Source organism: Microcebus murinus, chromosome 29, assembly GCF_040939455.1.
Source record: "Microcebus murinus isolate Inina chromosome 29, M.murinus_Inina_mat1.0, whole genome shotgun sequence".
In the NCBI taxonomy this organism is placed as follows: domain Eukaryota; kingdom Metazoa; phylum Chordata; class Mammalia; order Primates; family Cheirogaleidae; genus Microcebus; species Microcebus murinus.
This window is the reverse complement of record NC_134132.1, coordinates 11,180,326-11,252,414: the sequence shown is the minus strand read 5'-3', so window position 1 is coordinate 11,252,414 and position 72,089 is coordinate 11,180,326. Positions and strand designations below refer to the sequence as shown.

The following is a 72,089-nucleotide window of genomic DNA, read 5'->3' as shown; positions in this document are numbered from 1 at the left end:
ATACAGTATTAATTTGGGGGATAAGATTAACACTTACATGCATGGACTTTGAGTAAAAAATGCACGTTGCCCTCCAATCAGTTGAAAGCCTCAATAGAACAAAACCCTGGCTTTATAAGTAAACTACCAGTCTTTGGTGAAAACAGAAGTTTAATGTAATGGCTCCCATTCTTACTCGCCTACTGAGTATATATATATATATATAGTTGTTGTTTTGTTTTGTTTTGTTTTTGTTTTTTGAGACAGAGTCTCACTCTGTTGCCCAGGCTAGAGTGACGTTGGCATCGGCCTCGCTCACAGCAACCTCCAACTCCTGGGCTCAAGCGATCCTCCTGCCTCAGCCTCCAAATTAGCTGGGACTATAGGCATGCGCCACCATGCCCGGCTAATTTTTTCTATATATGTTTTTAGTTGGCCAATTCATTTCTTTCTATTTTTAGTAGAGATGGGGTCTTGCTCTTGCTCAGGCTGGTTTTGAACTCCTGACCTTGAGCGATCCTCCTGCCTCGGCCTCCCAGAGTGCTGGGATTACAGGCGTGAGCCACCGCACCCGGCCTGTTTTTCTGTTTTCTATTTAATTACTTTCAGTTCTGACCTTTATTATTTCCTTTCTTCCACTCACTTTGAATTTAACTTTTCCATCTTTTTGTAGTTTTGAGATAGGGAACCGGCCGGCATTGCTAGACTGAGTCAGGAAGTCTTGAAACAAAGTCTCGAACTATCCTGATCAAAACAGATTGTGGCTCAGGAGGTTTTGAACTACCCGGATCAGAACACGATGGGGGCGGGTCAAGTTCCAACTGGCTAGAACCAAGATGGCAGAGGAGTCGACCCCTTCTGGACCTCAAAGCATCATGCTACCCTTGTTACCATGGAAGTTTCCAAGGAAACCTCCTCTCTCATCTTGCACAGACGCCATGACACTTCCGGTCTGAGCCTGTTTAGTCCAAAGAAGGGTGTCACGCTCATTCCAGACAAACACTGCTCCTTCCCAAGAAATAACATGGATGGCCTTGCCCTCCTGAAGCCTGTAATTAAGATGTTGCTTAAATAGAGGGGCTAAAGGAACCATGGGGCTGGTTCTCCCCAACAGGGACAAACTAGCCTCTACTCTGTTTGTGGAATAGCTTTTCTATACTTTTTGAATAAAACTCTCTTTCACTTTACACTGTCACCTTGCTCCTGAATGGTCTCTTGTGTGAAGCCAAGGACTCACTTAGACTCAAGGGATGCCCAGACTCACTTAGATTCACTTAGACTTCACTTAGACTTCACTTAGACTCACTTAGACTCACTTAGACTCACTTAGACTCACTTAGACTCACTTAGACTTCACTTAGACTCACTTAGACTCACTTAGACTCACTTAGACTTCACTTAGACTCACTTAGACTCACTTAGACTTCACTTAGACTCACTTAGACTCACTTAGACTCACTTAGACTCACTTAGACTTCACTTAGACTCACTGGGACTTCAACTGCTGCCCAGTGTAGGGAATTACTTTCCTTTGTCAGTTCCTTAAGGTGGAAGCTGAGGTCACTGTTTCGAAACCTTTCTATTTTCATATATTATCATTTAGTGCTACACATTTCTTCCCAAGTACTGCTTTAGGGACGTCTAGCAAATTCTGATACGCTGTGTTTTCATTTTCACCCAATTCCATATATTTTGAATTTCCCTTTTGGTTCCTTTTTTTCACCCATTGACCATTTAGGAGTATGCCATTTAATTTCCAAATAGTTGGGGTTTTCCAGAGTTCTTTTTGTTATTGACTTCTGATTGAATTCCATTGTGGTTGGTAAACGTAGTTTGTATGACTTGAATCCTTTTAAATTGGCTGAGATTTATTTTTGGCTCAGAATATGGTCTATCTTGGTAAGTGGTCCACATATACTTGAAAAGAATGCTTATTCTACATGGATGAAATGTTTTGTTAATGTCAACTAGATCAGGTTGGTTGAAACTTCTGTTTAAATCATGTATATCCACACTGATTTTGTATCTAGCAATCATTAAGAGAGGGCTACTGAGGTCTCTGACTGTAGCTAATGTTAATCCAAATTAAGGCAAAGAAAAGCACATTCGGTTCACCAACTTCCACTGGTGAATGTGTGTGTAGTGGAAGGTTTTGCTCCTGGGGAGAGATCTGGGCCTTCTTAAAATGTGTAAGGCACTTTTGAGCTGCCCAAATAAATGTGCTGTATAATTAAAATCAAAGTGCTTGCTATGAAAACATAGCATCAACACACATCTCCCTTCCATTCCCTTCACTCCTTTTCAACCTTCCTGTTTTCTCTACATATAAGCTTTATACTGTATATACATACTATCTATCTATCTTCCTGTATATAAATTCTGGAGATATAAATTCTGTTGCATAATAACATAGTGTTAGTGGTCTTGTGTGTTTCACACTCTTCAATATTATAACGTAAAAAATAAATTGGTATATTCCTGAAAATTCTAACCAAGTGCATGGAGAGACAGAGACTGTCAAGTTTTTTATCTGATAAATTGGAGAAATGGTTTAGAAATTCCCTGCATGATAGGACACTCAGGGTTCAAGAGACTCATGAGTTCAGGTAGCCAATTTTCTGCTAGAAGTATAGGATCTGGTTTTCTATTTTGCATTTCATAGCTGATACAGATACCTGAGAGATGATTGAGAACTAAATCCATTGTCTTTCTACACCTTTGAACATCTAGCTGCTTTACATATTTTTATATTTTGAACATCTATTTTTAAAATTTAGCTTGAATGCTAAATTGATAGATCTTTCAGCTTCGTTTCCCTGTTTATTTAGGTTAGATCCAGAGATATTTCCTGGGAGTTACTGTTTATAGATTGTTAGAGATGCCTCAGGCAATGTCGAAGCTATTGCATATGGCCAGTTTCTTGAATTATAGCATAGAAACTTTAATACCTACCTCAGGAATGACAGGGGTCTTAAATAGGCAGTCGTATTTACCAAAGAAACCTAGAGTTTTCTTAGATTGCCAGCCTTAGCAAGACAAAAAATGTCAGGGTGACAGAGTTTAAGTGGCTCTTTTCAGATCTGTTACACTGATTCTCTGTATTTAAGACGCAAAACAGCCTCCTAGGAGCTATTTAATTAAGTGAAAGTAAGTCTAGTCCCTGTGGAACTGGAAGGTTCAGTGAGCAAACACATATCAGTGCGTGGAAGTGGGAAGCTATTATGTGCTTCATAGACATGGTGACACTTCCTAACCCCACATCAGGGATCCTAAACAGTGATTGGTTGAGAAAATTATCAAACTGAGTTTAAATCTCAGCAGGTGCAAAATTGTCATGCAAAAGTCCAGGACAGGGAGCCACTTTCAGTCTTCAAAGAGACAGTTAAGAAATTCTGGAATTTCAAAGTCCCTTTGAAGGCTTGTAAGGTAAGATGGAATATTCTTTTTACCCAGAACCGACTGATTTCTCTAGAAAGAACTTTGAATTTCAGAGAAGCCAAGTCGATTTTAAGAAGTGAACAGCCCTTTGCAATTGGACCTATTTCTTCCCTTTTGACTTGTTATACGGAGAGCATGTTTTGAAGGCTAACGGAAAATTATGTGGTAAGGGATAGATTTGGAAAAAGAAAGCCATGTTACTGAAAAATTGGCCAACTGAGGTGGAAATTTGGTAATTATCTGATCACTTGGATTAGTTTTGATAAAAAAAAAATGAGATAACTAACTCATTTTTAAAATCCACCTTGGGCTTTCACACAAGGCTTCTTATGAGGCTTTGCTTTTCGCTATTTTAGTATTTACGTGTCCAAATTAACTTGGTAACTGCTGAATCTCATTGAACGTGTGACATAAGTGAGATTTATGAAAAATGAAATGATCTGAAAGAGGCTCACATAATTCCGAAGCCTCTGCTTCAGGCTGCCAACACACAGGCCTTTGCTATGTTCTTGCAAGCCATTTTCCTGCCATTTACCTGCCCTGGCAAAGAGTGACAGGCATCACCATGCCATTGTTCTGCAGTGGAGCCAGGAGAGAGCCAATGTGGTCAGATTGCTGGAAACACTCAGCTTGGAAACAGGATGGCCATAACTTTGGCTTTCGATACGGGTACATTTCCAGGGCCCCATGGCTCCTCCAAACCCCAGTGTAGCCTCCTGCATAGTCTATGTAATAATGAGGATTAGGAGTACAAAGTACAGTATCTAACTTCTGCTTAGTAAACGGCTGGCCTTCAACGTCTATGCCCTAGAACTTGGCATTAGACTTGTCATGGGGTCACCTCAGCCTCATTTTAATTAGTAGCATTTTCTTTTCTTTCTTTCTTTCTTTTTTTTTTTTTTTTTGAGACAGAGTCTCACTCTGTTGCCTGGGCTAGAGTGAGTTCCATGGCATCAGCCTCGCTCACAGCAACCTCCAACTCCTGGGCTCAAGCGATCCTCCTGCCTCAGCCTCCCGAGTAGCTGGGACTACAGGCATGCACCACCATGCCCGACTAATTTTTTCTATATGTTTTTAGTTGGCCTATTAATTTTTTTCTATTTTTAGTAGAGACAGGGTCTCGCTCTTGCTCAGGCTGGTCTCGAACTCCTGACCTCGAGGGATCCTCCCACCTTGGCCTCCCAGAGTGCTAAGATTACAGGCGTGAGCCACCTCGCTTGGCCAATCAATAGCATTTTTGAAGGGGTCTAGTGATTCTTGCCTTTCTACTGAACAGCTACAGGAGTAAGCACTTTTTTTTCCCTCAGGAGTTCTGGAACTGTGTCCTTTCTTCTGTAAGAAAAAGGCCAATAATTCTCATGGCAGTTGATAGTCACTGACTTTTCAAAATTATATTTCCACTATCACCATTATATTCGATCAAGGCCATTTTGCAGGCTGGGCGCGGTGGCTCACGCCTGTGATCCTAGCACTCTGGGAAGCTGAGGCGGGCAGATTACTCGAGGTCAGGAGTTCGAAACCAGCCTGAGCAAGAGCGAGACCCAGTCTCTACTAAAAATAGAAAGAAATTAGCCAAACAACTAAAAATAGAAAAAATGAGCCGGGCATGGTGGCGCATGCCTGTAGTCCCAGCTACTCTGGAGGCTGAGGCAGGAGGATCGCTTGAGCCCAGGAGTTGGAGGTTGCTGTGAGAGAGGCTGACGCCATGGCACTCACTCTAGCCCGGCCAACAGAGTGAGACTCTGTCTCAAAAAAAAAAAAAAAAAAAAAAAGGCCATTTTGCAATGCCTCACTATAATCTATAAATCCAGCGGGTGTTCATGAAACAGGATTAAAACTCTTCTTTCCTCTCTATAGTCACAGAATCATTACATTAAGAAATCCAACTGGCACTATATAGAAACTTAAAATTTTAATTCACATAGATTATACAATGTCTATTCCAATTTATCAAAAATATGTATTAGACCATTGCTGAATTTGAATTCTAACAGGGACAAAGGATGATGTTTTTAGAAGTCCCACATGATAATTCCTAGCATTTATTAGGAGATTGCGAAATGCCCGAAACGGTGCTAGGTATTGCATATCTTAATAGATATTCATTTATCAACAACATTCATAAAATGTCTTTGTCGGTACTTTGCATGGGAATATAGCCCTCACCAAGACCATCATCAAAGTCCTGGGCTCAAGCAATCCTCCTGCCTCAGCCTTCCGAGTAGCTGGGACTACAGGCATGCGCCACCATGCCCAGCTAATTTTTTCTATATATTTTTAGTTGGCCAATTAATTTCTTTCTATTTTTTTAGTAGAGACGGGGTCTTGCTCTTGCTCAGGCTGGTTTTTTTTTTTTTTTTTTGAGACAGAGTCTCGCTTTGTTGCCCAGGCTAGAGTGAGTGCCGTGGCATCAGCCTAGCTCACAGCAACCTCAAACTCCTGGGCTCGAGTGATCCTCCTGCCTCAGCCTCCCGAGTAGCTGGGACTACAGGCATGCGCCACCATGCCCGGCTAATTTTTTTATATATATATCAGTTGGCCAATTAATTTCTTTCTATTTATAGTAGAGACGGGGTCTCGCTCTTGCTCAGGCTGGTTTTGAACTCCTGACCTTGAGCGATCCTCCCGCCTCGGCCTCCCTCCTGGAGTGGAAGGATTACAGGTGTGAGCCACCGCGCCTGGCCCAACAGGCGTTTTTTAAAACAGAGTCATGTGTTACCAGTGAGGTGTGTAGAAGGTTCTGGGTGGTGACAGAAGAGAGACACCAAACACTCCTTTGAAGTGGAGTCAGAGAAGTCTCAGCGATCATTCTTCTGCTGAACCTTGGGATAATCCTGAGCTGCAGGCATTGTTATTATCCCGGATGAAGGGAACAAAGGCTTCACAAAGCTACTGAAGTTTCTCAAATGTACACAAGTTTGTAAGCAAGTAGCAGAGGTAAAATTTGAACCCAGGTCTCAGACTCCAAACCCCATGTTCTTTCCACTAGCCCCCCTCATGGCAGTAACTTCTTTCTCTTAAGGTCTAGGACAGCCAAATTCTATATATTTGGGGGGAGCATTACAAGTGCTTTAACTTTCAAGCACACCCTTAGCAGAATGAGTTAATTCGTGATTAAAACTATACAGAAGAGAGAGATGTTATTAGCATCAAGAAGGACAAAGTTATGTTTACATCCTTTGTATCTACATGGCTGTTCCCCTTCATTGGTGCAAGCAGAAAAAAATCTAGGAAGCTACATTTGTGCTGAGCCCGATAATACCCCCATATGTCTCCAAACCACTCCAGGAATGTTCTGGAACATCATAAGTCTTCTTCTTGCATTGGATACATACTCCCTGCCCAGGAAAAGGGGAAATGCTTAGAGTTCAAAATAACATATGTCTGTGGTTATCATCTTTTGCTTTATAAGTAATTTTGTGCTGTTCTTTTTTTTTTCTTTATTTCTAAATAGCCATTGATTATTATTCCTAAAGAAAATGAAGATAATTATATATTTTTGCATCTGGGCAGTTGCATGGGCCATTCCGGTAAGTATGCAAACAAGAAAACTTCCTCTTTTTGATATCTCTTTTAACCTAACACATATTCACACATACATGTAGACATACACACATATGTACGTATTTCCTTAAGACTTCGCAGATAAGGTGAGTCCAAACACTTAGATTGTCATTAAAGGCTTTTCGAGCTATGGTTGGGGTTGAAACGAAACTAAATATGCACTCCAATGCATGCTCCCAATCATCTAATTGAAACTCATGTCCTGTCAGAAGGATTATTATTTTAAAAATGTATTCAGATGAATTTATTAATTCAGATAATTTATTAATTTATTAATTCAGATAATTTATTAATTTATTAATTCAGATAATTTATTAATGCCCAGAAGTCATGGAGACTTTGTCCATCTTTACTTCATGCTCTGTGAATTTCCTTCTAATATCACCAAAGTCTAGGGTGTTCAAGAAAGTTTTCAGGAAAGAATAATAGAAAAAGGTAGGATTTTCCAACATGTGGGATAACTAATGTTTCACTCAGAGAGTTATGATTCATGTGCTCCCTGTGGAAAATTTAGAATCTACAGAGAAAACACACACACACACACACACACAAATTAGGATGATTAAACCATTTGTAATTTTATTAGCCAGCTTTCATGTTTAATATTTGCACATACTTTCAAAATACCAAACATTTGGTGTTTCTGTAGCTGAGAATTTTCTCTAGTACTTCCATTGCGCTCTTACGAAGCACAGAAGTAGTATATTACTTGATTTCGCTTCTGTAAGAAGCTTGTCGTGCAAAACCACCAAATATCTATCTGTTTGTCTTTATAAAAAGACAGTTGAGGCCGAGCGTGGTGGCTCACCCCTGTAATCCTAGCACTCTGGGAGACCGAGGCCGGAGGATTGCTCGAGGTCAGGAGTTCGAAACCAGCCTGAGCAAGAGTGTGACCCCGTCTCTACTAAAAATAGAAAGAAATTAATTGGCCAACTAAAAATATATAGAAAAAATTAGCCGGGCATGGTGGTGCATGCCTGTAGTCCCAGCTACTCGGGAGGCTGAGGCAGGAGGATCGCTTGAGCCCAGGAGTTTGAGGTTGCTGTGAGCGAGGCTGACGACAGGGCACTCACTCTAGCCCGGGCAACAGAGTGAGACTCTGTCTTAAAAAAAAAAAAAAAAAAAGACAGTTGAGATAAGTGGTTTGGCTAAGACTTCAATAAAATTGGTAATGCCATAGTGAAAAATATCCATATGCCCAATTTATTTATTTTTAAGAACTTCTGGCTTTATTTTTTTTTTTGTATAAATTATTTATTTATTTATTTATTTTGGTTACATCAACTGCTTTTGGTTACATCAACTGCTTTTGTACCATTTGAGTCCAAGTTATGTGTGCCCATCCCCCAGATAGTGTGCATTGTACCCATTAGGTGTGAATTTACCCATCCCCTCCCGTCCACCTACCTATTTGATTTCCAATGAATGTTATTTCCATCTGTGCACATAAGCATTTTTTTTATTTCAATATATTATGGGGGTACAAATGTTTAGGTTACACATATTGCCTTTGTCCCATCCAAGTGAGAGCTTCAAGCATGTCCATTCCCTCAATTTAAATTCTATATAATACTGTAAGAAGCCACTTCTCTTTTCTACTTGATGAGATAATACTTTGGCTTTTGTGTTATATATTTTTTTTCTTTATTGAAGGAAAAAAATGTGTGTTTGTCTGTGTGCACATACATACACACAAAATAAGGATGTTTTCAATATCCAGTGTCTTCCCTTTGGCAGGTTCCTCACATCAAACCACTGGAGAGACATGCTGCTGAAAAGTCTGTGAATTTAAGTCTTCTAGCAAAATCAAAAGTGCCAGTACAGGTAGTGGATATAAAACGTGTTTCCTTTTATTTTCTATTCCTGAACTGGCTTTGGTTTCCATTAACTTCCCCCAAATTGCAGTCTGCATTACTTCAAGACGATCGATACTTGTCGTTAATTTTGGTTGTTTTTTTTTTATTATTTTTATTGTTTAAAAAATTTTAAAAATCTTAAATTTCTAAAAAATTTCTTACTTTTTTTTTTTCTTTTTCTTTGACAAAGCTACTATGGTATTTGCACAAGGATGATGCTTATCGTTAATTTTGAATTGTTTCTCTTTTACAGGATGCATTGAATGCCAACGGTACCAGCAAAGAAAGCGGTTTCCCCACGCATGAAAGTGAAAGAGGAAGGCAGTGGTATGCCCAAGATGGTTACAAAGGAGAAGGGAATGGCTCCCAGTGGGCAGAAGTAGGAGGGAAGAGTTCCTCTACATATCACACGTTAGCAAACGGAGAGGGGGAGACTGAGGACTGGAATGGGGGCGCAGGAAAACCAGGCACATATGGTCACGATGGGATACACGAGAAAGAAGATGACACCACAGCAAGTGGCATTCTCAACAACGCCAGAGCAACAAATGGAAGCAATACTCATGGAAATGCTGATACAGATACAAATGGGGGTGTTGGAACTACAAGTCCGGGTGAGGATGCCACTGTTGTCCAAGAGGATGGAACTCAAGCAGCTGGGAGCAATCATCGTAGAGACCAGGAAGAGGAAATAAACAATCATCCCTGTGGAAATGGGAATGACATGGGAGGAATAACACCTCCGAATGAAGGCGAGAGAAATGGGGACAAGGAGGCTGGGGTAGTAACTCCAGGCAATGGAGAAGATGTTGGTCTGGATAATTCTCATGGGAGTCCTAGCGGGAATGGAACAGATGAAGATGAAGATGAGGGCTCCGGTGATGATGAAGGTGAAGATGGAGGGACTGGAAAAGAGGGCAGTGACAACAGCAAGGGCCAGGAGGGTCAGGACCATGACGAAGAAGATGACAGTGACAATAGCATAGGTCAAAATTCCATTAGTAGTGAAGATGGTGACCTGGAAGACAGAGAAGACCCCCATAATGACAATGACAGAGAAAACACCTCCAAGAGTGAGGAGGATTCTCACGGTGTTCCAGAAGACAGTGGCAGCCAAAGAAAAGAGGACACCCAGAAACTCAGTCACCAAGAAAGCAAAGGTGCTGAGAACGGAATCACCAAAGAACCAGAGCCAAATGCTGTTGGGAAGAGCCAAGATAAGGTTGGTTTGTGACGGAAATTTTCTTTCAATGGCAACTTAAAACCCTTCCTCTCCAACCTCTGAGGATCTCATAAAAATAAATCATTACAAGCATCTGTGTATTTTTGCGTCCATATTATTTGGATATTTGATGGGAAAGCTATAGAGTCCTTAGTAGACTTTGACACAGAACAATTTTAAAAATCAGGCGTTGCCGAAAAATTTGGTTACGGTTCTAGAAAAGTCTTATGCTAAATAATGGATCCGCCATGCAATTTTGTGAAAAAGTCCCTACTGGGTAGGAATGGGGATTCGTTGTTAAAGAATCTAAACATCAGAGTAGTTTAAAATACTGAATTAAGCCTGTTTTCATCAATAACTGTTTGTGAAGTGCTGGAAGCTGAACTCCTATTCCTATGGCCAGTCAGTCTTCCTTAGATCAATGCAATTTTTGCTGCAAATATTAACAAATTCATTATTCTTTTCTCCACCCTTCCATAGGGAACAGAGATCAAAGGTCCCCACGGTGGCGACGGAAATGCCACCAAAGAAGCTGGGGAAGACAAAGACAGGAAAGGACGGCGTGGAACGGGCGAGGGCAAAGGAAGCGTCCAGACACAAGGAGAAGTTGACAAGGTCCAAGGACCCGGCCCGAGACCAGAACCAGGAGACAGAGCTGGACGCAGCAAAACAGGCAGTGACAGCAACAGCGACGGGTATGACAGCTACGATTTTGACGACGGGCCCATGCAACGAGACGGCCCTGACAGCAGCGATGAGTCTAACGGCAGCGACGGTGCTAATTCAGGAAGTGACAGTGACAGCGGCAGCCAAGGAGGTGCTTCTTATGACTCAGATGAATCGAGAGATGACGGTGACGGCAGTGCCTCAAAAGAAGGAGGCGATGATGGTGACAGCACATCAGACTCTAATGACAGTGACAGTAACGGCAACGGTGGGAGCGATGACAGTGACAAGTCAGACAGCAGCAAAGGTAAATCAGAAAATAGTGACAGCAGTGACAGCAGCGATAGCAGTGACAGTAGTGATAGCAGTGACAGTAGTGATAGCAGTGACAGCAGTGACAGCAGTGACAGCAGTGACAGTAGTGATAGTAGTGACAGCAGTGATAGTGACAGCAGTGACAGCAGTGATAGCAGTGATAGTAGTGACAGCAGTGACAGCAGTGACAGCAGTGATAGCAGTGACAGCAGTGATAGCAGTGACAGCAGTGACAGCAGTGATAGTAGTGACAGCAGTGATAGCAGTGACAGTAGTGACAGCAGTGACAGTAGTGACAGCAGTGACAGCAGTGATAGCAGTGACAGCAGTGACAGCAGTGATAGCAGTGACAGCAGTGATAGCAGTGACAGCAGTGACAGCAGTGATAGTAGTGACAGCAGTGATAGCAGTGACAGTAGTGACAGCAGTGACAGTAGCAATAGCAGTGACAGCAGTGACAGCAGCAATAGCAGTGACAGCAGCGACAGTAGTGACAGCAGTGACAGCAGTGACAGCAGTGACAGTAGTGACAGCAGTGACAGCAGTGACAGCAGTGATAGTAGTGACAGCAGTGATAGCAGTGACAGTAGTGATAGCAGTGACAGCAGTGACAGCAGTGACAGTAGCAATAGCAGTGACAGCAGTGACAGCAGTGACAGTAGCAATAGCAGTGACAGCAGTGACAGTAGCGACAGCAGTGACAGCAGCAATAGCAGTGACAGCAGTGACAGCAGCAATAGCAGCGACAGCAGTGACAGTAGTGACAGCAGTGACAGCAGCAATAGCAGTGACAGCACTGACAGCAGTGACAGTAGTGACAGCAGTGACAGCAGTGACAGTAGTGACAGTGACAGCAAATCAGACAGTAGTGATGGCAGTGACAATGACAGTAAGTCAGACAGCAGCAATAGCAGTGACAGTAAATCAGACAGCAGTGACAGCAGTGACAGTAGTGACAGCAGTGATAGTAGCGACAGCAATGACAGCAGTGACAGCAGCAATAGCAGTGACAGTAGTGACAGCAGTGACAGCAGCGATAGCAGTGACAGCAGCAATAGCAGTGATAGTAGTGACAGTAGTGACAGCAGTGACAGTAGTGACAGCAGTGACAGCAGTGACAGCAGCGATAGCAGTGATAGTAGTGACAGCAGTGACAGCAGCGATAGCAGTGATAGTGACAGCAGCGATAGCAGTGATAGTAGTGACAGCAGTGACAGCAGCGATAGCAGTGATAGTGACAGCAGCGATAGCAGTGATAGTAGTGACAGCAGTGACAACAGTGACAGTAGTGACAGCAGTGACAGCAGTGACAGCAGTGATAGTAGTGACAGCAGTGACAGCAGCGATAGCAGTGATAGTAGTGACAGCAGTGATAGTAGTGACAGCAGTGACAGCAGTGATAGTAGTGACAGCAGTGACAGCAGTGACAGCAGTGACAGCAGTGATAGTAGTGACAGCAGTGACAGCAGCGATAGCAGTGACAGCAGTGACAGCAGTGACAGTAGTGACAGCAGTGACAGCAGTGACAGTAGTGACAGCAGTGACAGCAGTGACAGCAGCAACAGCAGTGACAGCAGCTCTGAAAGCAGTGATGAGCATGACAGCCAGAGCAAGTCTGGTAATGGCAACGACAATGGAAGTGACAGTGACAGTGACAGTGACAGTGAAGGCAGCGACAGTAACCACTCAACCAGTGATGATTAGAACAAAGGCAAACCCCACAGGATCCCACTCGCAGAGCACTTGGCGAGTACTCGGTGGGAGACAGAGATGCCCGAGAAAGCACAGGGAGGGGCGAGATGAACAGAGGACGTCCGCAAACACCCACAAAAACAATTAGGGGAATCGAGTCAAACTGTCGGATTTGGAACCAAGTCCCTGCACCTGCATAGAGAGAATCTGAATGCATGACCTTGGGTACATGCGTGTTAAAAGAAATTGTTCTGAAAATATTGTGTTAAAAAGTGTAAATCGAAACATAAAAGAACAGTACACAGAAACCTCAAGTAATCACTAAATAATTTCAATTTAAATGTCATAGGCTTTAGAGAACGTAGCGAGAAAACACATCTTACAAACAACGGTGGCTTTGCCTTCAGCCTCCAGTAATTATGTATTCTGTAGACACGGGCTGCTTACTGCTCAGGAAAAGATGCTATTCTGTGATAATCCAGCTTGCCTGCTGATTTATCTGCTTTTTATAAGGAAGAAATACATTTGTAACATGAAAAAAAAAATCACAGCAACTATTTAACTTATCTGGGCCACGGCAATAATCTTTCTAATGATCAGAGTAGTTATTATAAATTACAGAAATTCTAAAGAGTGCTCGTCAGAAAAGAATTCAGAGGCTGGTTGATGTTTAAAATCTGATGGATAGCATCTGACGTTAAAATCTGATATGCAAGATGACATTTTGGCAAACCACTGGAAATTTAGGACAAAGCGTCTAAAACTATCGACAAACCGGATGCAATGCTCGGAACAGTGTCTGGATTCCAATAGCGACTGTCCAAATATTAATAAGGAAATGAATACATGAATGGATCACTTTGGCGGAGTGTCACTTTTCGAGCTCTATGTTTAGAACTCTGCTCAGTGGTGTCAATTATGTCTCTTCACATCAGTCTCGCCAAGTCAAATTTGGTTCCCATTTTCCTTTTAAACCTCGATGTGCCCAAACTTCCAGACCAGACCCTCAGAATCCCTTCACACTAATAATCTCTTTAATAAAGCCAACATTGCCAGTGGATGATGCTTTGGAAAACTTCTCTTTCTTATTTGGGAGTCATTTATGCAGTTACAATGTGACCAAAGACCATTCAGCTTCTGCATAAATGAGGGTAACTCTTAGGCTCGAGGTGAAGCTCAGATCCTAGAAAATGAGGATCTTAATGGTGTATCGGAATACGGAGTGACATTTTAACAGGGTGGAGACATAATTTGTCATCTAAACTAGGGAATTTGTGAGAGTGAAAGGGGTGATATGAGGAATTACATGGAGACAGGAGGTGTAAATTTTGATTTTTCCAGGGAACCTGGAGACACTCTGACCCTAACTCGTAAACCTACAGGGTATTTTTCGAGATTCAACAGAGATGCTTTGCAATCTCCCACTTTTTCCATTTAGGCAATTATCTTAGATATGTTCACATGCAAAGCTAGAAATCTATATAGTGAATTTATGCATGCAACTTCTTTAATTTTCCAACCAGTCATTAGCGGACAATTTATGGTCTAATATTAGGCATATTTTACACAAAGAGTTTCGAGAAGTTGTTGAGGTTTTTTTTCCTTCCTCCTTCCTTTATGGAAGAATTTCTTAGTTAAGAGATCAACATTGCAAGGAATATTGTTGAAAGCTCTAAAAATATTATTAGTAAACTTTTTGGTAACTCTCAATAGTGTAAAATCTCAGGTTTCTACTAAATCACAGTCAGGTAATGACTCCAAACTTCTTTCCTTAAAATATGCTCTATCTAGGTTTTTGATTCCTTTAAACTTCAGGGTTTGTTTGTTTCATTTTGTTTCAATCTGTAAAGTGCTACCTTTAGTCTCTGTGACATTTATTTTCAAAGATTATTACGAGCACTCAGGCAATGGATGTGCAACTCTTTGTAAGCTGTACAAGATGTAAATGAAAGAGGTAAATTTTAGGTGTTATTAAAGTATTTATACAACTGCTCTCTTTATTCTAATGAGTTTTTAAATATTTACCCACTCCATCACAAAATCTGATGTATAATATTATTTCTTTTATAACTTAGCTATTTTTAATTGAAAAAGCAATATATGTATATACATAAAATAAAAATTTCAAATGCTATAAAAAGGTATTATTACAAAAGTATTAAATCTTGACCAGTGTAGACTCCCAGGCCTCTGTTTCTCACCCCTAGAGGCAATTCCTATTACTAACATCTTGTAAAATGTTTCCGAAATATTACATGCACATATAATATTTAAAAATATGTGGAAGTCTACACGATGTGCTCCTCTTACATTTTTCAGCTTGACAATATGTCTTAAATATTGGTTCATGGCACACAGAGTAACCTCATTCGTTTCTCCTACAACTATTTTGATTTCATTTTATGAAATGCCATCAAGTATTTAATCTGCTTTTAGTGTTCCATCACTTTCTAAGCCATTTCCATTCTAAGAATAATCTCGGCAGCTATTAGCTGAGATAATAGCCTGAGATGGATACATTTTAGCCAGTTCTTCTAAAGATTTCGCCTTAAGAAGTTTTTTCAGGGGTGGAGGATGTTCAAAATCAGGGCTAATCTCAGAAATGAAGAACGACTGTGTTCATGATTTTCTTTTTTCTTTCTTTTTTCTTTTCTTCCTTTTTTTTTTGAGACAGAGTCTCACTCTCTTGCCCAGGCCAGAGTGCCGTGGCGTCAGCCTAGCTCACAGCAACCTCCAACTCCTGGCCTCAAGCGATCCTCCTGCCTCAGCCTCCCAAGTAGCTGGGACTACAGGCATGCGCCACCATGCCCAGCTAATATTTTCTATATATTTTTAGTTGGCCAATTAATCTCTTTCTATTTTTAGTAGAGACGGGGTCTTGCTTTTGCTCAGGCTGGTTTCGAACTCCTGACCTTGAGCAATCCTCCCTCCTCGGCCTCCCAGAGTGCTGGGATCACAGGCGTGAGCCACTGCGTCCCCACCTTGATTTTCTTTAATAATCACATCTGCTTCAACTTCTAGATCGTTGAGGCAAGAATGGACAGACAGACTCCAAAAGAACATAGATACTTTGAACACAAGAACTCTGGGGTTAGGAGACAGAATTTATTTTGAGTTATGTTCCGGAATAGAGCCTAATAAACTATCTACTAATATTGCCTGTAGGGGCAGTATTTTTTTAACCTGCAGGTTTCCACTCCTTTAATAGATCACAGTATTAATTTAGTGAGTCATGACAACTATTTTGGAAAATGAAAGAATAAAAAAGAAAAATCATAGTTCATCATATGTAGTGCTTAGTAAAACTCGGTCATCTCTATCTATATCTGTACAAATATAGCTACGTACACAAATATGTATGTGTGTATGTCTATCCAAGTACACATATGCTAGGGCATGATGTAAAATGTTTTTCTTACTGTTGGTTGCCATTAAAAATGTTTGAAAGCCATTGGTTTAGAAAAGCATTACTGCTAGTAGTCATTTTACATTTGCTTTTCACACTCACTTTTTTCCTTATAAATCTCTAACCTTCGTTCCCACTTTGGAAGCAGAGATTTAAAAATAAAAAAGAAAGAAGGAAGGGTGTACATATGGAGGGGGAAGGCAAAAAACAGTGGTGGGATGGTTTCTGATTTATCTGCACCACAGCAAAAGAGCCAAAGAAACACCGTCACCCTTAGGCAAGAGTCTTTCGTGATGGGGCAGGTAGAGTTGTTGGGAATTCAAGATTTCTTTCTGGTTGCATGGTTTATTACTCCACGTGGGACTGAAGATGCAAGATCTTAACACTTAACTTAAAATTAACTCAGAGCTGGTCTTGTCCTCCGCACCTGGCTGGGAAATCCTTCCACACCTGCTCATACCATGAATCAGGAAACGTAATAAGAGGTTTTGTCATTGCTGCTGTTATCATACAATCTGCTTCTTACATTAAAAGATAACCTTAGGCCAGGCACAGTGGCTCATCATGCCTGTAATCCTAGCACTCTGGGAGGACTAGGCGGGAGGATCGCTTGAGCTCAGGAGTTCAAGACCAGCCTGAGCAAGAGCAAGACCCCAACTCTACTAAAAATAGAAAGAAATTAATTGGCCAACTAAAAATATATAGAAAAAATTAGCCGGGCATGGTGGTGCATGCCTGTAGTCCCAGCTACTTGGGAGGCTGAGGCAGGAGGATCGCTTGAGCCCAGGAGTTGGAGGTTGCTGTGAGTGAGGCTGATGCCATGGCACTCTAGCCCAGGCAACAGAGTGAAACTCTGTCTCCAAAAAAAACAAAAAGATAACCTTTATAAAAGCATACCTCACCATATAAAAGACATTTGAAACTATTAACTGGAGTGGAATGTCCCAGAAGTCAAACTTGCTTTGTGATTTGTAATGGAAGTTTTGAAAAACTTTAGACCAAAATAACCAGGGACAATTTTCCTTTCCCTAAAAGGAGGCGGAACAGAAGAGAACAGTGCAGTCAGAGATGAAAATACCGTTGTGATCACTGTGTTCTCTCAGTGATCCATTCACGGCTGCTTGGGAGCAAATCCTCTAGAGAATGAGACAAGTCAATAACAGAGAGTTCCCAACCTCTACCCTCTGAACGGGGATCTTGGGTTCAGATGCAAAAAAAAAAAAAGAGTTAATTCCTATGGGACACTGTTGTAGCTCAGAAAAATGATATAGAATCTAAAAATCACCAGGACATTAAATTCGTTCTGTTTTCCATTGGTTGGCACAGTGCCAACTCTAGCACGGGACACTGAATTTACAGAGCCCCATTATTTTGAACTTTGCAACTGGTGCTACTCCTCCCTTCTTTTTTTTTGACAGAGTCTCACTCTGTTGCCCGGGCTAGAGTGCCATGGCATCAGCCTCGCTCACAGCAACCTCCAACTCCTGGGCTCAAGCGATCCTCCTGCCTCAGCCTCCCGAGTAGCTGGGACTACAGGCATGCGCCACCGTGCCCGGCTAAAATTTTCTATATATTTTTAGTTGGCCAATTAATTTCTGTCTATTTTTAGTAGAGACAGAGGTCTTGCTCTTGCTTAGAGCTGGTTTCAAACTCCTGACCTCGAGCGATCCTCCCGCCTCGGCCTCCCAGAGTGCTAGGATTACAGGCGTGAGCCACCATGCCCGGCCTCCCCCTAGTCTTTTTCCCTTCAAAGAGATAAAGAAATCTCTGTAGGGAAGAAACTCTTTGTCCTTTGAGGAATTTAATTCCCAGATGGGAAGCCATGTGAGAACCCAGACAAACCCCTGGTCAGGGACTGCTGTGCTTAGGCTGACATCCCTGGCTCTCCACATGCTAGTAGATTTCAGTCTCAGACAGCTGGTCCCCAGCTCTTACCACCTTGCTACTTTCCCGAGCCGAAACCACTGAATGCTTCTTTGCGGCCTTAACTCTTATCTCCGAATCTTGAGATCAATTTGAACGAAAGGCAAGAGATACTGTAACAGACCGATACTTATGTGTAGCACCAAGGCACACTTAATTCTGGTCTTGTCCTAATATCCTGATTCCAATAAATGGACTTTTTTTTTTTTTCTTTTTTGAGATAGAGTCTTGCTTTTTTGCCCAGGCTAGAGTGAGTGCCATGGCGTCAGCCTAGCTCACAGCAACCTCCAACTCCTGGCCTCAAGCAATCCTTCTGCCTCAGCCTCCCGAGTAGCTGGGACTACAGGCATGCGCCACCATGCCCGATTAATTTTTCTATATAGATATTAGTTGGCCAATTAATTTCTTTCTATTTATAGTAGAGACAGGGGTCTCGCTCTTGCTCAGGCTGGTTTTGGACTCCTGACGTCGAGCGATCCTCCCGCCTCGGCCTCCCAGAGTGCTAGGATGACAGGCGTGAGCCACTGTGCCCAGCCTTAAATGGACCCTCTTACCTTGTCCCCAAGCTACAGTCCCTTTTGAGTGACCCGATCTTTTAACTGGGTTTCTGCCCAGCTTCCTCACCCTGTTCTGATTTGAAATTTCCCAGCCCAGTCTGATAGCACTGACGGATAGAATGACTAGACCAGTATACCTGGGGCATAAGATTCACAGAGAAATCACATAAAACAAGATGAGATAGGGAGATGAGAAGGAAATAGGGCAGGGGAATGCTGCTTGCTACATTACGATGGTGTTTTTAAACAACTTAATCTAAAAAAAAAAACCTCAGTAATTTCAAATAGTTTGATCTAAAATAATAATAAATATGATCTTGGACAAGCCCATCAATTCTTTTAAATTATGCAAGGAATGAAATATTATCTTTTTACAAAGTGCCTACAAGGAGTCTATCTGATCTTGATTATATTAACAGGCACCTAGAGAAAGAAGAAAGAAAGAGGTCGATGAATAGAAGAATAAAATGCAAAGTTTTCAAAAGTTAAAAACATTAGGGAGAAGTAGCATTAGATTAGATTGTTGGAAATAGGATTGGAAATATATTAAAATGAGCACATAGATTATAATCGATATTTATGTATGTAATTTTATGTATGCAGAAAAAGAACTTAGCAGATATGTGAATGTTCTATTGTCAAGAAAGAAGGAATTCTTTTTTGGCCTACAATTAATGGGAATGCAAAAAAGATTTGAGAAGATTAGCAATTTTACATTGCTAATATAAATTACATTTTTCTCTTAAATACATCTGTATTTAAGAAGGACAACTCATAATTTGGTTCATGTGAATTCTTAAACACATAGCTCAAACCAAGGACTGAGGACAAAAATAATATGACATGATGCTTAATGCATAGCTAAGTGAAATGTTTACCTGTCTACGTAATAATTACTGTTATCAAAGGTGTCAATGGTCATTCTGCTTAGGCTCATCAAATATAGACACCCCAGTGTGGCAAAGTATATAGTTGATGTAACTTCCAGGCAAGAAAAGATCCATTTCATTATCACTTTTCTTATTATCCTCTGACACATTGATGGTGCACCTGATTAATATTTTTGTACATATAAAAATTAGATTTATCTCTAATCATCAGGGAAATGCAAATCAAAACCACAATGAGATATCACTTAACCCCAGTGAGAATGGCCTTTATCAAAAAATCTCCAAACAATAAATGCTGGCGTGGTTGCGGAGAGAGAGGAACACTCCTACACTGCTGGTGGGACTGCAAACTAGTTCAACCTCTGTGGAAAGCAATATGGAGATACCTTAAAGCGATACAAGTGGATCTACCATTTGATCCAGCAATCCCATTGCTGGGCATCTACCCAAATGATCCAATGACACTCTACAAAAAAGACACCTGCACTCGAATGTTTATAGCAGCACAATTCATAATTGCAAGGCTGTGGAAACAGCCCAAGTGCCCATCAATCCAAGAATGGATTAATAAAATGTGGTATATGTATGCCATGGAGTACTATTCAGCTCTAAGAAACAATGGTGATATAGCACATCTTATATTTTCCTGGTTAGAGCTGGAACCCATACTACTAAGTGAAGTATCCCAAGAATGGAAAAACAAGCACCAGATATATTCTCCAGCAAACTGGTATTAACTGAGTAGCACCTAAGTGGACACATAGTTACTACAGTAATAGGGTATTGGGCAGGGGGGAGGGGGGTGGGTATATACATACATAATGAGTGAGATGTGCACCATCTGGGGGATGGTCATGCTGGAGACTCAGACTTCTGGGGGGGAGGAGGGGGGGATATGGGCATTTATTGAAACCTTAAAATCTGTACCCTCTATAATATGCCGAAATAAAAAAAAATTAGATTTAAAGAAACATATGCACAAACTGGTTTGCCAAAATTACATGTTTTATTAGAAAAATGAAAAATCCTAATTGGATAAAAAGGGAAAAAAAAAAAAAAGAAGAAGAAGCCATGAACAAAAGTAAGAATAAAGCATTTGGGAGAAAATGTGTCCCATTAGGTTTGTTCATATCCAGAACCAACAATCACTTGCCTGGTATTTTATAGAATTTGAAATGCTTTGATTTTATCACTCTGTCATGTTATTAGACAGCGTTAATGGAAGGGTTTCACACATCTTTGTTAAGATTGGACTAGTCTGCCACTGCTAGAAACTTTTAGTTCAGGATTAAGCTGCTCTTTTGTAGGCCAATGTTTTTGCTTTCGCAAATTAAGAATGGACCATTCTGTAGGACAAACTAGGATGGAAAGCAATGAAAAAAGAAGAAAAAAAAAAAAAAAAAGAATGGACCATTCTGGAATCCTTTCGTTGACCAAGAAGGGTTGTAGGAAGGAAGTCACCAAGTAGGAATAGCTGGAGAACTGATACTGTAATCTAGTCTAAGCATTATTTAAAGTTGGCAAAGAAAGATGTGGGACACAGTGTACTCAGTGTTGTCTATTTTTATTCTACCGGAAATTTTCACCAAGATCAGAACATCTTGAGGTCTCCAGATTGGACGAGAAACAATTCTCGTGGCAGACTGAAATCAACCTTTCCCAAATAATCCAGTTGTGTCACTGTAAATTCAAAAACGGTCTCCCAATAGTCAGCTGAAATTTTCAAATTTCTTGCAAGTAAGAAAATTAAAAAAAAAAAAAATTCATCTACTCCCAAGCCTCAAAACAAAAAATTAATCTGACTACCATTATGGAGAAGAGAAAAGCATTTTCAAAAACTGAAAGCATTCTCTTATATAAAATATTACAGATATATATTTTTTTCTTAACATTAGAAAAAGCAACCAAAAGCAATGCCCATAAAAATGGTGAAATTACACCATGAGCTCACAGAAGAGCTGTTCTTAATGACCACATTCAATATTAATTTTTAAAATGCAGAATATTTACCTTAAATACTATGGAATACAATACACATACTCAAAGGCATAAAGCAAATACACAACTTTAACAAACTTTTAACACAAATCCTTGTGTAGCTGCTACCCAAGTTACAAAAAAAGAATGCTGCGCGAACTTTCTGGAAGCCACTCCACACACCTCCCCCGAGACGACTCTCAGTATCTGTAGGATCATTTTCTTGCTTTTCTTTATACTTTCACTACCTAAATATGCACCCTAAAATACTATCGTGTGGGTTTGTCCAACGTTGAACTTCACATAAATGATAGCATACAATATGGCTTCTTCTGGTTTTGTATTCTTTAACTCAACGATTACTTTTAAGACGCGTGCATGTCACTGTGGATTGTGGTAGTCTGTTTATTTTCCCATTTCATTGATGTACATTTTGTATCACATAAAACGTATGACAATTTGCACAGACATGGTTTAGCCAACCATTCTACTGTTGGTGGACACGTTGGCTGTTTCCATTTTTTTGGGTATTATGAACAACGCTGCTGTGAATATTTTGTGCATGTCTTCTGGTGGGTGGAAGCATCCATTTTTCAGGGGGTATGCACCAGGGAATAATGAAATTGGTGGGTTATGCTCTGAATCCGAGCTGCCTTATAGGGTAGCCATTAGCTATGCTTGGCTATTTAAATTTAAATGACCGAAGATCAAATAAAATTAAACACTCGGTTCTGCAGTTTCACCGGCCACATGTTAAGACTGAATAGCTACCAAATGGCCACCAGCTACCACACTGGGCCGTGCAGAGATAGAACACTTCATCATTCCAGAAAGTTCTATTGGACATACTGCTCTAGAATACTGGCAGCTCTAGGACCCAAGCTATGCCTGGTTCATCTTATATCACCATGGCCACCACAGTGCCTGACATGACAGGCTCTTGACAAGTGTCTACCCTCCAGACTACCCTCCAAGAAGGTTTAGAGACCATTGGTGAAAATAGAAAATAAACAGGATGTTAAATGACATTCCAAACACTGAGAACATGACACTAGGAGCCAATATAATAGCTCCCTAAAATCCTAAAGATGTGAGAGGGGGAGGCAAGTAAGAAAGTATTCAAGAATACTTCTATGGCCGGGCGCAGTGGCTCACGCCTGTAATCCTAGCACTCTGGGAGGCCAAGGCAGGAGGATCGCTCAAGGCCAGGAGTTCGAGACCAGCCTGAGCAAGATCAAGATCCCCGTCTTACTATAAATAGAAAGAAATGGGCCGGGCGCTGTGGCTCACGCCTGTAATCCTAGCACTCTGGGAGGCTGAGGCGGGCGGATTGCTCAAGGTCAGGAGTTCAAAACCAGCCTGAGCGAGACCCCGTCTCTACTATAAAAATAGAAAGAAATTAATCGGCCAACTAATATATATATATAAAATTAGCTGGGCATGGTGGCGCGTGCCTGTAGTTCCAGCTACTCGGGAGGCTGAGGCAGAAGGATCTCTTGAGCCCAGGAGTTTGAGGTTGCTGTGAGCTAGGCTGACGCCACGGCACTCACTCTAGCCTGGGCAACAAGCGAGACTCTGTCTCAAAAAAAAAAAAAAAAAAAAAAAAAAAAGAAAGAAAGAAATGAATTGGCCAACTAATATATATAGAAAAAAAAAATAGCCGGGCATGGTGGTGCATGCCTGTAGTCCCAGCTACTCGGGAGGCTGAGGCAGGAGGATCGCTTGAGCCCAGGAGTTGGAGGTTGCTGTGAGCTAGGCTGACGCCAGGGCACTCACTCTAGCCTGGGCAAAAAAAAAAAAAAAAAAAAAAAAAAAAAAAAAAAGAAGGCTTAAAGAACTTTCTTATGTCCCCTGGAGCTTGGGGAATCTAAAGACTTCAAAAATATAATTTTTAGAGTCCCTGGCTCTTTCACTCACTGACTGCATGACATTGGACAAGTTACATAACCTCTTGGCATTTCACTTTTCTCCATTTTTAATTTTGGATAATGATAATACCTATTTGACAGGGTTAGCATAAGCATTAAACGAGAAAATCCATGCAAGTTACCAATAATAGCAAACCGCTTCACTTCATTTGAGCTGGATCTGCTGGTTGGCAAATTCCTTGTGCTATAAATCTTTGAACACGTCCTTAAGCTCAGCAGCTTTTAGCAGCCAGGCAGAAGATTTGGCTTTCCACCAAACACGTGTGCTCTTTATTGTAGGATGTGGAGAGCTGTCTCAGGGAGGCACCCTGCCCAGCTCAGAATGACCCCCCTTCTCCTTGCACTCAGAAATGCTCGTGTTGCAATTATCATTGATGGAATGTGAGTGGAAGTGATAGGTAATACTTCTAGCCTTTCCTTTCTTCTTCCTTCACATATTATCCACCATCATTTTGCCTCGGGTAGCAGATAATTGACTTATTGACTATCTTCAGCTTATGACATGCTGAATTTTTTCCTTTTACCTTCAATCCACACACCCCTTCTGTTCTTCTCCATCCCATTGGCAGCTGAACTCTGACTTTCAGTATAAGTCTTTAGATACTGTGTTTCCCCCAAAATAAGACCTCCCCATAAAATAAGCCCTAGCAGGATGTCTAAGCATTTGCTCAATAGAGCCCTACCCTGAAAATCAGCCCTAGTGATGGGCGTGGCTATGAAAATCAGCCCTGGTGGTGGGCGTGGCTATGAAAATCAGCCCTGGTGGTGGGCGTGGCTATGAAAATCAGCCCTAGTGGTGGGCGTGGCTATGAAAATCAGCCCTAGTGACGGGCGTGGCTGCGCAGCGCATCTGCACAACCCATGGGTGTCGTCGCGGAGCAGGAAAGAACACGAGCAGCCCTTCTCATCCGCCCCGTGAGAGCTCTAGTGCTCGACAGGAGAGATTGGGGCCGATGGCCCCAATAAAATAGAGTCGCAAGACATTCAGGATGGGACTCAGGGTTTGGAGAGTGATGATGATGTTCCAGAAGAAGACGACTTCACTGTATTTGAATGAATGCAGATGGTTGTACCGCACTTAAAAAAAAATAACACATCCCCTGAAAATAAGCCCTAGGGTTTCTTCTTGAGGAAAAATGAATATAAGACCCTGTCTTATTTTGGGGGAAACACGGTACATATGCATCTTAGAAAACTCTATCATGCTGTCTGGTTTTTTTTCTTAGAACATTACAGGGGTACAAACATTTTGATTACACGTGTTGCTTTTGTGCAGTTTGAGTCAAAGTTACAAGAGTGCCCATCACGAAGGTAGCATGCATTGGACCTGTTAGGTGTAAATTTACCCGTCCCCTCCTCCCCCCTCCCACGTACTTGCTTTCTGTTGGGTTTTACTACCATATGTGCACATGAGTGTTGATCAATTAGTTCCAATTTAATAGTGAATACCTGTGGCGTTTATTTTTTCCGTTCTTGCAATACTTTGCTCGGAAGAATGGTCTCTAGTTCCATACAGGTTGTTACAAAAAGTACCTTATCTACCAACTATATCCTGTGCAAGTTTCTTCCTACTTCTAGAAGTTTCTCCTCTATATGGAGCTGTCCTGGGAAGCAGCTGTGGTGGCTCCATTTTGAGAATTTGTATCATCTAGAACACTCCAGATCCTTCAGATGTTGTTATGTGCCATTGGCACCCACTGGCCATAATTATTGACTGTTTTGTTGTTCTCCTGTTCTCATGTCTATCTACTGACTCCTACATAGACATTCTAGGTCTTATGGCAGATGGTGGTTTGCCCTCAGCCTCACACTGTTTGGAATTTGTGGGTATAACTCATCATTCAGTATGGTGACTAATCTCCAAAAATTGCCCCAACATTTCCTCTGCTCCCTTTACATGCATTCTGATCTTCCCATCAAAACGTAAACACTATTTCTCCTTCTGAATCTTGGATCGCCTCATTTGACCAATAGAATGTAAGAAGAGTGACATTCTGGGCAGCTCTTGGGCTCTAGCCACCATGCTTTGAGAAGACCAAGCCACAAGGAGAGGTCACGTGAAGAACGGAAGTGCTCAGAGTAACAGCTCCAGCTGAGCTCCCAGACAACGGTCACATCTGGAATGTGACGGCCATCTGGAATGTTCTGCCCCAGTTGAGTCCACAGATAACTGTAGCTGTGAGAGATAATAAAATGGTAGTTGTTTTAAGACACAAAGTACCGGAGTGGTTTTTAATATAGCAACAAATAACAAAATACCTAGTTTTGTTGTAAATGTTGTCTGTGGTTTTAAATTTTGTTATCTAATTGCTCCTCTGTTTGTATGAGGATTGGGAGAGAGTCTAAAATCAACGTCCTGGAATGCTATATGCCAAAATCTTCCCCAAATCCACTCTGACATAAGATTATAAGGTTCTTCCAGGACAGACCTCAGGCAAAAACCTATGAAACCACCAGGGAATGTAATTCAGAACAAAAATGGAACACAGAGAATTTACAACTCACCCAAGTGGCCCTTCTAATCAATCTAATGAAAATAGGCTCCTCTCTCCTCATTTTCTACCTTCTACCCCATGTTGTAGTTCACAATGAACAATCCATGTATTTGACATTAGTTTCCTGGGTAGACTTAGGCACCCCAATTATCTAGATCCAGGTTGTTAGGAGCATCAACTAAAATTAAAACACTTTCAAAAAAAGTCAGAGTGAGTCATGGAGGCATTGTAATGAAGCTAATAATTTGGCTCCTTTCCAGATGAATGGGTTCAGTCACTCAAAAAATATCGAGTGTTTATTATGACCCGAGAGCTGTTCTAGGTATTAGGGCTTTGGTTATAGACCAATATACAAAGCAAACATCCCTACTATTAAAGAAATTGGGCCCAGTAGCTTATATTCTTTAAATATTGGTCCAGTGCTTGTTCCATTGTTACTTGAGCAAGCTCTCTGGGAGGTACCAAACCCACTTCCAGCTTGCTACACCAACTTTCTGTGCACTCCCCGAAAAGAATTTTGGTAAATATTATTTTATCCTTTTCATTACATTTTCAGTGATGGTTTAGAGTCTTTTTTTTTTTTTTTTTGAGACAGAGTCTCACTCTGTTGCCTGGGCTAGAGTGAGTGCCATGGTATCAGCCTAGTTCACAGCAACCTCCAACTCCTGGGCTCAAGCAATCCTTCTGCCTCAGCCTCCTCCCGAGTAGCTGGGACTACAGGCATGCGCCACCGTGCCCGGCTAATTTTTTCTATATATTTTTAGTTGGCCAATTAATTTTTTTCTATTTTTTTTTTTTTTTTTTGTAGAGACTGGGTGTCTCTCTTGCTCAGGCTGGTTTCGAACTCCTGACCTTGAGTGATCCTCCCGCCTCGGCCTCCCAGAGTGCTAGGATTACAGGCGTGAGCCACCGCACCTGGCTGGATGGTGTAGAGTTTCTTGAAGATCACTTTCTCTGGGTGCTACCCCACTAGTATGGGGGACCCCTTTAATCTAATTCTGATTTCAAAGAGTCATTAAAATGGGGCAACCAGTTAGGGGCAATCATGAAGTGCTAGATCTTAATTCTTTTTGGTTAAAAACAACAGTTAATTAAGGGAGGTGCTATCCCATTTTCAATCACTGCAGAATTTTGTAAGTGGGTACCTCATTAGATTAGTAGGAATTTGGGGCCTTTGGATGTATAGGAGGATAAGGAGAAGGGAGGGGAAAAATGAGTAGTAGAAGTTGTTAAAAGAGGGGGAAAAAAAGAAAAAAGAATACCAACGATTTAAGAAAAGTCTAGGCCGGGCATGGTGGCTCACGCCTGTCATCCTAGCACTCTAGGAGGCCAAGGTGGGAGGATCGCTCAAGGTCAGGAGTTGGAAACCAGCCTGAGCAAGAGCGAGACCCAGTGTCTACTAAAAAATAATAAAGAAAGAAATTAATTGGTCAATTAAAAATATATAGAAAAGATTAGCTGGGCATGGTGGCACATGCCTGTAGTCCCAGCTACTCAGGAGGCTGAGGCAGGAGGATCGCTGGAGCCCAGGAGTTGGAGGTTGCTGTGAGCGAGGCTGATGCCACGGCACTCTAGCCCAGGCCACAGAGTGACACTCTGTCTCAAAAAAAAAAAAAAAAAAGAAAAGAAAAGTCTAGCATTTTAGTAGCTTCCTTCATGTACAACCTGGAAATGTACATTAACAGGAAACTGTCTCCCCACCCCTGACCCCCCCATCCCTTTCCCATCCTTGGGTCTGCTAGGATCTGCAGGTGGGTGGAAGACTTGGTCATTGTTTATCATGTTCATAAGCCCTGAATGTGAAGGACATATATTTAGAAACCAAAATAAAGCTTTAGGGAGATCTTCAATTTAATGGAAACTAGTCTAGTCATTTGGGAACCACAAGAGCTTTTTAGGGAACATCTGCCCCTGCCAGCTAGAGGAAGTGTGGGTGTACTGGGGTCCCGGTGACACCTTGTGATGTCAGTCACCCCCCCAGCCCGAAGCTGATTGGCTGCGGAGAGCTGCAGTAGAGTTTAAATTCCTGAGCTACTGGGGAAGTGTCCAGAGTAGCAGGACTGGGTGCAGAGTTTGTCCGTCACAACTTCAACCTGCTCCTTGAGACTCTTGGGGAAAAAAAGTCTTTGCAAACTAAGAAGGGTAAGACATTTCCATCATTTCATTTTTTTTTTTAATGACTTTTCCTGTGTCGTTTGGAAAATATTAAATATGCATACATGTCGAGAGGCATTATGCCGCGCAGAGACAACATGGGGAGGCCTGAATTTTGGTAAAAAAAAAATAATAATAATAATCCCATTTTTGTGCCTGTTGTTTATGCCGCAGCAAATAATGATATTAAAATGACATGTTAAGTCAATAGAGCCAGGTGTTTTTCTTGGTAGCTTTTTTTTTTTTTTTTATAGCATGTAAAATTTAATTAGAAAATTCATCTTGGTAGCGTTTTAATTAGATCTCTGCATGATCCTTCTGAAAGGGAAAATTTATGGAACAGGAGACAGATGGAAGGTCATTTGGAAGTTTACCTTTAATTAGCAAAACAAATGAAACTTTTTCAATTAGTTTGCATGGCTACTGGGGGATGTTTACAGGCTATGAAGACATCGTGAAAGAATCTAAACTAGACCGGCAGGACTTTCAAAATACTTATTTTTATTTTTTTTTATTTTTTATTTTTTTAAAGTTAAAAGCCATTGAATATCATTCATCTAGAGAGCATCTAGTAATATTCATTATGGGCTGAATAAGGAGCTGAAAAATGAATGGTAAGGCCCCTGAAATAAACCATGGGTGTGATAATTCGAATATTTTTTGTATTGTTCAGGTGAGCATGATGCCTTCCATATAGTCAGAATTCAATAAATGTTGAACATAATTGCTTATTAAGACATTTCCTAGTATAGAAGACATATATACACACACACACATATATACACGCACATACACACTCCTGGCCATATGTAGTTTATTTGCTTGTATTTATTCCACTTCTCCATCTATATCAGAGGTATCTGTTTTATACAAGAGAGTAGGAGCAGGTAATGCATTCTTGTATGACATTTAGAAGATTCCATGTGTGATAGAAATACTTTAAGCAACCTGTTTTCTGCAGGAGCACCAAATTCTGGTTAATCAAACTTTCAGCTTAACTGAGACTCAACTATCCCACTTTAACCTTGTTGGTTAAAAACATGGGAACAAACAAACAATTTTCTGAAGGGCATTGGTCCCCTTACCTACCCCAAAACGGCGATGTAGAACAATGTCCTCAAATTGTTAGGGGGCTTCAAATTAATGTTTAATTTGGGGGCACCTTAGAGTTATTTTTACTGTGGTCGAAGGCATATAATATTGGATTGATGGTAATATTGACTGACTTTGAGACAATCACAATAGGAAGCTCAGGAAATTTTTTCTCGTTTGTTTATTTCTCTGAATTCCTGATGGAGTTCATATCCCGGCCAGGCTTCACTTTATTTTCAAAGAGAAATAATGAAATGAATTCTAACAAGTTTTGGTTAGTTGGAACCTGGGTAATTTTACTTTTATAAGACCAGGTTATTATATGCACATTGCATATTCTCTGTGACTATTTGTTGACTGTTGACATAGGAATTTCTTGTTCATTAGTATTCTTGAGAATGATAATATGAAGGCAAAAAATAAGCCAATTAACACGAGGTATTGTTTTCCAAGGGTAAAGAGAGCCTGTGATTTTTCAAACCTTTATTTCCTTCTTTTGGCCTGTTTCCTTTATTGCAGTTTGCATAAAAGAAGATAAGATACTTTGCAAGTGAATCTTAACTTCGAGGAAATTCCAGAACAAGTTTCCTTACTTGACAGTCCAAAGAAGTTTTGGTTACACTTGCAGTCTGGACTGAAATTCCCTTTTCTAGATCCTAAACATTTAGATCTTTTCAACTCTGGGAAAACAATTCATTTTGTTATATTGTTATATACTCTCATTCTAGAATGGCTCATTCTAGAATGGCAGCACATAGAATATAGAAATGGCATCAACCAATCAATGAAGAACATGAAGTTCTGGACTCTTAATTTTTCAGGCTTTATTATTCAGAACAATATATCTGCTCCCACTTTTTTGAGGACAGTAGCTAAAAAAATTTATAAAGTTTTAGAGCTCTTGTTTGGAAATGCACTTCAACTATTACGACTATTCTTATCAAAAATACTAAATTGAAAACTCAACCTAGGGTTTAAGATCTGACTTTCTTTAATGCTTAAGGTTGGACTGTATTCTTTGAGAGGAAACATCAGCTCTTTTAGAACTCTAGAGTATCTTTTATTTTAGTTTACCAGACTTCCATTTGAGATCTTATCGCTTTAGGTCAGGGTGATAAATTGTATTTCTAGAAGCCTGAGCAACTTAGTACGTCTTCTTCATGTTTGATAATAATTCATCCCTAAGAAACTTGAACACTGGAAGCATGCACTTCTTTGGGAAAATATACAACATTCATTGGTATAAAATAAATGCACAGCAGCATCCTCTCATTTTCTAATTATTTAGATAATAGAGAAGCTAAAGAAAATACAGTAGAACTCAATAGTCATTGATCTTTTATTAAGGCCGTAATATTTGCTAGTTTTCAGAGAGTCATGAGATTATCACCTTACTCAAATTTCACCTTAAAAATTAAAATGGTATGATGTCACATGAAAGATCAGTAAAAAAAAAAAAAAAAAATTAAAATGGTGAACCACCCAATTTTCATTTGATCTGTGAAGCTGAAACTATTAGAGTGCAATTATTTGGACACTATCATATCTGAGAAAATTTTGCCTTCCTAAAGAAATGAAACTTAAAACTTAAAAAAAAATGTTTTGATTATGGGAAGTAAAGTAAGTAACATCTGTTGAATTAGGTTCATTTTAGGTACAGTTGGGCATTTTCATATATTTTTCTCTGTTGATATTAGCTGAAGGATTTTAAAAAAGAAATTAAAATAATATCAGAACATAAGGACTGAATATGCATTATGCTGAATTAGAATAAAGAAAATAATGCAAATGAAGAATAACTACATTGAGGAGACATAGTATCAAATGAGAGGCTCTGTTTGACCATTTGAGTTATATAAAAGTAGAAACGAGGATTGTTTTTTTCCTTATTTTAGGATTTGTATTATTTTCTTGAATAAATTTAAAAACTAAGATTAGATGGCTTCTTTAGCCCAATGTCTCAGACATTATTGAGTAACACATTCTTATTTCTTAGGCCAGGCATGGTTAGTCATGCCTGCAATCCCAGCATTTTGGGAGGCCAAGACGGGAGGATCACTTGAGACCAGGAGTTCAAGAGGAGCCTGGGCAACATAGCTAGAGGCTATGTCTACAAAAGTAGAAAAATCAGCCGGGCATGGTGGCGCATGCCTTTGTAGTCCCAGCTACTCGGGAGGCTGAGGCAGGAGGATCGCTTGAGCCCAGGGGTTCGAGGTTACAGTGAGCTATGATTGTACCAGGCACTATGTCTTCCTGGGTGACTGACCGGGACCTTGTCTCTAAAAAAACAAAAAGATTTCTAGACAATCACTTGGGGCACCTTAAAAACAAACCTATTCCTGTGCTCAACCCATGAATGGATTTATTACCCTGGACACGATTTGTGCATTGGTAGTTCTGAAAATCTTTCCAGGCGATGCTAGTACACAGCCAAGACTGAGAATCTTTGATTTATGTCTCTTATCACTAGCGTAGGGGCCATGAGAAAACTTCCTTTCACCCTCCCAAAGTTCACTGAAAATCAACTGACAAAGGCAGGTTCATAGCACAAAAGGCAGATGAATTTATCTGATCATAGTTTTTCATGACACAGGAGCCTTCAGAATGAAAACCCAAAGAGACACAAGAAACTGTCCATGTTTGTGCTTAGGTTCAACAAAACATGGACAGAAATGTGGAAATATGATTAGACAAAAAGGGTATGCTCCAATGTCACTACGCTGAATTGGGAAACCCAGCAAGGCCTGTCTCTCTGGATTCTTCTTGGCCTCTCTGAGACCCATTCCTTCCTTCTGGGCAGAGGGTAGGACCCTCTTTGGAACTGGGATTATATGACCTACAATCAAACAAGGTAGATCAGATAAATTCTTTGTGGCTAGTTTTTGCATAGGAGGCAAGGTGGGGAGAGATAGAGTACTATTTTTAGGTTTTATGGCTGGTTTTGAAGAAAAGGTGTTATGGGTTTATGTCCCACCTTGAGGAAGAGCCTATCTAGTTTCTATAGATAACCTTAGAGGAGAAAGAGAGGCCGTAGACAGGAAGGCAGGAGAAAGAGAGAAATACTTGCTTCTGAAGCTTTCATTTTGGTGTATTGTTTTTTTTTTTTAGCCCTTACGATAATATGGTATATATTGAACATTTAAAGAAGCAAATCAACAAAAGTGAAGTCTTTAATAAACTTGCAGTCTTTAATAAACTTGCATTGCTTTTTGCAAAAACATGGAAGTCCATTGGACAAGCGTGTTAAGACAGCAACAAGGAATTCCTAGCTCAGAGTAAATTGTTTTCCTTTAAAATCATTTCAGCAACGATTTTACATTAGCATCTAGCGTATCTATTTTTAGATGGAGAACACACTGTTTTCCTAATCGCCAGTTCTTGAAGTGTGAAATGAGGCTGCCCTCCAGAAAAATCGTTTGATTTGCCATGTTTCTCTTAGCATGATTCGCAAGCGTATGCCAAACTTCTAATCTTCCCTAAATCCTTTGGCGCTGGGAATGACAGCTAAAAGGATTTAGCATAATCATGCATAATGTATGATTAAATGCGTCCCAGTAGATATTAAGAGCTTTCTGGAACTCTAATACGAAGCCTGCCATATTGCACCTGTTGTAGATAAAGAAAAAAAAAATGCACAACAATATATTTTGTGTAGACATTACTATACAGTTATAAATGTGACTTAGAAGCCATTGTGCATGTGTGTGTGTGTGTGTGTGTTTGTGTATAAAGACAAATGCCCACCACCTATCAATGGTGTCAATAAATGTAGCTTTTTAGGGGAATAAATGTGCTAGGTTGCTCTGACATACCAGGCTATATAATTATTATAAAAGCGAATGACCAGAAATTTCTCTATTCCCCTTTCTTTACTTTTTCCCCCATTTATCATATTTTATGTGTTTATAGAGCTCACTGTTAAAAGGTTTTCAATTTATTTTTTAGGAGTAAGGTTTTTTTTAAAACCATTTTATTGAGTTATATAATTTACATACCACATACTTTACCCAGCTGAAGTATATAGTTTAATGGCTTTTATATATCCACACTGTCAAGCACAATCAATTTTAGAACATTTTTATCATCTCCAAAAGCAATCCTGTACCCCTTAGCTGATACCCCTCAGCCCCCCCCCCCCATCTCCCCAAAGCCCTGGGCAACCACGAATCTACTGTCTGTCTCTATAGATTTGCCTATTCTTGGCATTTCATATAAATGGAACCATACAAATGTCATCTTCTTGTCTGGCTTCTTTCACTTAGCATAATGTTTTCAAGGTTCCTCTACTGTGTAGCATGTCTTAATTAGCACTTCATTACTTTTAAAAAAAATTATTAATTATTTTTTAAAAATTAATAATTTCTTTTTTTTTTTAATTTTTTCCCATGAAAATATTACTTCTTGCAAGCACTTCACTACCTTTTATATGGCTGAATAAAATTCCATTTTATAGATATAGTAAATTTTATTTATCCATTCATCAGTTGATGGATATTTGGGTGAGTTTTTTGTTTTTGTGTTTGGGACACAGTCTCGCTCTGTTGCCTGGGCTAGAGTGAGTGCCGTGGTGTCAGCCTAGCTCACAGCAACCTCTAACTCCTGGGCTCAAGCGATCCTCCTGCCTCAGCCTCCCGAGTAGCTGGGACTACAGGCATGCACCACCATGCCCGGCTCATTTTTTTCTGTTTTTAGTTGTTTGGCTAATTTTTTCTATTTTTAGTAGAGACTAGGTCTCACTCTTGCTCAGGCTGGTCTCGAACTCGTGACCTTGAGCGATCCTCCTGCCTCGGCCTCCCAGAGTGCTAGGATGACAGGCGTGAGCCACCGCGCTCAGTGGAGTTTTTTTTAATAGGAAAAAAAACTGTTAAAAAGTTGAAGCTACTTTATTTCTTTAACAAGGGGGAAAACATCTCTGTCTTTTATTATAGGTGGTGACTTCACACCCAACTATGAGGCCCAGTGTCCTGCTCATGTTCCTTTGGGGGTTAACCTGTGCTCTCCCTGTAAGTACCAGGGTAGGGATATATGAACAAAAACCCTTTTATACATAAACTCCACGTTGTAATTTTAACATGCTGTGAGCCAAAGTGTCTGTGTTTGTTCCAGCCAGCTAAAAACAGTAGTTTCTTAGAAAGCTCTTTTCTTTAAAATAGCACGTAAGTTATTGCTTATTCTGTTCAGTTGCCATTCATAGAGCCACGATTCTCGTTTTTTCTGCCCCACAGCAACCAGGGCTTTGTTAGAACTGCAAATTCTTGGGTCCTGCCCCAGACCTATTAACCAGACACTCTAAGGATGGGGCCCAGAAATAAGATCTTTAGCAAGCCCTTATTGCTCCAAATTCTGTAAAGTGTTAATAACGGCTGCTTCAGAAATTTCCATCTGGGCTGACCATGTGTGCTCAATTTTCTAGGTAGCCAGGTATCAAAATGATGACTCTGAACATTCTAAAGAATGGAAGGTGAGTAGACATATGGCTATTCGAAATATTTTAATTTTAATATATTATTAGTATAACCAAATTGACTCTATTGCAAATGCTGAAACTACTCGTGACTTTATGAGCACGTTGATAAACTTAGAGGTAGCAAAAGCTACACTTTCTGGTTCAAATCAGAAAATAACGCTTACATGCCAACAATGGTATAATTTGGCGAGTAAGCATTGTCCTTTTAGCTTTCTTCTTGTAATGGATGTATACAATTTTAGAAAGGGACAGATGACAATGAACAGGGATTGTCCAGGAGAGATTAGGACCCCAAATCTGTTTTAACAAGAGATGTCTTGGGGACCAGGAGGTCAAGTCCTGGGAGGTGAGAAAAGAAAGAAGAATGAGAAGATACTAGGTAGAGTCTTTGGAATGAGGGTTGATGTTTGTTGAGTGTGGACTCCCAATAACGCAGTCATTAACTCTCAATGACTCAATGATCATTGCATAGTATATTTCTGAGTGCTTTACGTATATTAACTTTATTCACAACTCAATGAATCAGGTGTTACATCTTATTCCCATTTTACAGGTGAAAAAACTGAGGCTGAGAGAATAAGTTTGTCTAGGTTGCATGGCTACTTGGTGTTAGAGCCGGACTTTGAATTTATACCACTCTAGCTCCAGAATCTACACCTTTTTTTTTTTCCTTTTTCTTTTTCTTTTCTTTTCTTTTTTTTTTTTTTTTTTGAGCCAGAGTCTCACTCTGTTGCCCAGGCTAGAGTGAGTGCCGTGGCGTCAGCCTCGCTCACAGCAACCTCCAACTCCTGGGCTCAAGCGATCCTCCTGCCTCAGCCTCCTGAGTAGCTGGGACTACAGGCATACGCCACTATGCCTGGCTAATTTTTTCTCTCTATATATATATATATTTTTAGTTGGCCAATTAATTTCTTTGTATTTTTAGTAGAGACAGGGGTTTCGCTCTTGCTCATGCTGGTCTCGAACTCCTGACCTTCAGCGATCCTCCCGCCTCGGCCTCCCAGAGTGCTAGGATGACAGGTGTGAGCCACCGCGCCCAGCCTAAAGAAAAGTTTTAATGGCTTTCTCAATTCAGTTTTTTCGACCATTTAATTTTATAAGGTGGATAGTCTCCAAATGGACCATTTCTTTGGACCATTTCTCACATTGAATAGTTCTCAGGAGGCTTCCATAGACATTAGTTGATTCTATGCTCATGGCAATTTTGCAAGATAAGCACAGTTGAGTGTTCATTTTCTTAATTTATGAGTAACAAGCTGCCCAATCAGACAGGTGAGGTGAATTGGCCACATTCACATAGAGTGACCGACCAGCCTAGTTTACCTGCTCTTACTGGTTTCCCGGAACCTGTGGCTTTTAGTGCTAACACCAAAACCAATGAGTTCGTTAAAACTGAAATCTGGATTCTGGGTTTCAATGCTGTTTTCCCTACATTACATTTCCTCCAGGTTGTACGACCAGCCAGCTTCAGAGAAAGCCTATTTTCTCTGCAAGTGGAGTATCCAAAACAAAAATCTTTTAGATCTTTTAATATCCCGAGGTCTTTTCAGGCCATTAGTTATTTTACCTTCATTTTTTTTAGCCATTTCACCATAAAATCTCATATTTACTTATATAAATGTAAAATATATACCAAGAGACCGAAAAAAAAATCTCCTAAAATTATTTTATATATTTGCAATGACATGACCCATCTCTGAAGGAATAACTTGTTTTCCTTCTTTTTTTCGCAGGGTCATTTGGCTCAGGCATCCACACCAGCCTTGGTAACTATCTCGTTTATTTTATTTTTTATTTTTTGAGGCAGAGTCTCACTCTGTCGCCCGGGCTAGAGTGCCTTGGCGTCAGCCTCGCTCACAGCAACCTCCAACTCCTGGGCTCAAGCGATCCTCCTGCCTCAGCCTCCTCTGGAGTAGCTGGGACTACAGGTGTGCGCCACCATGCCCGGCTAATTTTTTCTATATATTTTTAGTTGTCCAGCTAATTTCTTTCTATTTTTTTTTAGTAGAGATGGGGTCTCGCTCTTGCTCAGGCTGGTCTCAAACTCCTGACCTCAAGCGAGCCTCCCACCTTGGCCTCCCAGAGTGCTAGGATTACAGGTGTGAGCCACCTGGCCTGGCCCTATCTCATTCATTCATTCATTTATTCATTTATTTATTCATTTATTTATTTATTTATTTTTATTTCAGCATATTATGGGGGATATCTCATTTATTTTTGTCATATCCATCTCATGAAGTAATGAACAACCTTTCTGTCACCTTTTACCATTTTGAAAGCAGTAAATTCAAACCAGAAGCAGTTGATGGGTATCACCTTTTTTTTTTTTCTTTCCTGAGGAATCAGTAAAAGAAAAATAAACATTTTATTTTTCCCCTTTTAGGAGAGCAGTGAGTCATCAGAAGGAAGTCCAATTAGCTCAGAGGAACAGGTAATTAAACAGACCTTTCTTAACTTTTCAAGCTACTTAGGAATTAGAGGAAATTATGTTAGATTAAATTACCTGGCAACCGTGTTAAATATAACATTTTCTAACCAGTGGTTATGCTAGCTAAATAGTCCCGGAAAATGAGAAGGGAAAATGAGTGAGGAGAATTCAGATGTGGATATGTATTCGTGTGTTTTTGTTTTTTGTTTTTTTTTTTTTTAATCACTGAAGCCAGATTGCAGCCACTGTGACCCTAAATGTCCCTCCTAGCTAAAAAAAAAATAAAAAAAAAAATACACACACAAATGGTCATTGGCGATGTTAGGCAAGGAATAGCTCATTCACCAAACTACAGTGTTGCTTTTACAAATGGGCAGTTCAGATCAGGCAGAGAACTGCCCGGAGAGCCCTCTGTGTCAAGAATCCTGCCAGGGGAGGCCCGGTGCGGAGGCTCACGCCTGTCATCCTAGCACTCTGGGAGGCCGAGGCGGGAGGATCGCTCGAGGTCAGGAGTTCGAGACCAGCCTGAGCAAGAGCGAGACCCCAGTCTCTACTAAAAATAGAAAGAAATGAGCTGGACAACTAAAAATACATATAGAAAAAATTAGCCGGGCATGGTGGCACATGCCTGTAGTCCCAGCTACTAGGGAGGCTGAGGCAGGAGGATCGCTTGAGCCCAGGAGTTGGAGGTTGCTGTGAGCGAGGCTGACGCCACGGCACTCTATTCTGGGCAACTGAGTGAGACTCTGTCTCCAAAAAAAAAAAAAAAAAATAGAATCCTGCAGGGGGAGAGGATAGGAGTAGGAGAGTATTGAGGAAAACTTTAGTAATGACTCTGTCTTGAAAACAGTTCCTTCTGCAACCCTGGAAGCGAGACAGGCAGTCTCAGCTTATAATCCTTCACTGAAAACCTGCCTTCCTTTTTCCTTTTTCTAAGACTAAGTGTCATTCCTTTCTGAACTGTCCTATCACTTTGACCAGACTCAATCCCATGGGGCCCCATGGGGAGAGTCTAGGAACCGGGTTTCTCCCTGAAGCTTTGGCCCGTGTTGCAGTCTACACTCAGCCAGATTTGGAAGATGAGTTATTATTAGGCTGTTTATCCCTATTTATGAAAGGTGCATCGGAGGAACCTTCTAGAAACTTAAAAGCCTAGACTTGGGGAAACGCTCTTTTCCCGGGGACTTTGGGATTTATCGCCTCAATGTTTTCTAAGCTCTGGAGTCAGGGTCAAGAATCCCTGCTCGAGAGAGGTGTGAGGTGTGTTTAATGAGGGGTGGTGGATTACACCATGTTCGGTTCCCCCATAAAGCCCCAGTACAAAACCCCAGTATGCTCTGTTGTCGGGTAAAGACAGCAGGTTTTTCCAGAGTGCAATGTCCTTTCTTCCCTGTGCAGAGAAAAATTCCTGCTTTACTTAGAGGAATTGTCTCTCTCTGACCTCCCACTTAGCAGAGAGCTGTCTTGGCGGTCACGCTGGCTGCCGTCTTCTTGCTGAACCATTTCCAGGCGACTCTACCACGCATGTGCGGTACACAGGGGCCTTCCAGAAAGAATCCGGCCATGCAACCATTCTCCTTGTGCCAACCATCGCCAGATACTTTCCAGACACCCCTTGTATACCTTCCTGTGCTAGTTTATTTTCACTTTAGCGACAGATTTCATCCTCCTGCCCTAATATATATATATATATATATATATATATATATATATATATATTTTTTTTTTCCCCTCTAGAGGAAAAAAAAAATATCTGGGTCATTTTAAGATCACTCAGTATTTTTTTTTTAAAAAATTGTTTTACACCAAACAACTTGATGGTCAGCATTATAAACCAACTCTTTCATTCACAAAAAAAAAAAAAAAGAAAGAAAAAAATTCTCTGGGAGTTTTATCAAATGTGATTTCTAGAAAGGTGTTCAAGAAAATTTTTGCAGCATTGAGTGAAAAGTGCCTGTATAAAATGGAACGACCATGGTGGGTCAGCTCTGGTAGAGATGTCTACATGGAGTAGTGAAAATTCACCATGGGCAGGGGTCCTCAAACTTTTTAAACACGGGGGGGGGGGACAGTTCACTGGCCCTCAGACTGTTGGAGGGCCGGACTATAGATTTAAAAAAAAAAAAAAAAGCTATGAACACATTCCTATGCACACACTGCACATATCTTATTTTTATTTATCTATTTATTTTTATTTTAGCGCATTGTGGGGGTACAGGCGTTAAGCTTACCTATATCGCCCCATGCCACATATCTTATTTTGAAGTCAAAAAAAGCAAATGGGCAAAAACACCCGCATGGGGCCCCGCCCGGGCCATAGTTTGAGGACACCTGCCTGGGTCAGGGGAAGGGACTTCACAAGAAGGTGGCAGTTAACCACACCTCAGCAGCTTAAGGAAAAAAAATGAGGCCGGGCGCGGTGGCTCACGCCCGTCATCCCAGCACTCTGGGAGGCCAAGGCGGGAGGATTGCTCGAGGTCAGGAGTTCGAGACCAGCCTGGGCAAGAGCGAGACCCTCCGTCTCTACTAAAAAAATAGAAAGAAATTAATTGAGCAACTAAAAATATATACACACACACACAAAAAAAAAAGAGAAAAAAAATGAAAGAAAAACAAAGTAAAATAAATGAAAAAAAAAAATAAATAAAAATAAAAAAATAAAAATAGAAGGCGGCAGAGAGCTCAGACAGGCAGGCCAGCTCCCTCTCTGTGGGTCCCCGAGCCCTGACTGTGTCTGTCCACCCCGACCTCCAGGCCGACGCAGACCCCGGCGACAGCCCCGAGTCCCAGGAGGGCCCCGACGCCCGTCACCACGTCCAGGGACCGGCCGGCGGCCCCTCCCGGGGCGCGGGGGGACGCGGAGGAGCCGAGAAAGATGAGGACAATGACGAAGATGACAGTGGAGACGACACCCTTGGGGACGACGGCCGTGGCCCCGGGCCCGAAGAGGGACAGGACGGGGGGCACTCCCGACGGGGGGGCGACGAGGACTCGGCCGCCGACACCACCAGCGAGGGGGACGAGAGTGCCCGAGATGCCACCAGCAACAGCAGTGACAGCGAGGAGCCCTGGCTGGGCGGCGGCAGCCACGGGGACGGCTCGGAGTCCGAGGACACGGGCATGCAGAGCGACGACCCCCAGGGCAGCAGGAGCGACAGGGGCGGCTCCAGAGCGAACAGCCCCGGTGTCACCTCCACGGGGTCCAGAAGGCACGGCGAGCGCCCCAGAAAGTCCCACCTGTCGGAGGAAGAAGATGACACAGGGGAGCCCGACGGGGGCCACACGCTGGAGGAAGCCCAGAGTGACTCCACGGAGAACAGGGACTCCAAGGAAGTGGCCCGGTCCCGGGAGGCCAGGGAGGACAGCCAGTCCCAGGAGGCCAGGGAGGACAGCCAGTCCCAGGAGGACAGCCACCACACGCCAGAGCCCAGCAGCGAGTCCAGCCCAGAGGCCGACGACAGCAGCAGCAGCAGCGAGTCCCAGGAGGAGGCAGCCACCGAGTCCAGGGGGGACAACCCAGATGACACCGAGAGCCACGCAGAGGACCGGGGTGACAGCGACTCCAGCGAGTCCAGCGAGGAGGGCGGCGCCACCGTCCCCTCCAGCTCGGAGAGCGAGTCCAGCGAGAGCCTGGCCTCGGCCTCCTCCTCCTCCTCCTCCTCCGAGAGCCCAGAGTCCCCCCCGGGGGACGAGGACAGCTCCAGCCGGGACAGCGACTCCAGGGACAGCAGCAGCCCGTCCGGGGAAGACGGGGACTCCACCGCCGAGAGCCGCTCGAGCAGCGAGGAAGACGGCCGGCCCAGAACCGTCGAGACAGAAAGCAGAAAGCTGACGGTGGACGCCTACCACAACAAGCCCATCGGGGACCAAGACGACAACAACTGCCAGGACGGCTACTAGCCAGGGGGGCCCGGGGGCTTGAAAGTAGGGACCTCGTGACACTCATAATTTATTCTTGTGTTGACCAGAAGGGTAACCAGAAGGCATTTCTTTCTGAAAGAAATTGCTACACGGTATACTTGTTCCTAGGGTGTCGTCATTTCGTAGAGCCTTAAATAACGTGCGGTGACACAGGGACACGCTCGGTGAGGCTGGGAGCAAGGGACAGTGTTGCATTATAACGTCGCAGCTCAAGTGGCCCCTGACTCATTAAACCTCACGCACAGTTACCGAGGGTCTAGGCTATATACCAGGCACTGTACTAGGTGCTGGGGGTGGAAAGAAGCTTAAGATTTGTTTCTTGGCCGGGCGCGATGGCTCACGCCTGTCATCCTAGCCCTCTGGGAGGCCGAGGCGGGAGGATCGCTCGAGGTCAGGAGTTCAAAACCAGCCTGAGCAAGAGCGAGACCCCAGTCTCTACTAAAAATAGAAAGAAATTAATTGGACAACTAAAAATATATATATATAAAAAATTAGCCGGGCATGGTGGCACATGCCTGTAGTCCCAGCTACTCGGGAGGCTGAGGCAGGAGGATCGCTTGAGCCCAGGAGTTGGAGGTTGCTGTGAGCTAGACTCTAGCCTGGGCAACAGAGTGAGACTCTGTGTCAAAAAAACAAAAACAAAAAAAAAAAACAACCAAAAAATGACTTGTTTCTTGCTCCCGAGGAGCTTATAGAAGGGATAAAGCTAAAGAGTTAAGGAGGGAGCTATACAAGGAAAATAAGAATTGTTACAATCTAGCATGGTAGAGGCCAAATCGGAGGTCTGGACAGCATAGATGGGGACACTGGGGAGGGTGGCCAAACTTTGCCTTGGAGAATCAGGGAAGGCTTGTGGGCAGGAAAGACATCAGGGTTGGAAGTTTGCATAGAATTTCTCCACGGAAGACCAGAGAATTCTATTCTTGGGATAAGCAGTAGCAAATACTATATGATTCAATATTTGGTTTGTGAAAAAAAAAAACCTTCAAATTATGGCACGGTGAGGTGTTTGGGATAAACAGAACTTTTTCTTTTTTCCCAACCAGTGTATCCTGTTCCTTGTTTTTTTGTGGATCTCCCATGAATATCGTCTCCCTGATCATGGGAGGGGAGGGGAGAGTGAGGGGAGAGTGAGAGAAATCCCTCTTTCCATAGATAACTCTTAGCTTTATGTTTTCTAAAAATCAGTTTGTGTGCAATGCCAGAAAAACTCTTCTCCCATTCCTTACGTGGGTTGCACACAGCAAGATTCTGTATATAAAATTCAACTGATTTTTGACAAATACCTTTGGAAATGTTACCTCAACGTAAAATATTTTGTTTTGTAATAAAGATCATAATACCCAGAAAGAAATGCATGCTTATTTGTTAGACTGGGCTTGATTATTAGGATGTATTTACGTTAAGCAACTTTCTTTAAAACATTACCAAAGGCCGGGCACGGTGGCTCACGTCTATAATCCTGGCACTCTGGGAGGCCGAGGCGGGAGGATCGCTCGAGGTCAGGAGTTCGAGGGCAGCCTGAGCAAGAGTGAGACCCCGTCTCTACTAAAAATAGAAAGAAATTAATTGGCCAACTAAAAATATATAGAAAAAAAATTAGCCGGGCATGGTGGCGCATGCCTGTAGTCCCAGCTACTCGGGAGGCTGAGGCAGGAGGATCGCTTGAGGCCAGGAGTTTGAGGTTACTGTGAGCGAGGCTGACGCCATGCCACTCTAGCCCAGGCGACAGAGTGAAACTCTGTCTCAAAAATAAATAAATAAATAAAAAATAAACCAAAAGACATTACCCCAGAGTTTATTACTTTTCTCCCATTACAATGAAAGATATTCTTAAATTATCTTATGAAAATTTCACTTGTAAATTCATACGGCATTTTGATAAAGTTTCTTTATGTGTTGCTTCTGATCTTTCACTACATATATGTGTATGTAGTGGACGTGTAGTGCAGAGAAGGAATGAAAGGAAGGAAACTCTCAACTTTTGTTTGAAGCCACACCGAAAGTTCATGATATCTGGGTTTAACATGAGCTCCATGAGTTTCACATGTTATGGTTTAATATCAGTCCCTGGTCTCTGGGACTCATTTATATTAATACAAACTCGGGAATCTACAGGGAAACATATTCCTTATATTTACATTTCTTTGAAGGTAACGACTCCGTCTCAGCAGTTCTAGTCTACAAATGGGTTTTTACCTACACTTCCGTTAGAGTACATAGGAATTCCTCTATGCATTTATTAAGAAAATCAAGAAGACTTCCTCACCCAATGGGACCCCTCTCATCCTTCCAATTGCTCTGCTCCCTCATGAAGTCAAAGCTGTGTTCACTTGGGGAAATTTAAAAACCATATGTTTATATACTCTAATTTCCCTCTTGAGATTTTAATCTAAGTAGTCTGGAGCGAGGCCAATGAGAAGAACCATGTTCATGCCAAAGGAGAGCAGCATTAATGCCATGGGGATGGCCATGGGGATGGCCATGGGGATGATCATGGAGATGACTATGGGGATGATCATGGGGATGACCATGGGGATGATCATGGGGATGACTATGGGGATGATCATGGGGATGATCATGGGGATGGCCCCGGGGATGGCCGTGGGGATGGCCATGGGGATGATCATGGGGATGACTATGGGGATGATCATGGGAATGAATGGCCATGGGAATGATCATGGGAATGACCATGGGAATGACCATTGGGATGATCATGAGAATGACCATGGGAATGATCATGGGGATGATCATGGGGATGGCCATGGGGATGATCATGGGAATGATCATGGGGATGATCATGGGAATGATCGTGGGAATGGCCATGGGAATGATCATGGGGATGGCCATGGGGATGGCCATGGGAATGACCAGGGGAATGATCATGGAATGACCAGGGGAATGGCCCTGGGAATGATTATGGGAATAACCAAGGGAATGGCCATGGGAATGACCATGGGAATGACCAGGGGAATGATCATGGGAATGGCCAAGGCAACTTGTACGATCAGGGCAGGGTCCACACTGGGGAAGATGGGAGGTGTAACACTAACACCAAGGGGAGTCCATGGAACACCCCGGAACTATCAGAGAGTATAGAGGGCGCTGAAATACAAGGGAAGTGACATTCATTGCACAGTCACTGTGCCCCAGGTCCTGTGCTAGGTGTCTCTCACCTTAAGCCAGAGCTCCAGGGATTCCAGCGGTGGCGCCCAGAGATGAGAGGTGAGTGATTTTATGCAGACTTTGCCAGGCTGCTGTGCACGATGCGAGGATCTCCTCCTGTGTGTAGTCAGGGCTCTCTAAAATCGAGCCTCACTGGGAGAAGTGTCTGGGATTGGGCTTTGGCACTGGTAGTTTCAAACAGTCTCAGGTAATTCTAAAGTGTGCAACCATCATTGAGAACTCTTGCTATCGGATAATGGCAATTCTGGAAAGTTTTGGCCATTCTTAGATCCCAGGTGTGGGTCTAACTTTGGAGATAAAATGCTAAAAAAAACCTTTGACCCCACTTCATGTGATGGGTTGAATTTTTTACCTAATTACACAAGCTCCCCTGGCGCCTATGCCAACATTTCAGTGGCTGGCACATGTAACTCTCATCGGCTCCCAGATGGCGAATAGTTAAGGCATATACCCAGCCATTAGGAAAATATGCCAGCAAAAAAAAAGTTTGCTTTTTTTTTTTTTTAATATTTTAAATTAAAAAATTTTTTTTTATTTTTTGTTTTCCATCTATGATTGTAAATTAATGGCAGAACATTTTTTTTAATGGCAGAAAAAAAAGTTTGCTTTTTGATAAACTGCCCATCCCAAAGTCAGTGAGAAGGTAATGTCCCTGAGTTTTACTCTCATGGCTTTCCATTAGCATCTGCCTTGTCCTAAAAATATATCTTACTTGAGCTTGTGAATGGTTTCCTTCTGCCCTTGTGCTACGATACGGCAGATGGAAGAAATTACAGCAGGAGAATGAGCTACAGACCGGAGGTCTCGTGGTCAGACACCCAAAACAGAAAGCCTGGTTTTCCCTTTTTAGCTCAGATCATAAGCAACAGAATATACACGTGGAGTTTGCCCAGAAGCCTTATTGTGTAACTGATATGAAAGAGACGGCCACCATCCTTTCATGCAATCAATACAAGCCATCCTTTATTAGCTGTAGGTCTAGCAGGTTGGCTGGAAGCCCCCCGGGGGGAGGAAGAGAGCCAGCTAGAAGCCAGCCCGAGTGGCAGAGGAAGTGTGAAGGAGCATGACTGGGACATTGTCACTGGGCTGACTCACGCCCCCCCCCACCCCAAATAGAACTTCAAACTCCCTCATGTCCTTCCTGGGATGGGTGTTTCCCCACCCACATACTGCCCCCCACCCAAAGGCAATACCAAACCAGAGTAATAAATACCGTGTTTCCCCGAAAATAAGCCCTACCCATAAAATCAGCCCTAGCAGGATGTCTAAGCTTGTGCACAATAGAAGCCCTACCCGAAAATCAGCCCTAGTGATGGGCGTGGGTATGAAAATCAGCCCTGGTGGTGGCGTGGCCATGAAAATCAGCCCTTGTGGTGGGCGCGGCTATGAAAAAAATCAGCCCTGGTGATGGGCGTGGTTATGGAAATCAGCCCTTGTGATGGGCGTGGCTATGAAAAATCAGCCCTGGTGATGGGCATGGCTATGGAAATCAGCCCTGGTGATGGGCGTGGCTATGAAAATCAGCCCTGGTGATGGGCGTGGCTATGAAAATCAGCCCCGGTGAGGGGCGTGGCTATGAAAATCAGCCCTAGTGATGGGCGTGGCTATGAAAATCAGCCCTGGTTATGGGTGTGGCTATGAAAATCAGCCCTAGTGAGGGGCGTGGCTGGGCAGCGCATCTGCACAACCCATGCGTGTCGTCGCGGAGCGGGAAAGAACAGGAGCAGCCCTTCTCATCCGCCCCGTGAGAGCTCTAGTGCTCGACAGGAGAGATCAGGGCCAGTGGCTCTAAAGGAAATAGAGTCGCAAGACATTCAGGATGGGATTCGGGGTCTGGAGAGTGAGGATGATGTTCCAGAAGAAGATGACTTCACTGTATTTGAATCAATGCAGATGGTTGTACCGTACTTAAAAAAAAATAACACATCCCCTGAAAATCAGCCCTAGGGTGTCTTCTTGAGGAAAAATAAATACAAGACCCTGTCTTATTTTCGTGGAGACACGGTAGGGACTTCAAAATGGGTGGAGAAAGGACGAATTTTGCTATGCCTTAAAATAAGAACAGCATCAGTAAAGGAAAGTTTTGTTTGTCTTTTAGAAGCTTCACTCAGAGGACAGACCTGCCCTTCCCTATGTAGGGCTTGAGGGCCGGGAGTGACTCTTGCCATTTTGCTCTAGCTTCGTCCAGGGGAAAATGTTATGGAGCCAAATGACCCTCAGAGATGAGAAAGGACTGACATAACAGAGGAGAAAAGAAGAGAGAGGAAGAAGACAAGGAGGACAGAGAAGGGAGAGAAGAGAGAAGAGAGAGTCCCTTAAGGCCATGGGAACTGGATTCCATATTATGGCTCCATAATTGTCTTGAGGGGCGAAGTGAAGAACTGTTTTCACTGTCCCCTGGACATTGTGACAAGACAAGCGCAAGGGAACCTTAGAGAAAATGCAAATGCTCACCTCACACCCCAGAAGTTTGCCCTAACGTGATTTAACAGGAGTTCCATCAGAAGACACAACCCGGCCCTGCTCTGTAAGCATGCAAATTTTTATTCTAGCTGCAATTACAGTGATTGCAATTTTCTCATTTAACTTACACTCATAGTTTTAGTGTTTTACAATGTACAAGTTATCATACATTACAATTACCTAGATTACTTGTACATCTTTCTGCTTTTTCATTATTAATAATGAAGCGATTAAAAACTTTATGCACCTAGCACTCTGGGAGGCCGAGGCAGGAGGATCGCTCAAGGTCAGGAGTTCGAAACCAGCCCAAGCGGGACCCCGTCTCTACTATAAATAGAAAGAAATTAATTGACCAACTAAAAATATATATAGAAAAAATTAGCCGGGCATGGTGGCGCATGCCTGTAGTCCCAGCTACTTGGGAGGCTGAGGCAGGAGGATCGCTTGAGCCCAGGATATTGAGGTTGCTGTGAGCTAGGCTGATGCCACGGCACTCACTCTAGCCTGGGCAACAAAGTGAGACTCTGTCTCAAAAAAAAAACCAAAAAAAAAAACAAAACAAAAAACAAAAACCCCCCCAAAAAACCAACTTTATGCAAATATTTTACTACTTACACCCTTACATTGCCCATTATAAATTAAAGAAAAGATCATCCATTATCAAGAGTAACAATGCAAAATTTTTCCCTCTGGCCACAATCCTTTTAATTGAACTACATTTTTATTCCACCCAATTTGAATAGAGATTCACAGAATCACATGTACCTTTTAACCACCCCCCCCATTGCAAAACTTGCTTGATTTAATGCCCATAATTTAATGGCGCCAACTGAGTAAAAATGTCAATTATTTAAAGAGAATAGCAATTCCTAAATTGCAGCTTTTCCAAAGTTTAAGAGTTATTATCTAACAATAGCATGATGACCTAAAAGATAAAAATTGTCAGGGGAATGTAATTGATCCTTATCACTGACAATTGGTCAACTTTTTTTAAAGAAAAACAAAACCAGTTTAACAGTTTTTTGCAATACAAGCTTGTGATTTACGCTTACTCTATAAGCGGAGATCAGGATTGTTTATTTATTTATTTATTTATTTTTATTTTTTTAGGATTGTTTTAAAGATTTAAGGTTGGGTATTTTTGAACACTCATCTAGGATGTAACAGCAAAGTTGAATAAAGTATAACTGTTAAACAAGATCCAGGTTTTCTCAAGTTAGCTATATATTGTAGGATGTACTTAAGCAGTAAGTGTATTTGGGTTAAAGCCGTTGAATTACGTTAAATGTTGCTATTATACCACATGATACTGAACATTGTTTGGATGCATGTTGAAAGACATGCTTTTTTTATAAAACCCAATATAGGAGCTGCGTCTACAATTAAAGTGAAACATTTTGGCAAAAAAAAAATAACTGTCATTAAGCACAACTGGAATTTGTTTACATCTGTTTTGTCAAAATGGGATTCTTTAATATAGCTTCAAATCCTGAAATTCAAGAATATTTGAATGAAGATAATTCAGTTCTGTAGTTTCTCTGGTTCCCAGCAGGTGGCGATGTTGCCTTGGCGCTGGTTTGGTCCCTGGGCGGATGGACGGATGTGGGATGCAGAGTAGGGGGAATGGGTCAACCTCTGACAAAAGGAGACACGAGCAGTTCTTGTGTTAAAGGGATGGCATTCTTTGTTCATCACTAATGACCTCTTAAACTATTTATCACACCATGTAATCTCTTCCCTATGACTCTACATTTGTTTTCTTTGACTATTGAAAAGAAAAAAATCTTTATTGCTTATGCTGAAAATTAAGAGCTTTCATCTACTGAGCACAATTTACCTGTCTATTAGTGGTGACGAAATTAAAGAAATAGCCACCCCCAAATAAACTGCTCTGGCATATTGACTCCTTGGGTTTAAAGGCACTTGAAAAACAGCAAGGACAAGAAGGTTGCTCTGAACTTTCTTCTGTTTCTTAAAAGCAGGAGGTGAAATTGCCACGTGGAAGATGGCCTCCCTATACCAGAAGGAAAGTGTCATTCTTATCATCAAGGAAGTTGAGGCCAAGGGGAATCTGTACAAACAAACCTTATTAAACTGACCCATCTCTTCCCGGTCACCTCTACACCCAACCAACAACCCTAGCCCAAGCCCCTTTGTCTTGGTCACATTTTCACAATTTACTGCTCTTTGTCCAATTCAGTATATAAGCCAGGGGTCCCCAAGCTTTGCAAACAGGGGACCAGTCCACTGTCCCTCAGACCATTGGAGAGTGCGCACTGTGGGCCTGGGACGAGTCGGCTGCTAAGCAGGACAGGCAGCGGCAGCAAAAACACCTGGTGGACCAGATAAATGTCCTTGGCGGGTGGCATGTGGCCCTCGGGCCGTAGTTTGAGGACACCTGATATAAGTGTTCAACTTTAACTGCATCTTTGCACCTTCATTTTCTTATGCAGGCTCCTGTGTAAAGCTTGCATTAAATAAATTTATTTTTATTTTATTTTATTTTATTTTATTTATTTATTTTTTTGAGCCAGAGTCTTGCTTTGTTGCCCAGGCTAGAGTGAGTGCCGTGGCGTCAGCCTCGCTCACAGCAACCTCAAACTCCGGGGCTCAAGCGATCCTCCTGCCTCAGCCTCCCAAGTAGCTGGGACTACAGGCATGTACCACCATGCCCGGCTAATTTTTTCTACATATATATCTTAGTTGGCCAATTAATTTCTTTTTACTTATAGTGGAGACGGGGTCTCACTCTTGCTCAGGCTGGTTTCAAACTCCTGACCTTGAGCAATCCACCCGCCTTGGCCTCCCAGAGTGCTAGGATAACAGGTGTGAGTCACCGCGCCCGGCCTGTATTAAATAAATTTGTATTCTTTTCTCCTGATGACCTCTTATATCAATTTTATTCTCAGTATCATGTGAAAACCCCTAAGAGGGTATAGGTAAAGTTTTGCCTCCCTATGGTAGCATGCAGGATGCATAAGAACATGGAAAGATCAGGAAGCAGGGAGAAAAATCAAGAGATTCCCACAGTGTTTTGGTTGGGACTAATTAAACAATTGAAATTTTAAAAGGATGCTGGGAAAATTGGATAGCCATATGCAGAAGAACGAAACTGGATTCCTGTTTCTCACCATATACAAAAACTAACCTAAGACTTAAATGTAAGACTAGAAAATATAAAAATTCTAGAAGAAAATCTAGCAAAAACTCTTTGGGACATTGGCCTAGGCAAAGAATTTATGACTTAGACCCCAAAAGCAAATTCAACAAAAACAAAAGTAAACACGAGACTTAAGTAAACTAAAAATCTTCTGCACAGCAAGTGAAATAACCCACAGAGTAAATAGGCAACCTACAGAATGGGAGAAAATATTTGCAAAGTAGGCCTCTGACAAAAGACTATTATCCAGAATCTACAAGGAACTCAAACAACTGAGCAAGAAGAAAAGAAATAATCCCGTTAAAAAGTGGGCAAATGGGCCGGGTGCGGTGGCTCACGCCTGTAATCCTAGCACTTTGGGAGGCCAAGGCGGGCGGATTGCTCAAGGTCAGGAGTTCGAAACCAGCCTGAGCAAGAGCGAGACCCCCGTCTCTACTATAAAATGGAAAGAAATTAATTGGCCAACTAATATATATAGAAAAAATTAGCCGGGCATGGTGGTGCATGCCTGTAGTCCCAGCTACTCGGGAGGCTGAGGCAGGAGGATCGCTTGAGCCCAGGAGATTGAGGTTGCTGTGAGCGAGGCTGATGCCACGGCACTCACTCTAGCCTGAGCAACAAAGTGAGACCCTGTCTCAAAAAAAAAAAAAAGGTGGGCAAATGAACATATTTTTTTCAGAAGAATATAGACAAATGGCCAAAAAAAGAACCATGAAAAAATGTTTCACATCACTAATCACCAGGGAAATGCAAATTAAAATCACAATGAGATACCATCTTACCCCAATCAGAATGGCCATTATCAAAAAGTCATTTAGCAAAATCGTTTCTCATTTTTACGGCAAAAAGAAAAAAGGAAATGATAAAAAGTCAAAAAAATGTGGACGCAGTAAAAACGAAACACTTACATGCTGTTGGTGGAAATGTAAATGAGGATAACCTCTGTGGAGATCGGCGTTGGAGATTTCTCAAAGAACTAAAAGCAGACCTACCATTTGCTCCAGCAAGCCCACTACCGTGTAACCAGCCAAAGGAAAAGAAGCCATGTCGAAAAGACACCTGCACCCAAATGTTTATCACAGCACAACTCACAATTGCAATGATATGGAATCAACATAAGTGGCCCTCAACCAAGGAATATATATATATATATACTCACACACCATGGGATACTACTCAGCCATTAAAAAGAATGCAATTTTTATTTTTTTATTTTTTTATTTTCTATTCCAGGTCAAAGAATGGAGAAAAAAGAATGCAATTTATACTTCCAATTTCTTTCACTTGATATCTCCTATACAGCCTGTTTTCCAACTTTTCATCCTGAAAATTCCTGTCCACACTCGCAAGACTAGCGACAATGCTGTTTCCTATGGGATGTTATCCCAAGCACCCCCAAGTGTCTTGGAATACGGAAGACCCTGAGCTTGTCCAGTGCACTCATGCACCATGGAAGGCTCCCGGTCACTGGGACCCACTTCTAGGTCCCCACTGTCCTTTGGTCTAAACTCCACTGAGAGTACACACTGTTCCACGTCTGTCCCATGCGTGCAATTGGGATTCCTCCAAGGACAAGACAGTATCTTATGCATGAAGCTCGGCTCATTGCATACTTGGCACGTGGAAGGTGCTTCGAGATGTCGTAGTCATTTCGTAGAGCTGCTATAACCCATCGCCACAAACTGCTAACAGCACACATCTTTCCTCTTGCAAGTCAAGAAGACAGAAATCCAAAACCAAAGCACTTCTTCTATAGTGCGTCTCCCACTGTCTCTCTCGGGGACAATCCCTGCTTGTGCCTTGGCTGTGGCCGTGTCTTCACGTGGCCTTCTCTCCTCTCTCCTCTTCTCTTCTGTCCCTGTAAGGACACTTGTCATTGCATTTAGAGCCCCCCACGTAATCCAGGAGGATCTCATCTCAAGACTCTTAATTAGGCCGGGCGTGGTGGCTCACGCCTGTCATCCCAGCACTCTGGGAGGCCGAGGTGGGAGGATCGCTCGAGGTCAGGAGTTCGAGACCAGCCTGAGCAAGAGCGAGACCCCTGTCTCTACTATAAATAGAAAGAAATTAATTGGCCAACTAATATATATAGAAAAAAAATTAGCTGGGCATGGTGGCGCATGCCTGTAGTCCCAGCTACTCGGGAGGCTGAGGCAGGAGGATCGCTTGAGCCCAGGAGTTTGAGGTTGCTGTGAGCTAGGCTGACGCCATGGCACTCACTCTAGCCCGGGCAACAAAGCAAGACTCTGTCTCAAAAAAAAAAAAAAAAAGACTCTTAATTATATCTGCAAAGACCCTTTTTTCCAAATAAGGCCATATTCATATATTCCAGTAGACATATCTTTTGGGGGTCCACTAAAAATGCTTTTTAAATGAATAAATTAATGAATGAAAAGAAAAAAAAATGAGCTCTATGTATATACGTGTTTTTACGCACAAAGAATGAAGTCAAGAAATATTGCTTGTTTTTACATCTTTGTTACTATTTATCATTAGCTAATTGTAAATTCACTTTGTGATAAGACATCATGCTTGCTTCTCCGTGCATAAGGACAGAGTTCTGCTATGTTCAACAATCCTGCCGTGCAAAAATCAAAGTTGTGAAATCAAAAGACACAATTGGGAAATCTATACAGTCATTCTAACAATAGCGCTTTGTTTTCTGACATGACTATTATTATTTTTTTCAAAAAAGTGTGTTTTAATAATATATTTCATGGCCAGGCATGGTGGCTCACGCCTGTAATCCTAGCACTCTGGGAGGCCGAGGTGGGAGGATAGCTAGAGGTCAGGAGTTCGAGACCAGCCTGAGCAAGAGCGAGACCCCCGTCTCTACTATAAATAGAAAGAAATTAATTGGCCAACTAAAAATATATAGAAAAAATTAGCTGGACACGGTGGTGCATGCCTGTAGTCCCAGCTACCCGGGAGGCTGAGGCAGGAGGATCGCTTGAGCCCAGGAATTGGAGGTTGCTGTGAGTTAGGCGGATGCCATGGCACTCTAGCCTGGGCAACAGAGTGAGACTCTGTCTCAAAAAAAAAAAAAAGTGTATTTCATATGTGACCTCCTTTCTTTCTCCAAGAGTAAGACATAAATCAAGAGGTTCCCATAGGCATAGAACAAGGGTTTTCAAATTGGCTTTTCTACTTATAGCTGCATTACTCTCAGTCTCTCAAAACAAAATTCACTCTAAGACACAGGGCTGTGAAGACTGCCCACCGTTTCATCTTGTGCAGATTATATTCGTATACTTTCCCAAGCAGAACAGGTTGGGCAGTTACAGACACAGAAAAATACAATGACACGATCCGGATTGATTTTCTCTTGGGTTTTAATACAGTCATTTTCTCTTTCCACTTCCAATGTGACTGAAAGATTTAATTTGAGTAATGCCACAGGAATGCAGTTTGAAGAAGGAAAAAATGTTCAGATATCCACCTCCCTGTTCCTTGCTTTAAAAAAAAAAAAAAGAAGAATTTGCTATAATATATATTGAAAGCCTTTTGAGATGTTTTCTTCTGTTTTCTGGCATTTTGTGTCCTTTCTTTTTTTGTTGTTAATAGTTTTTATTCTTCTTATTTTTATTTATTCTTTCTTTTTTTCGGGGATACTAACCACTATACTAATGAGGATGTCTTTTCTTATGTAAGCAAATAAATATCAACTACATCAAAATGTAAATATAATTCTCAAAGAGGACTCTAAACAAAATATGATTGTTCTCTTGATGTATTTCAAAACAGTAGCACCGCTTAATTTGGCTATAATAATGTATTATAAATTTATTATAAAAATTTATTATACATAATAAATTTAATATGTGTATGTCTCTTTTTTTTATTTGCCCAATCCAATATCTTGTTTTTCGATATGATTTCTTCTGAGATGCAGATTGAATTGTTTTCTGAGAAACTCCTGGGTCTTTTTGAAGAGCAAATTGGAAACACGGGGTACCTCATTGCAAACCTTTGCTTTGGGGACACGTAGGCAAGTAGGGGTCACAAGCTGCGGCCAGCACTTAGGAAGGCAACAGACTGGGGACAGAGGCTGTAGAATTGCTGGAGACACATCCCTTTCATTCAGTTCTCAGCAGGACTGACAGTCCCCAAGTTACCATCTCTTCTTCCTGTATCCCTTAAAAGAGTCCACGTCCCCCCTTTTTTTTCAATTTTTTTTTTTTTTGAGACAGAGTCTCGCTCTGTTGACCAGGCTAGAGTGAGTGCAGTGGCGTCAGCCTCACTCACAGCAACCTCCAACTTCTAGCCTCAAGCAATCCTCCTGCCTCAGCCTCCCAAGTAGCTGGGACTACAGGCATGCGCCACCATGCCCGGCTAATTTCTTCTATATATTTTTATTTGGCCAATTAATTTCTTTATATTTTTAGTAGAGACGGGGTCTCGCTCTTGCTCAGAGCTGGTTTCGAACTCCTGACCTTGAGCGATCCTCCCGCCTGGTTAGTCAATCTGGTCCTAGTTTGCATAATCATCCTTAGTGGTCCAAACCAAGTTTGTTTGTTTATTTGTTTTGTTTATGAGACAGGGCCTCACTCTTTTGCCCAGGCTGGGCGGCAAGGGGCATAATCACATCTCCCTGCAACTTCTAACTCAGGACTCAAGGGATCCTCCTGCCTCAGCCTCCCAAGTCATTAGGACTGCAGGTACATGCCACCACGCCCAGCTAATTTTTTAATTTTTTGTAGAAATGAGGTCCTGCCATGTCATCCAGGCTAGTCCCAAACTCCTGGCCTCAAGCGATCCTCCTGCCTCGACCACCCCGAAGTGCTGGGATTACAGTCATGAGCCACCTCGCCTGGCCTAAACCAAGTTTAAATCCTCCTTTTAACCTTCTTAGACTATGATAACTCACTTTCAAGCTATTACACGTAATTTTAGTAGGGCAAATAAAAAATATACACAAATATTTATAGTACTGCATTGAATTAAAAAATAAAAACAACATGAGAAATAAATAGAGCTAAAAGAATTCAGGCAGAAGGAAGATTTACTTCTACCTAGAAGGAATGAGGAAGGGATGATGATTCCATTTAACTGAGGTAAAAGATTCTGTTAGGAGATGTTGAGAGAGAGAACACCTAACTGGCAAAGACTGTCTGAACAACATGTGGAGCTTGGTGAGGGTCTATCAAGGAATAATAAGTCACTGTGGTTTGGCTGGACTTTAGAATAGATCAAGGAGAATTGCAGGGGTAGTATATGTAGTGGGGGTCCTTAATTACCATGTCATTGGGTAGTTTTTGAAATTATGTAATCAGGCCAGGCACAGTGGGTCACGCCTGTAATCCTAGCACCCTGGGAAGCCGAGGTGGGAGGATCGCTCAAGGTCAGGAGTTCGAAACCAGCCTGAGCAAGAGCGAGAGCCCGTCTCTACTAAAAATAGAAAGAAATTAATTGGCCAACTAAAAATATCTAGAAAAAATTAGCCGGGCATGGTGGCACATACCTGCAGTCCCAGCTACTCAGGAGGCTGAGGCAGGAGGATCGCTTGAGCCCAGGAGTCTGAGGTTGCTGTGAGCGAGGCTGATGCCACGGCACTCACTCTAGCCTGGGCAACAGAGTGAGACTCTGTCTAAAAAAAAAAAAACAGAAATTATGTAATCAGAACTGTGTCTTCCATCCCTCCCCCTAACTAACAGCAAGTCCGTTGAAGTTTAAAATCATATTTTCATATTTGTTTCACATTTCCTTAGAACTCAGCACAAACATAGGCACAAAAGAATATTTAATAGCCAAATGACAGATAAGAAGCAAATTATGTATGATATTTCTGTTACCTATTTTTGCTGTTTATCAACTTTCATGTTTATTGGAATTAGAATTTTTTAAAAATTATAAGGCATAGAGTCTAATTAGATGGCATGATATTTAAGGAAAATAGCCCTTTGCTTCTAAATCAGTCTACAGGCTTAACGATATTATAGGTGTTAATGTCATCTTCAGAAATATTTGTTATAAGATGGGAAGCTCTAGATAAAATACATATTAAAACATGACTTAACGCGGTAAGACACTGAAAATAAAAAACAATAAAACATGACTATAATATTCATCATGTTAACCTATTTTTTTCTACTATGGTTTTTAAATTTGTTTGCAGAAAATGTTTTCTCAAATCTTACGGAGTACCTGGGAAATCTTTTCTTAAAAAGCTTTCTTCTTTTTTCTTTTAAAAGTGTGATTCCATCATTTTACCTTCTTACTTTTAATGTTATAAAAAAGTTATCAGTGGGAAAGGATGTTTTTTCCCAAAGCCAAATCAATAGAACTGGTGGTTTGGACAGGGCCAGAAAGGCCAGAAAACCCCATGACTCTGGGTTCCTGGCACAGATGACAGGAGTAGCATCCGGGCAATTCAAAGGCCACGAAAACAAGCAAGTAAAAAAAGCTTCTATATCCTCTGAGGGCTCCCTCATTGGAACGATGTACATCTTTCCAAGGCCAAGAACGAAGAGCTGAAAGACAGAAAAGATTTGCTTATCAGTTCCCACAAACTAGTTTCTTTTTAGTAAGCACTTTTGTTGGGGTGGGAAAGACTTTCTGTTGCAGATTTTGCTGAGAAGTAAATGGATAGATGTCATTTATTTGCTCATGATCCTATCTGTACCAAGTCCAAGGCTGAAGTCAGCCAAGAGGCCTCAGCCTCTGATCTCTCCGATTGAGAGGTGGAATTGTGGGGAAATGTTCACCCCGTGGTAGAAGGAGGTGGCATGTTTATAGTCTACCCTGCCTAAAATAAAAATGTACCTTCTTGGACTAAATTCCTTATTACCGATCAGGTTGTAAAATAGGCCTTAAGTAAGATGCATTTCTGCCCAGGTAATACTTCAGGAGTAACAAGTAATTATAGAGCTGTTCGGAACATTTATTTATAACTCTGGAATTTTGCTTCATAAAAACTCAAGAGTTCTCTCCCGGGAGAGGTTGCTGGGGTGTTTGGCTCTATCTCATTGGCCAACACGATTCGGCAGGTTGTGCTATTTGCAAGTCTATTCCCTTTTTAGGGTGGAACTATGAGTTTGCTTTTCCAATTTCATCAATATTTCTGGCTTCTTTTCATTTGTCAAGCTCTCCTTGTTGCTTGTACTGGGCAGTACTGTGTGTACAGAGAGTTTTCTATACTTGAGAGATTGTTTGGTCTGCTCTTTCGGAAAAAAATAATTACACAGAGCGTCCAATACAGATATTAACATTGGCAAGATCTAGTCGTGCAGCAATGCAGGGTTAGGAGAGATTTGTTTGAGCTGTTCTCGTTGCATAAGAGACCACTTAGGTTTTTTTTTCCTAAGCTCGGGAAGAACTATAGTTGCAAAGTGAGTCAACATCCTGTACCACCCCACAATGTATCAGGCCTAGACATTATATTTTCTTCCTTGCATGTGGTACTGTCTATAGTGTCTCCCTCCTTTCTAAATCTGCTTTTCCCAGACGGAGTTGGTCTAGGAGTTGTTTGTACTGAGTGGTTTTGAGGACGGGTGGTTAAGAATAGCAAGCCCAATTACATTATTATTAGTTTCAGCCTTCTCTTCAGAAAACAAAAATAAATGCCATGCACTGTATGAATTTACTAGTATGAAGCAAAAATGGTCATTCCTGGTAGAAGTATGTTGTGGAGGGTGAGAAATATATGCTTTGGTCAGACTTGGGGACTCATTATAAGATACCATGGAAACACAAAAGAATAAGAAAGCAATTGCATACTGCAGACCTCAATGAGCTAATGGACCAAGATGGCATGCGTGCATTTTGTTCCAACAGCATTTTGTTGACACAGGTTTGGCCTGAATTCCCAATGCTATAAGGAGTCGGGGAACATTTGAATACCATTGATGTATCCTGTCCACCTGTTTTGACTCAACACTTTGGTGGGAGCTTGATTGGTATCAAGAAGCGTTAACTTCCATTTAGATAAAGACACGCAAACACTTGATGGAATGACTAGACAACATCTAAATTGTCAAATCGTCCGTCTGTTGCAAACATAGATCTTCTCAAAGTTTTTGTAGTGTGGGCTGGCATGGGTCTCCGGGTCTTGAGAAAGTGTTTTGAGTGTAAATAGCTTATGGAGAGATGATTCCAGGAGGCAGAGCAGGAGGGTGGGAGATTTAGTGGGGAAAGGAGGGAGCCAATAATAAAGATGGTTGTTGGCTGGGCGCGGTGGCTCACGCCTGTAATCCTAGCACTCTGGGAGGCCGAGGCGGGCAGATTGCACGAGGTCAGGAGTTCAAGACCAGCCTGAGTGAGACCCCTGTCTCTACTATAAATAGAAAGAAATTAATTGGCCAACTAATATAGAGAGAAAAAATTAGCCAGGCATGGTGGAGTATGCCTGTAGTCCCAGCTACTCGGGAGGCTGAGGCAGGAGGATGGCTTGAGCCCAGGAGTTTGAGGTTGCTGTGAGTGAGGCTGATGCCACGGCACTCACTCTAGCCTGGGCAACAAAGTGAGACTCTGTCTCAATAAAATAAAATAAAATAAAATAAAAAAAAGATGGCTGTTGAGCAAGGTACGGATGCAGGGAACTAGAGCTCAGTCTAGGTCTGAGGAATTCTGGGAAGCGGTGTAGAACAGGCTCAGAATGGTTCAATTCAAGGAGCCGAGAAGCTCGGGGCTTTATCTATGAGTTCTCAACCTTCATTGGTTGGGAACTGCCCTTAGAAACATCAGCTCCCAGGACTTCCGGCTTTCCCCGGAAGTAAGGCCGGAACATGCTCTCACAGCCCAAAGTAACGCCCAGGGAGAGAGTTGCTTTGCTTTTGGCATGTGCAGAAGTCAGAGAAGTTATTGGTGAAGAGCAAACAGTATCTGCTGCAGAATTCTAATAACTTATTTATCCAAAGAAGATTGAAAAGCAAATGGAGGTATAACAGAGAGGTGGCTAGACCTGTAACGTATAAAAGTCAAAGCAATCACTGGCCACATTGATTTTATTTTTTTTGAGACAGAGTCTCACTCTGTTGTCCTGGCTAGAGTGCCATGGAGTCAGCCTTGCTCACAGCAACCTCCAACTCCTGGGCTCAAGCGATCCTCCTGCCTCAGCCTCCCTAGTAGCTGGGACTACAGGCATGTGCCACCACACCTGGCTCATTTTTCCTATATATTTTTTCTATATATTTGAGTCGGCCAATTAATTTCTTTCTATTTTTAGTAGACGGGGTCTTGCTCTTGGTCAGGCTGGTCTCGAACTCCTGACCTTGAACGATCCTCCTGCCTCAGCCTCCCAGAGTGCTAGGATTACAGGCGTGAGCCACCGCGCCGGGCCCACATTGATTTTTGAAACAGATATTGGGAAGCAGAAAGCTGGGAAGACATTGACCAGAAAAGATGACTTCTGGTTTCAGTTTGCTCCTGAAGCCCTTTAACATGCGAACATTCTTTGGGAAACTCCGAAAGGAGATGGAGTAATTAGCAGCTTAAAAAATTATGTGACCAATATTTACTTGGTGGGCCCCCTGGCAGCGTCTTGAAGAAAACCAGCGATCTGGGGAATACTAAATGGGCAAAACTACTGAGAACGCTCAGATATCACAAGCTGCAGGTCAAAGAGCCATGGCAGTTGGCATGCTGGCAGCCATGTGCATATGGCTGACATAATGGTGACAACGAATTTTTTTCACTGGAGACCCTCTTGAGGATGGCTTGCAGAACAGTAATTAATTTTATTATAGCTTGGATTCTTCCTCTAAACCGTTATTTTTTTTTCAATAAAATAAATAGTGTCTACAGGTGCTTATTTTTATAATAACCATCTCTCTTATTTGCAGGTGTTTCTTAGCTTGGCAATTATACGCTTCTCTTAGTCACAAAAGTTGGTGACTATGAGGAGAATGGAAGGTCCTTTGTGTCTTCCATCATGCATCTCCAAGTTCAAATAAGTACACGGAGCCTGTTTTCCTCTACGGGGAAAAAAATGTCGTGAGTAGCTTGCATTAGTGAAAAGGCAAAAGTGCTATGAAGAAGGTGTTTCCGAAGCTGGTGGAATGTCAGATTTGGAAGCTTTTAAAATAAAGTGGGCAAAGGACATGAACAGAAACTTCTCGAAAGAAGACAGAAGAATGGCCAACAAATATATGAAAAAATGCTCAACATCTCTAATCATCAGGGAAATGCAAATCAAAACTGCAATGAGATATCACTTAACTCCAGTGAGAATGGCCTTTATCAAAAAGTCTCCAAACAACAAATGCTGGCGTGGTTGCGGAGAGAGAGGAACACTCCTACACTGCTGGTGGGACTGCAAACTAGTTCAACCTCTGTGGAAAGCAATATGGAGATACCTCAAAGCGATACAAGTAGATCTACCACTTGATCCAGCAATTCCACGACTGGGCATCTACCCAAAAGATCAAAAGTCACTTTATGAAAAAGACACCTGCACTCGAATGTTTATAGCAGCACAATTCACAATTGCAAAGCTGTGGAAACAACCCAAGTGCCCATCAATTCATGAGTGGATTAATAAAATGTGGTATACGTATACCATGGAGTACTTACTATTCAGCTTTAAGAAACAATTGTGATCTAGCACCTCTTGTATTTTCCTGGATAGAGCTGGAACCCATCCTACTAAGTGAAGTATCTCAAGAATGGAAAAACAAGCACCACATGTACTCACCAGCAAATTGGTATTAACGGATCAACACCTAAGTGGACACATAGGAATAACATTTATCGGGTGTCGGGCAGGTGGGAGGGGGGAGGAGGGGATGGGTATGTACAAACACAACGAATGACATGTGCAATGTTTAGGGGATGGTCACGCTTGAGGCTCTGACTCGAGGGGGGACGAGGGGGGCAAGGGCAATATATGTAACCTTAACATTAGTACCCCCATAAGATGCTGAAATTAAAAAAAATATAGAAAAAAAAAATACTGAGTTGGGAGCCAGGGAAGGCCCACTGCGGTTGACCTTGGCCCTGAAACCCAGCTCAGGGGACCTTGGGGACGCAAGGCAGCCTCCCTCTCGCTTTTACGGATGCTTCCATGCAAGTATGGGAAGCGTTTGCAGCCAGGTTCGGGGCTATGGATGCATCTAGAAGAAGGAGAGATGGGCGATGGGGCAGGCAAGACAGACACAGAATTAAGAAAGAGATTCTTGGAGGAGAATCCGTTTACCTCTGAAAAATGCAAGCCAGTAAATGTGAGCATCGGGGCTGCAGTGACTACAGCAGCACCTAGGTGGCAGGAGAGAACATTCTCGAGGGAACAATCCTTTGATCCCAAAATTGCCTCCCAGAGAGCCAGAAAGGTTTGGTCACTTTCTAGCGGAAGAGGAGAAGTGCATGCGACACAGAGCACAGCAGATTTCGCCCATTTTAAAATTGTTTTTAGATGCACCACCCAAACCCACCACTAGGATTCTGTATACAAATATATAATCCCATTCAAGTCATATCCCTGAAGGATGATTTTTATAGCAAAAATGCTCCATTGCAAGAGTGAAACAATTTTTACTTAATGCAATGCAACCGCCAGAGAGAGACAAACTTGGAGGGGGTGAAGAATGACATTTTTGATTGTTTGATGGGTTTTCTTCAAAAAATGTTTCCCTATAGGTGAGTTTTTTTTAAAAAAAATAATAATTCCATCTAGTTGTCTTTGCAACTCTACACCAGGTACACCATAGGGTATTTCCATTTCAGTCCAGAACTGGATATTTTAATTGCAAAATTCAAAGAGGTCAGCTGCTCAGAGAAAAAGACAGGGGGTAAATGGGCCACCCAGCAGGATTCAAAGCCACAAGATTAGAGGTTGGGAAGCACCTTTGAATTCTTAAAATATCAGATGGCTAGCAATGTAGGGGAGGAGCCCATAAGAATGGGAGGAAGAAAATAAATCAAGGCTGTAAGTTGTCTTTCTTTTCTCCTCCTCCTCTTTTTCTCAGCATTGACACCCTTCCATTTCTTTCCTGTGTTTGAACACTGGATTTTTTAGCTCCAGTTTAAGGCTTCATGCTACACTGCCTCATATAGATTACAGCAATGACTATATTGACCTATAGATTAAGCCAGTAACCTTATTTCGAAAAATCTTTGGATGTTGGGAAGAATTTTAGAAAGATCAGTCCAAGACATTTGAAGAAAGCAACGTAAATGCACTACAGAATGCAAAGATAAAATTCTCAATTAATGAAGACTCCAAGTACGATATTTTATTTTGTTCAATTAACCGTTAGGGGAATTTTATGACTTGTCTTCACCTGTGTTGAGTTTTTTTACAAAGTTAAATGATTAAAGATGTGATACTTACAGCCTCTTACAAATTCTAAGAAAGAATATATAGAATACTAGGATACCTGTTACCATTTATTTTCTATTAAATTTTGTTTATTTTGGAAAGTAAAACAGTAAAACTAATAATAGAAGACATCTTGCATAACTTTTGCGCCCTCTTTTAATAAAGAAAATTCATTTTCATTTTACTAGCACATGGAATCATTGGAAAGCAAAGGGAATTTTCCATGCAGAGCATTAAATATTGAGTTTTGCTGTGGTTTATCAAGACTACTTAAGAGTACAAAGAAATTGGGCTATATTCTATTGCTTATGTTATACTTCTATTATTTTCTTAACCTTTCCTGCAGACTCCTTTATTCATGTACTGATCTGATAAGCCAAAAGACCTTTAATCTAGTTTCACACCACAACCAATCACACTCCAAGCTTGGAAGTGTAACTTCACAAAGGATATCTTCCTAAACTGAAAATATTGATGTGCTCTACCTATGCATTAATGTAAAATTATTCCCACATATATTTAATATCACAAATTCAAGTTAACGAAAAGAAGACTAGAACCCAGTGCCTAAATGCAGATCTTACAAGAGAAATTCCAGTTGAAGGCAGATCATGGCATTGAGTCCACCCGGGAAGGATTCCAGTAAATGAGGCTGAGTCCAACCTCATTTACTTTTTCTGATTATTTTAGTCCCAACATAACCTGCTTTGAATTTCCGCAGATGGTGGGAGATAGGAGCACGTCCAGGAAGGTGGACATAGTATGAATGCAAAAAAGACACGAAGCACTTACTGGTTTTGGAGTTTCCTTTGGGGGCTGATGGAATGTTCTGGAACTGCATAGATGTGACAATTGCGCAACGTTGTGAATGTACCAAATGCCACTGAATTGTACACTTTTAGTATATGTGCTGCCGAAGCGAGCCCCGAATTGTACACTTATACAGAGTTAATTTATGTTAAGTAAATTTTACTCTCAATAAAAAAAAGGCATGAAGAATATTACAGACCAATAAATTCTGGTACCATTTTCTCAACTTAGCGCAAGAGTCATGACCATTTGGAAGTGCGTGCCAAGCATAGGTAGACAGGTGTGTGAGGTCATCTATTTTCACCCAAAGGTATCCCTAGATTACCTTAGAAATCCAATTCTTAAATCTTCCAAAGCTACTAGCTCACCTTCACTGGCACAAACTGTAGGCCAGTGACTAAAACACACACAATCATCTCTATAATGTTAATGTATTCAGTAGGTAGGTCCTCAATGTTCCAGAATATCGTGTTGTATATTTCTTCTGAGCTATAAACTCCTCACTAATCTTTTTCTGAGGAGCCATGCCTTAGCACGATTGCCCTAAACCCAGAAGATCATTGGGACCAGACGTAGCTTTTATAGTTTCCTGACGCTATTTTATTTAGGTCTACAGACACCTTTGATACTTCTAACATATCATCATGGCCAGAAATATCTTTCTCTGGCTTAAAACTGACCCATTTGTGGTTCTGGACTAATATTTCCCACAATTTTATTCATCTGATTCAAAACTATACCATCTGGGAAAATAAAACTATATCTCAACTCTAAGTCTTGGGAGATACTATATGCCAAGAACTAGGACCCCAGAAATAGTGATATATCAACCTCCGGAAGAAACAAACCACCTCCATGCCTATGTTCTCAATTAGTACCTGGTCTACAGAATCAATGTTTAGCCTCTTATGGTCCCAAATGTCCAGAGTACTGGGTTAACTACTTAACCTTATCTGATGCAATTTGTAATTGGAAATCTTGGCTGATCCCTCTTTCCAATCAATTTCTTCTTAGCAACAATGGCATCGGATCCTTGCTTTAAGGTCCCACTTTTGGTCTCTATTTGGGCTCATCACCAGATTCAGAGGCTCAGACATCATCAACAGACCCCTTCACCCAAGATCCAGCCTTTTCTTCCTCCCGTTGCCCATGCACCCAGGACTGGCACCATAAGAAGTTCTCTGGGCATTTATGGTTCAAGACTCTGGGCTGGTACTCACGGTGATCAGATATCCAGAAAGACCTATGGGAACAAGTACAAACTTCAGAGGGGTGTGTGTATGTGTGTTTGTGTGTCTGTGTTACAGAGAAACAGCTCAGATTCATGGCCACTGAGCTTGCTCCAAATGACCACGTTCCTACTATACTAAGGAATAAACTTCCCACAGCAGCTGTAGAAATTAGTGCTCAGAATTTACACCTCCCATCTCTACAGACCCCTGAGCTCTCTTATGTCAGACCAACGCCTGCACTTTTATTTACAAAGTCTTTTCTACCCACTGGATTAAAGTTCAATGTTCTTAGCTGACTATTCTTAAAACAATAGCCAGACAAGAAGAACAACTGCCTCCCAGATTAGCACCTCCAGCACTACTCACCTACGAAACAACTGGATATTGTTCCCGAATTAACATAAAATAAATCCAGCTACTCCTACACAAGTGCAATCATCATCATCGTGATATTTCCTTGTCTCTAGCACAGATGATTTTCCCAGGAAACCCCTTGTTACAAATCAATTTACTACGGTAACTCTTTCAGCAAGAAAAAGTAGTTTATATAAGCTAATCATAAGAGGAAAACTAGTGCACATGAAACATTAAATACCATTTGTTAATCCAACATCTCCAATCCTGTCCTTGGATTTTCCTCTTTTTCCTACTGTTTTTGTCCCTTTGGGCTTCCTAATACTGTTTTGATTCTAGTAGTTTAAGCCCTTCCATCCCATACCTTTAACACTTATGCTTCTGTTTGCTGTCATCACGTTCATTCTACATCCTACCAATCCTACATCTGTTTTTAGTCTCTGGCTTCTCCACTCCTACCTCTGGGTTTCTGGGCGCTTCTGAAAGAAGTAACCCAAAACAAGCACAGATTTATGTCATTACAATTCATAAGTCGATTGTAGGCACATTTCCGGTACTAGAATGGAAGTTGGGCTCTTGGTAAACAAAATCAAAATAAAAAGTGCATCCAAACTGAGATTGAGGAAGAGTGGAAACCAAGAGCCTTGTGGAGGAAGCTGGTTTTCAGAGAAGGAAAGAGCAGAGAGATCTCATGGAAAGAGAGACAGAGAGCCTTCCTTTGACAGTCCAGATTCATTATATTGCTCTAGTGTGGTTCCCTTTTCCTTAGCTTAAGAGGGTTTTTGTTCCTTAAAAACAAATGATTCCTCACTAACAATGGAGAAAGTTCCAGAGAGTTGGGTTTCCACACCTGCCAGGCTGGCCATGCCCATGTTCACCCTGCTGGTCATATGGTTTCCATTGGCCGCCATTTTCTTAACTCACACGTTTGCATTGTGATGTCACTTTTTAAATGTGTGCATATTTGCATGTGTGTGTTTATTTTCAATGTGGATTTCCTTAAACGTGATTATTTTATAAGCCCCTGAAAATTTTTCTGTTATTGTTAGTGTAGCATAATCCATTCTATCCTGATGGATACAGCCACTAAGTTTCCTGATTATCATAAGCCATTATCATAAGCCATTATCATAAGCCATTTGATTATCATGAGCCATTTCCCTTGGGATGTAGAAAGTCAAGAGAAGAATAAATCATATGATCAGAGAATGTTAACAGTAAAAAACTATTGGAATAAATTAGTTCAGTGGTTTCTACACCTTAGGTTCTAAGTAACCAGTAAAATTTCCAAAAGTTGTGTAAAGAGATATTTCAATATAAAAAGTAAAGACATTTAACTTTAGGGGAAAAAAATAAATTAAAAAACATGGATTTCCTCACTAGATTGCAAGTTTCAGATTGTAGCCTTCATTTCTTTTTTTTACCCTTGGAGCCCAGACCCTGTGACCATATATTCATAGTAGATAATCTCTAAGATACTTGTTGAATGAATAAACAGGTAAGTAAATGACTCATTCTTTAGTAGCCTTTAGAGAGATGATAATAGCAAGAAGCTCTGGGGTCTTTGGACATGCAGAAAGAATAAGCAATGAGAGATGGGGACCCCAAATTAAAGAAATACTGAGTGCTGGTGGTGTTTGCTCTTCAAGGAGGAAGAGGAGAATGGACCTATAGAACGAGCCACTCCTGAGGCCAAAACTCAAGGCATGCAGAGATGGTTTTCCAACATGCTAGATGCCCTCCCTCAGTCTCCCCTCCTGACCTCTCTTTGACATTCAGAGGCTACCAAAATAAAAACAGAGCAGAAATACCGGCTTATAGTTACATTTTAAAGACAGGGGAAAATACATTCGCAGAGTCAAACACTGTTTTCCCAGTAACCCTACAGCTGCCACCTAAAGGACATCACATTAGTTTATTTGGGTTTTGTTTGCTTTGTTTATTTCTGGAACTGTGGTTTCTCTTTAGAATAGCTCCAGGGCGGAAACATGTGAATACTCCTGAGTTATTAAAACAACCACCCCACAATCTTAGCATTCAAATGTGGCAAATCTAAAAGGTGACTTCTATTTCACCAGAGCTATGAAAATAATATTTTGGGGGAGAAAATAAGAGGAAAGGAGCTTCTATACACTTGCAAGAAATGCCTAAAAGCGGTCCAGCCCTTTGCTCTTAAAAGTGTTGGCATCTACAGAGAAATACCATGGGGCCACGCCTTCCTTTGGCTAAATATATGGTTTTAAGACACTAAGCTACTCATTGACAGGTTTCTGCTTACATTTTCAACCACATTTTAAGCGCAGAACTTTGGGGCTTGTGAGTTAACAAGATGCCACCAAATAATAATAATAATAATAATGCTCCCTTCGGTGTTCCTACTGAGATGCTTGGAAACAACAGGTTGAAGCCATCCCCATACCTGGAAAGTGACCCTTGGGTTGGACAGGCGTTGGTTTGCTAATGGTTAGTTGGACCCCAAAATGTTCCACAACCTGTTTTATTTTTTTGCCATGGTCTGTGAATGATACACCTCCAGGAATGGGCTGGCTGATAACATTTTTCATTTTCCTCCCTAATTTTCTCACTACAATGTTTAATTAGCAAAAGGGAAACCTAATTATAGATATAATAAAATAGTATAGGAGAAAATGTTTTAAATAGGTGTGCTTTAATGTTTTAAATGTGTGCATATTTGCATGTGCGTGTATTTTAAATGTGGATTTCCTTAAACGTGATTATTTTATAAGCCCCTGAAAATGTTTCTGTTATTGTTAGTGTCGCATAATCCATTCTATCTTGATTGATGCAGCCACTAAGTTTCCTGAAGTTCTTTGATTATCACAAGACATTTCCCATTTCCCTAACATGTTCTATTTAGAGACGGATGCATATACACAAATATACATGCACATGCATATATATATTTAAAAGATATTTGAAATTCACACACACACGTGGTTCCAAAAACTACACAGTTGTTTTTCCTAGGAAAGGATGAAAGTGAACTGAAGCAGACATGTAGGAGGAACAAACTGAGAGATCTAATTGGCAACATGAAGACTATAGGTAATAAAAGTGGACTACATTTGGGATTCATACTTTAAAAAAAAAAAGAAAGTGAACTGACATATGAACAACAAATTCTTTGAGATTTTTCAAGATAAAAGAACTATAAGTATGCAAAACTTATAAAGCAATATTTAATGGTACATGTAAAGATCCAAGAAGTAAAATACATCAAAGACCCACAATAGCAGATATAGATGTTATATATACACTCTCTGTGCACTATCTTATTTCTTCTAAAGACCTTAAAATAGATATCACCATCCCCATTTTACAAATGTGGAAACTGAGGCTCAAAGAAGCTAAAACTAGTTTCAATTCAAATAAAATATGTACCAGTAGTGAGGCCAGCAGTTTCTAAATTTGCTCCTTCCTCTTTGAGCATGATTTAAAGGTGGCAACGCAGTTGAAATTAGTGATTGGGACAATAATTTGAATGACAAGACTAAATGCTGTCTACCATTTTGGTTTTCCCAAATCTTTAATAAAAATTCCCAAACCAGAAGTCCACGGAGGCTTTATTCCAGGAAAACAAAGGAAAAGGTAATATACTTCAAGAGACTATAGAACTATAAAAATTAACCATGACAAATAATGTGTGAGGAAAATATTTTACAGAGTGATTCCGTACATTTGTGCTGTAGATAACAATAATCAAATGCAAACATTAACTTAATTCAAATTGAGAATAGCATTGAGTTTTGCTCTAATTAATTCAAGATTACAATTAACAGATGCTATCAGTAAGAGCTGGCCGTATAATAATAAACCAAAAAGGTCAGTCCTTAGGGCCCAAGTTATTTTTCTTGGTGACACTCGGAATGCTTGGAAGCATCTCTTGCCTGCAACAGCTCAGACTTACAAAGAGAAGAACTGGTTTCCGTTACTATCGACTCATAGAAATAGCAATTTGGACCTTATGAGAAAACTGAAATGAAGAGACTACAAATCTCCTACCTCAAAGGGTGCCTTTGCATCGAATAGGCAGAGCCCACTGGAGTTATGTGGATTGGAAAGGGAAACAGACCCTGGGTGAAGAAATCAAAGTTCTGAACAATGTGCAATAGAGGTAGCAGATTATTTCCAAGTAGAAAGACAACCATGTAATTCTCCAAGAAAACTAATCTCTCTCTTTCCTTTTCTTTTCTTTTCTTTTTTTTTTTTTTCTTTTCTGAAATTCTCTTTATTTATTTTTCCCCTTTTTAAATTATTTATTTATTTCAGCATAGTATGGGGGTACAAATGTTAAGGTTATGTATTTGGCCCTTGCTCCCCCTTCCCCCTGGAGTCAGAGTTTCAAGCATGTCCATTCCCCAGTTGGTGTGCAAAGCACTCACTATGCGTGTATACACCCATCTCCCCCCCCCCCCACCTGCCTGACACTCTCCTTCCTTTTCTTATTTCAGTCTTCCTTGTTCAGTTTTACCTACAGAAGCTCTGGTTTATCGATTTTTAAAATGTTCCAGTATAATCAATGAAACCACCATACCGTTTAAAATTTACTTTTCAACATTTGGCTTCATTCCCAGGTGGATTACTGCAGCAGTCCAAGGAGGAAACCTTCTTGTTACTGCTCGAAGGTTAAAATGCTCTTGTCTCACACCAATGTGTCAATTTGGTAATTTCCTATAAGTTGAACAATTTTAAAGGTTTCCTAACTTTGTGGCACTAGATCGCAAAACTGGAAACTTTAATGAGCTCTCCAATCCGCCATCCCATAATCGTTTTTGATCATGGGATGATTAATGATTAATGTTAATGATTTTCCTTATGCTATGGAATGCTGAATCTGGCCTGTTTGGGCTAATAAACTTAATTTGATGCTTTGCTCAAGGAATGACTATTTCTAGGTTTTTAGATATTTATATCTAAAAATGAAACATACATTTTTAGGTATTTTGAATGCAAACCCCTACTCAATCCTTCTTCCATTAGCAAGAAGTCACATTTATTAACCTATTCTGTACAGAAGCAGCAAATAAAGCATAAATACTTACCATTGAGGTTACCTCTTCAAATATTTTAGGTTTAGCAATTTTTAGTCAATACTTTTTCTACCCAGAGTTTTTATATTGATCACAATAATTAGACCTATTTTTTTATTTATATTTATTTATTTATTTATTTATTTATTTATTTATTTTTTGAGACAGGTCTCGCTCTGTTCCCCAGACTAGAGTGCCATGGCATCAGCCTCGCTCACAACAACCTCTAACTCCTGGGCTCAAGCAATCCTCCTGCCTCAGCCTCCCGAGTAGCTGGGACTACAGGAACGTACCACCATGCCCGGATAATTTTTTTCTCTATATGTTTTTAGTTGGCCAATTAATTTCTTTCTATTTTTAGTAGAGATGGGATCTCACTCTTGTTCACACTGGTTTTGAACTCCTGACCTCGAGCAATCCGCCCGGCTCGGCCTCTAGAGTGCTGGGATTACAGGTGTGAGCCACTGCGCCAGGCCTAGACCTATTTTTAAAATTAGGAAAAAAGACAATTCAAAGAAATACAGAGTAGAGTGTTAACCAGAGAATGTAACTCATTGTTCTGCCTTAATCAAAGAATGTCATAACATGTTCTGCTCCAGGAAGTGGTACCTTTCATTTTTCCCAAGTGAGTCACTAAAAACCATATTGCTTTGAAACCTAGAGGTACAATTTACATCAATTTCAATTTCCTTCATGATTCTGCTAAGCGCGAGTAATAGTCTTGTGAGTAATGAACTACCTTATTAACTTGGGGTCGACTCCTTCCCTATCTAGGTAGATAAATAGCATGAAGGTTGCCCAATGCAGTAAAAAGTCCCCATCTCATGATCAAGGTACTTATTAAAACATCCTATTTGTGATATTGTTTATACAAAGAGTAAATTATAGTTATTGACACACAGAGATCGCTTCATGAGTGGTTAAAGTATCTTGTGAATTTATTACAAAGGGAAAGCCAGTTGGCAAATTAGCCAAGCTTAAACCCAGTTACAAATTAAATAAAATAGTTGTGTCAAGTGTGAGTAAAAGGGGAAAGTGATATCAAAAAAGAGGTAGCAATGGGTTGCTTAGCAAGAATGTGTGTCAAAGAAGTTGAATCTTTCTTTCTTCAAATGTTGGAACCAATGGCTAGATGGCGTTAACCAAACTCCCTCTGTCTTGAAATATGAATTTTATTTTAGGAAACAAATAGAGTAAATTTTTTTTTTAGACACAGGGATGTGGTCAGTTTCTCCATTAGAACAATCTATTTTGGGCACCTTCTTCACTCCAGCCCCGGGCACCCCAGCTGTCATGGGTATTGTGCTTGTAACTTCTCCAAGGACCCCTTGAGCTGGACAGTGTCCCCAACAACCCGATGTGTCCTTTGTTCCACTCTGCTACCTTCTTTGAAGTCCTATAGAGTTGGTCATTCTCAAATAACCTATTCTTTTGTGAGGCTCCTCCTCTCTCATCTTGAACGGTATCTATTACCAATTTTTTTAAAACATCCAAATCCGCAGGAAAATTCCAACGCTCATGGTGGCCAACTGCCCTTCCACCGCACAGACCCATTCTGGTCCCTTGTGGGTGGTGGCTTCTCACTGTTTGTCACAGCAGCACGAGCACAAGCAGAGCCTCTGCCCATCATCCACCTTTAAAGCATGCACTTGAAGGAGGAGCAGAGATTAGGAGCTATTACAGGAAAACGTAATTACAAGGAGGGCTTGGCTCTGGTTTTGAATCAGCCTTGACCCCCATCCTAGAAATAAAGCCACAGACCCAAGGGAGGGAGGACATCACCTCCCGATGCCAGCTCATCAGAGTGAAAGAAAAATGAGTTCCATGTGTTTTTTAAAGGTTTCCTAACTTTGTGGCATGAGATCGCAAAACTGGAAACTTTAATGAACTCCCCAATCCGCCATCCCATAATCGTACTTACGATTTTCCTCATGCTATGGAATGCTGAATCTGGCCTGTTTGGGCTATTCAACTTAATTTGATGTTTCTGCCAAGGAATGACTATTCCTAGGTTGTTAGATATTTCTATCTAAAAATGAAACATATATTTTTTAAAAATAGAGATTATTCTTCCAAAAGGGAGACTTTGCCAGATACCAGGTGAAAATGGGCATTTCAACATTTTTTTTTTTTTGCGGTGATGATAGTGTTATGTTTTCTAGACTTGTTACATTTCTTGCTGTAAAATAATCTGATTTATTTTATTTCTTATCATGGCCAATCATCTAACTCATCATCCCTTTATTCCGTATGATTTTGTTATAAATTGTTCAAATTTTTTTAATTTTAAAAATTAAAGAGAGACACATCATCTCATCTTTGCCTCGAAACATAGCTGCTCCTGCAGAATACAGAGGGATTAGATAACCATCTTAACTTTAAAAATTCCCCTAAGAAACACATTTTTTACGTATTTAAAATTTTGAATCTAAATAACTGATATTTTAACCTTCCGCGTGATGGGTAGAGATTAGGAAAGGTACTGAAATCAGTCATCCAGCCACCAAATATTTAATAAATTATTTTTAGGGATTAGGAAGAAGGCAGAAATCAGTCATTCAGCCACCAAATATTTAATAAGTTATTTTTATACGTGCAGTACTACAACAG

At 41.3% G+C, this 72,089-nt stretch overlaps 2 protein-coding genes across 2 annotated transcripts; both read left to right on the top strand.

The window, feature by feature from the left end:
• The first annotated feature begins 6,896 nt into the window (after positions 1-6,896).
• DSPP (dentin sialophosphoprotein) lies at positions 6,897-12,744 on the top strand. Its single transcript, XM_012774072.2, has 4 exons — positions 6,897-6,947; positions 8,719-8,805; positions 9,091-10,059; positions 10,540-12,744. Exons 1-4 carry the CDS (start codon positions 6,897-6,899, stop codon positions 12,742-12,744), a joined length of 3,312 nt encoding a protein of 1,103 aa, XP_012629526.2.
• A 21,359-nt stretch (positions 12,745-34,103) lies between these two features.
• Positions 34,104-40,949, top strand: DMP1 (dentin matrix acidic phosphoprotein 1). Its single transcript, XM_075998590.1, has 5 exons — positions 34,104-34,161; positions 34,572-34,615; positions 36,355-36,387; positions 37,005-37,052; positions 39,804-40,949. Exons 1-5 carry the CDS (start codon positions 34,104-34,106, stop codon positions 40,947-40,949), a joined length of 1,329 nt encoding a protein of 442 aa, XP_075854705.1.
• The last annotated feature ends 31,140 nt before the right edge of the window (positions 40,950-72,089 follow it).

Excerpts from the sequence above, each read along its gene's own strand:
- DSPP (XM_012774072.2), top strand. The coding sequence starts at position 6,897 with ATGAAGATAATTATATATTTTTGCATCTGGGCAGTTGCATGGGCCATT. Across the intron at positions 6,948-8,718 it reads CAGTTGCATGGGCCATTCCG|GTTCCTCACATCAAACCACT; the intron begins GTAAGTATGCAA and ends TCCCTTTGGCAG. Across the intron at positions 10,060-10,539 it reads TTGGGAAGAGCCAAGATAAG|GGAACAGAGATCAAAGGTCC; the intron begins GTTGGTTTGTGA and ends ACCCTTCCATAG.
- DMP1 (XM_075998590.1), top strand. The coding sequence starts at position 34,104 with ATGAGGCCCAGTGTCCTGCTCATGTTCCTTTGGGGGTTAACCTGTGCT. Across the intron at positions 34,162-34,571 it reads AACCTGTGCTCTCCCTGTAA|CCAGGTATCAAAATGATGAC; the intron begins GTACCAGGGTAG and ends TTTTCTAGGTAG. Across the intron at positions 37,053-39,803 it reads CAATTAGCTCAGAGGAACAG|GCCGACGCAGACCCCGGCGA; the intron begins GTAATTAAACAG and ends CCCGACCTCCAG.